At 41.6% G+C, this 72,089-nt stretch overlaps 1 protein-coding gene and 1 long non-coding RNA gene across 3 annotated transcripts; one reads left to right on the top strand and one right to left on the bottom strand.

The window, feature by feature from the left end:
* Window positions 1-13,817: 13,817 nt before the first annotated feature.
* On the bottom strand, window positions 13,818-15,084 carry LOC136828391 (uncharacterized). The gene is made up of 3 exons (XR_010850028.1): window positions 14,961-15,084; window positions 14,230-14,387; window positions 13,818-14,081 (listed from the first exon to the last, which is right to left on the bottom strand). It is a non-coding gene; the product is annotated as an uncharacterized lncRNA (long non-coding RNA).
* Window positions 15,085-26,181: 11,097 nt separating this feature from the next.
* Window positions 26,182-70,616, top strand: LOC136854809 (UDP-glycosyltransferase UGT5-like). 2 transcript variants are annotated; one of them, XM_067131362.1, is made up of 8 exons: window positions 26,182-26,343; window positions 41,722-41,889; window positions 42,323-42,577; window positions 55,001-55,231; window positions 56,078-56,242; window positions 58,177-58,399; window positions 59,154-59,373; window positions 69,872-70,616. In XM_067131362.1, the coding sequence occupies exons 2-8, from the start codon at window positions 41,725-41,727 to the stop codon at window positions 70,161-70,163; spliced, it is 1,551 nt and encodes a 516-aa protein (XP_066987463.1). In that variant the 5' UTR covers window positions 26,182-26,343; window positions 41,722-41,724; the 3' UTR covers window positions 70,164-70,616. The 2 variants fall into 2 exon arrangements, with proteins under 2 accessions (XP_066987463.1, XP_066987462.1); XM_067131361.1 differs by having other exon boundaries at window positions 26,310-26,392.
* The last annotated feature ends 1,473 nt before the right edge of the window (window positions 70,617-72,089 follow it).

The following is a 72,089-nucleotide window of genomic DNA, read 5'->3' as shown; positions in this document are numbered from 1 at the left end:
CTCCTGGGGGCAGACTTTCTCGCCCACTTCAGACTGGCAGTCAACGTCGACCGCAAACGCCTGCTGGACACCGAGTCCTGCCAGTCCCTGCCCTTTTCACCGGGCCCCAGGAAGCCTGCAGACTGTTCTGTCGCGCCCCACCAGTATGGTTCCCTACTGAAGGAATTCCCAGAAGTCTTCAAACCCGAGCTTCGCCAGGTGCCCGGGGCCCCTGCCAAACACGGGATATACCATCACATCAAAACAAAGGGGCCCCCAACGCACATGAAGTTCTGACGGCTTCCCCCACAGCGCCTTCAGGAGGCCAAGAAGGCCTTCGCTGAGATGGAAAGGATGGGCATATGCAGAAAGGCTCCCAGCCTGTGGGCCTCCCCCTTCACATGGTGCAGAAAGCAGACGGCACCTGGAGGCCCTGCGGTAACTACAGGCAGCTCAACCTCGCTACAGAACCCGACCACTACCCCCTGCCAAATATGCAGGACCTAATGGCCTCCTTCCACGGGGCCAAAATATTCTCAAAGTTGGATCTTTTAAAATCATATTTTCAGGTACCAGTAGCGCCAGAAGACATCCCCAAAACAGCCATTGTCACGCCTTTCAGGTCCTACGTCTTCGCCTTCTCCACCTTCGGCCTAAGGAACGCAGGCGTGACCTTCCAGAGGTTGATGGACAGCATCCTAGGGGACCTGGACTTCTGCGTCTGCTATATCAATGATATCCTAATTTTTTCCAGATCCCAGAAGGAACACCTGCGGCACATCCAGAAGGTCCTGGAGCACCTGCAGGAGAGTGGCCTCGTCATCAGGTTTCACAAGCGCACCTTTGGCGTTGAGAAGGTGGAATTCCTGGGCCACAAGATATCCTCAGGGGGCATCCGCCCAATGTCGTCGAAGGTCGAGGCTGTCGAGAAGTTCCCCACCCCTACCTCCATCAGGGCTGTACAAGAATTCCTTGGAATGGTCAATTACTGCAGGAGATTCATCCCAGGGATCGCGCATGCCATGGCCCCCCTGACAAGAGGTCCTCAAGGGTTGTCCAAAGACCTTAGTGTGGGGCCCCGACCAGCAGAAAGCCTTCCTCCTGACTAAGGCCGCCCTTGCCAAGGCAACATCTTTGGCCCACCAGGACCCCAGTGCTCCCCTCCAGCTGATGACAGATGCCAGCAACGTCGCCTGTGGAGCCATCCTGAAACAAGTCATCAGCAGGACCCCTCAGCCCATCACCTTCTTCAGCAGGAGGCTCAGCCCCACCGAGTCCCTCTACAGCACCTTCAACCAGGAACGCTTTGCAGTATACCAGGCAGTATGTCACTTCAAGTTCCTCCTGGAGGGGATGCCCTTCACGATTTGGACTGACCACCAGCCGCTGGTCCACGCCTTCACGAAGCTAGGGGACGCATGGTCCTCTAGGCACCTCGCAGCCATTGCAGAGTTCACCTGCACCATCAAATACCTCCCCGGCAGGAAGAACCCAGTAGCCGACGCCCTCTCAAGGATCGAGATCGATGCAGTGCAGCTCGGGATCAACTACGAGGACCTCGCCCACGAACAGGCTGCCAACCCAGAGACCCCAGCCTACCGCACAGCCGTCACGTCACTGAAGTGGGAGGACATGCCCTCGGCTCAGGAGGGTCAACACTGCTGAGCGACGTGAGCACTGGCCGCCCTCGCCCACTGGTGCCCACCTCCAGATGTCGGCTGGTCTTCGACATCATCCACGGCCCACCCCACCCCTCCAGAAGGATGACAGCCAGGCTACTGACAGATAAGTTCGTCTGACATGGCATGTGGAAGGACGCAACGGCCTGGGCCAAGGAAATGCATGCAGTATCAGGCCAGCAAAGTAGGACGGCACACCGAATCTGGGGTGGGCGAGTTTCCCCAGCCAAAGAGATGCTTCGGGCACATCCACGTCGACGTGGTGGGTCCTCTTCCCCCATCAGGAGGAGCAAGATACCTTCTAACAGTCGTCGACTACTCCACCAGGTGGCCCGAAGCTACACCCATGGAAGAAGCCACCTCCCGTGCGTGCGCAGAAGCCCTCCTCTCCAGCTGGATCAGCTGGTTCGGTGTCCCGGACCACATAACTACAGACAGAGGTCCTGCTTTCCTGTCCGAGCTGTGGACTGCCCTGGCACGCCTAATGGGGACCACTCATCACACCACCACCGCCTACAACCCCGCAGCTAACGGAATGGTGGAAAGGTTCCACAGGTTCCTGAAGGCATCCCTCATGGCTTGTTGCACCTCCGAGAATTGGAAGTACCAGCAGCCCTGGGTCCTCCTCGGATTGAGAACCGCCCCCAGAGCCAACAGCGACCCCTCCTCAGCAGAAAAAGTCTACGTGGAGACCCTGGTAGCCCCGGGGGAACTCATCACAGATGGCAGGGACGACATAGCAACGCAGAGGCTCCTTGACAGGGTTGGGAAGTTTGCCCCCTGCCAGAGGACATACACCGACAGGACGTCCAGCTTCATGCCTCCCGGTCTGTCCTCCGCCACCTACATCTTCATCAGGGACGACGCCACGCGGCCACCTTAACCAGGCCCTACAGAGGACCTTTCCTCGTACTCGAAAGGAACAAAAAGGGATTCTGGGTAGCCGTCCACAGAAGGGAAGACTGGATATCTGTAGACCGCCTCAAGCCCACGTTCCTGGAGGAGGACATCGGAGGCAGTTCCCAAAACTCCCCGCAGGGTATACCAACCCCCCGACCAGCCCCATGCGCAGGAAAACGTCGTGGGCGTCCCTGGAAAACCCAGAAAACAGGCAGGGAGGCACCCCAGCACACCACTCCAGAGGGCGCCAGGGAAGGCGACCACCCCCTCCGGTTGGCATCAAGAAAGCAGGGCCCCCTCCATTGCCCCAGCAGGTACCTGCTTTTATCAGACGTTACCTATGTCTCGGTGGGGGGGGGGGAGTATTGTAAAGTCCCCGCTTCACGCGTTCTCTGTAATGAACATCCCGTTTTCTGTGGTGCCTTCATATTCGACCTGGGGTCGACCGAACACATATTATTAACATTATTGTGAATTGTATATTTTATTGTCTGTTCAAGTGACCATGTACATGTAATGGAGTATTTTTGTAACACATCAGACATTATTAATCATTATGTTTTCTGTATGTACCTGTCCTGTTTTTGTAGAGAAATAGTTTGACCCGAGGTCACCTGTAAATCTTTGTACCCACGGTCTCTGCGAAGTACGCAGATGTCCGCACGCCACTTTATAAGCGGATCGCTTCATCAATAAACTAGCGGTACTTGTCTTCTTGCTCATTATTTCGGACCTCTCTCACGAACACAGTAATTTTTGGGTAACAACTTCTTTAACTACAAACCTTCTCCAATATCTACAAGGTTATTATACTTGAGATGAATGAAGGTTGACATTTTCATAAGTTCAGATAAAGAAAAAACGTGACTTAAAACTTGTAAAACAATGTGCAAATGAATAATATTAAACTGGATATGAATGAGGGTATGACATATTTTCATAAGTTCAGATAAAGAAAAAATAAAACTTAAAATGTAAAACGTAATGTGCACATCAAAATTAAAAGTATTTTAGAAATATTTCCAGAATTTCAGCAGGCAAGATTGCCACTCAGTCAAAAGATTTTAGGTGCAAGGCTTACTGCCATATTTTGGTAATCCTAAACAATTTTATATAAGGTTCAGATTTTTGAAATTTTAAGGTTACTAGGATAAGTTATGCCTGGCCTGGCCAATGTTGACTAGGTTTTCAACTTAGGCTAACCTATCTCAACAGTGATTTGACAGTTCTCATTCGTGTGTGTGCCTAATCTAAAGTAGAATATAACTGTAAGGACGGGATTGAGTGACATACTGGCTGGGTGTTGACTGGTTTATTGGTAGTTCCTTACTGAATGAATGTACAGAATCTTCGAAGATGTTACTGGCGTGTGCGAGTGGTAAAGTAGCATCTACACACAGACGGGAAAACAGAGGTAATGATTCGGGCATCTGTGTTTGTAGGCAGAAAAACAGATGGCGATATTGAGAGACATAATAAACGTACAGTGATGAAACATACATCAATGAAAAGGCCAGGAAATTCTAGATATGGCCAATTGCATGAGATTCGAGACAGATTAATGAATACAATGCAGTAGCATAATATATGTGAAATGGCGAAACGTTTGGCGTCTTCACAAACAGAAACATACATACAGTTTGATACAGAAGATTCAGTGGAACATTATGAGTACATGATTAGAAAGAATGCTTGCATGGCAGTGCAAGTAGTGGTGATTGTGCTTATATCAAGACAACAATGGTTAGGGAGAAACAGGCGGAAATATTGTATGGTAGAAGTTTCATTCCTTCAGAGAAAGGAAACGAGATGCTCTTGTTTTGTCTTGTCCCCTCCGATGGATGAAGAACACACGAACACACACGTGTTTGGAAGAGACGGCATCGGGGCGACGGTCTCTTACATAACTAAAGTAGAATATAACCATGTCTAGTGAAGGTATTGCAACTTCCCCAACTACTATTGTGTATGCCAGTGACTTATGTCTCTCCATAGAGTTAAAATAAGACAGCGAATACAACATAAAGTAAAATACATTTTGTAGTAATAAATATTTCTGAATTTTAACTACTGCATTACATAGTCTTTAAACATGATTTTCTATACAAATAAGTCAGTGCGTGGATTGCATTCAAATACAATTTATTAGAAGTTTCTGAAGTATACTGTATAAGAAGTGAAAAGACATTTTCTATTTTGAGTGAAATACATATTTCACTGAAGATTTTCAGTATTATTGATATACTTTGAGAATTTCACATATAGATAAATATGACACAGAATACAAATTAAAAAATATATATATTTGGTAATGTAAATACTTTTGAATTTTAACTTTTATTTAGGAAAGTTACAAAATTTGTCAACATGCTTTTCTGAAGGAGCCTTCTGGGGAGTTTACATAATCACGAAGGTGCTCACGTTGAGCCTTGCCAGTCGTGGTTGCTGTCTGCTGGTTTGGGAAAGTCAGGCTTGGTAAACCTTGTTCAGACCTCCAATCACCAAGTCCTCTTGATCTCCCTCACTCCTGGTATGAGGATTTCTTATCAAAATTAAGTTGTGTAACACACAAACAGCCAGTACCACAGACTCAGTACAATCATAACAAAGTTGTATGGGGGTGTGAAACTCTGAATCTGTGGGAGACAAATGGAAAACATTAGTTATTAGAAGTAGATGTTATACAAAAGGTATTTCATACTAAGTAGGTATTTCTTAATGAAAGAAAAAAAGGATGGTATACAAAAGGAGTTTCATATTAAATACTTATTTAAACAAGCAGACCAGAGAAAGATAATAATATTTGTGAACAATATCTACCTGCTTGCTAGGATCCCAAAGGCACTTGTAAAGTCCCCAGCTCAACGGGTTCTCTATGGTGAAACTCCCATTTTCTACGGTGCCTTCACAGCTGACCCGAGGTCGCACTTACACAACCTTATTATCATTATTGTATTTATTACCTGTTCATTTGCCCTTATACATAGTATATGTGTCAGAGTATTTTTTGTGTCTAATCAGCTGTTGTTAATCATCATGATTATATGTACCTGTCCTGTTTTGTGTAGAGAAATAGTTTGACCCCGGGTCACTTGTAAATTTTGTACTACCGTCTGCGTATACGCCGACGTCTGCACGCCACTTTATAAGCGGGTCACTTCATCAATAAACTAGCAGTACTTGTCTTCCTGCTCTTTCTTTAGCACCTCTCACAGTGTTGACCTCCGGAGTAGTTCCCGGAGCCATTAATGGACCTAAACGGCGACTTAGTCTTGGCCCGATGAACCAACCCACGCCCCTAACAGACTAACGATGGCACTCTAACAAAGCGTTCGGGAGTTACCGACCCTCGTCGGCAAATCACCGGCATCATTAGCGGACCCACATGGCACACTCTCTAGCGTGTATTGACGCAAGTGTTCCCTCACACTCCAAGTGAGAGTGCGGAATGAGCATGGATGCAGACATTCCCTCCCACATACAAATAACTGCGAGCTTCTCGGAGGCAGATGTCTCCCTTGTGCAACCCCCTCTCACTTGCTCCTCCACGCCGGTACCCGCTCCCTGCGCGATGCCCCTCCTGATGGACCAACCAAGGGCGGCCCTCAGCATAAAGCTGCCGCCGTTCACCCATCAGAACCCGGCGTCTTGGCTCTACAGGGTCGAGGGGCAATTCAGGGTGGCAGGCCTGACCGATGAGGTGTTGAAGGCAGACATCGGTATCAACGCCCTACCAGAGGAGATATACAGGAAGGTCGCCCCGTGGGTGACGTCAACCACGAGCCCTGCCACCTTCCAGAAATTAAAGGCCACTCTCGTTGAGACCTGCTCCCTGCCTGTCTCCAAGAGGGCTGCCCGCACCCTCGACCTCGTTATCAACCCCCTGCAGGACACGAACTTCTTGGAGACGTGGCATGCCCTCCAGGACCTCCTCCTCCTCCCTGAGATGGACAGAAACGGCAGGCACAAAGAGATTAGCCTGTCGAGGGAGATCCTCCTGCGGCAGCTACTCCCAGAGGTCTGTGGTCAGATTACGGAGCCCTACACCCTGCTGGTCGAGGACCTAATAAGGAGCGCAGCAGCTGACTGACTCCACGAGGGCGGTGAAATGGGCATCCACGCCCACACACCCCATCAACTGCCTCCTGCTGGAGGACCCCGCCACAGAGTGCATCAGTGTCGTCGCCAGGAGGCGGCCAACCCACCACCAGAAGAAGGAAAGGCCGGGGTTTTGCTACTACCACCAGAGGTTTGTAAAGATGCCCAGAATTGCGAAGCCCCCTGCCTTTTCACCCATCCAAAAAACGAGGGAAGCGGCAGCCACCCTCACAGGCTGCCATGGCAGCAGCATCCAAAACACCCAGGAGCCCTGCACCAGTAGGCTTTTACGTTCGTGACACTATCTCCAGCAGGATGATGCTGATCGACACGGGGGCAATGAGGTCAGTGTTCCTGCCTTCCTGAGAGGACCGCAAGCGCCTGCCGGACCTGGCTGCCTCCCTGACGGCCGCCAACGGGTCCCACATCCTCTCCTACGGTGCCAGGCTCCTGTTGGTCTCCATCCTGGGCCGGAGATACATGTGGAACTTCATCGTCGCAGACGTTAGGACCCGCTCCTGGGTGCGGACTTCCTCGCCCACTTCAGACTGGCAGTCACTGCCCCTGTCGCCGGGCCCCAGGGTGCCCACTGTCTGTTCTGTCGCTCCCCACCAGTACGCCTCCCTCCTGAAGGAATTCCCGGAGGTATTCAAACCCGAGCTCCGTGCCCGGGCCCCCCGCCAAACACGGGATATATCATCACATCAAGACAAGGAGCCCCCCGACGCACGCAAAGTTCCGGAGGCTTCCCCCACAACGCCTTCAGAAGGCCAAGAGGGCCTTTGCCAAGATGGAGCATATGGGCATATGCAGGAAGGACCCCAGCCCATGGGTCTCCCCCCTTCACATGGTGCAGAAAACGGACGGCTCCTGGAGACCCTGCGGAGACTACAGACGGCTCAACCTCGCTACAGAGCCCAACCATTACCCTTTACCAAACATGCAAGACCTGACGGCCTCCTTATACGGGGCCAAAATATTTTCAAAACTAGATCTTTTAATTAAAACCATATTTCCAGGTACCAGTAGCTCCAGAAGACATCCCCAAAACCGCCATCATTACGCCCTTCGGGTCCTATGTCTTCGCCTTCTCCACCTTTGGCCTGAGGAACGCAGGGGCGAACTTTCAGAGACTGATGGACAGCATCCTTGGGGACCTGAACTTCTGCATCTGCTACGTCGATGTTATCCTAATTTTTTCCAGGTCCCACAAGGAACACCTTCGGCACATCCGGAAGGTCCTGCAGTGCCTGCAGGAGAATGGCCTCTTCGTCAGGCTCGATAAGTGCACCTTCGGCGTCGATAGGGTTGAATTCCTGGGCCACGAGATATCCCCGGGAGGCGTCCGCCCAGTTGCATCGAAGGTCGAGGCCATCATCAGGTTCCCCACCCCTACCTCCAACAAAGCCGTACAAGAATTCCTCAGGATAGTCAACTACTACAGGAGGTTCATCCCCAGGGTTGCGCACACCATGGCTCCCCTGACGGAGATCCTCAAAGGCCGTCTGAAGACCTTAGTGTGGGGCCCAGACCAGCAGCAGGCCTTTCCCTGACGAAGGCCGCCCTCGCCAAGGCAAAAACAGCGTTGGCCCACCAGGACCCCAGTGGCCCCCTCCAGCTAACTACAGACGCCAGCAACGTCGCCTGTGGGGCCGTCCTGGAGCAGGTCGCCAACGGAGCCCCTCAGCCCATCGCCTTCTTCAGCAGGAAGCTCAGCCCCACTGAGTCCCACTACAGCACCTTCGACAGGGAACTCTTCGCCGTGTACCAGGTAGTACGCCACTTCAAGTTCCTCCTGGAGGGTAGGCCGCTCACAGTTTGGACGGACCACCAGCTGCTAGTCCACACCTTCACAAAGCTGGGGGATGCATGGTCCTCCAGGCAGCAGCGGCACCTCGTGGCCATTGCGGAGTTCACCTGCACCATCAAGTACCTCCCCGGCAGGAAGAACCCAGTAGCCAACGCCCTCTCGAGGATCGAAATCACGGTACAGCTCGGGATCAACTACAAGGATCTCGCCCAGGAACAAGTCGCCGACCCAGAGATTCCAGCTTACCACACCATCATCACGTCGCTGAAGTGGAAGGACCTGCCCCTCGCCCCTGGGGGGCCAACACTGCTGAGCAATGTAAGCACTGGCCACCCCCACCCACTGGTGCCCGCCTCCCGTCATCGGCTGGTCTTCGACGTCATCCACGGACTGTCCCACCCCTCTGGCAGGATGATGGCCAGGCTACTGGTGGAGAAGTTCGTCTGGCACGGCATATGGAAGGACGCAACGACCTGGGCAAGGCAGTGCATACAGTGCCAGGCCAGCAAAGTAGGGCGGCACACTGAATCGGGGCTGGGCGACTTTCCCCAGCCGGGGAGACGTTTCGGGCACATCCACGTCGACATAGTGGGTCCTCTTCCCCCATCAGCAGCCAGATACCTTCTGACAGTCATCGACCACTCCACCAGGTGGCCCTAAGCAACGCCCATGGAAGAAGCCACCTCCAGTGCATGTGCTGAGGCCCTCCTCTCCAGCTGGATCAGCCGGTTCGGTGTCCCGGACCATATAACTACAGACAGGGGCCCAGCCTTCCTGTCCGAGCTGTGGGCCGCCCTGGCACACCTGCTGGGGACCACTCACCACATCATCACCACCTACAACCCCGCAGCCAATGGAATGGTGGAGAGGTTCCACAGGTCCCTGAAGGCGTGCCTCATGGCTTGTTGCACCGCCAACAACTTGAAGTACCAGCTGCCCCCATAGCCAACGGCGACCCGTCCGCAGCAGAAAAGGTTTACGGGGATTCCCTCATAGTCCCGGGCGAACTAATCACGGAGGACCGAGACGACCTAACAACGCAGGGGCTCCGCAACACGGTTGGGAAGTTTGGCCCCTGCCAGCGGACATATACCGACAGGATGTCCAACGTCCCCCTTCATGCCTCCCGCTCTGTCCTCCACCACCCACGTCTTCGTCAGGAACGATGTGGTACACCCACCCTTAACCAGGCCCTACAGGGGGCCTTTCCTCGTACTGGAGAGAAACAAGAAGGCATTCCAGGTGGCCGTCCACGGGAAGGACGACTGGGTGTCAGTAGACCGCCTCAAGCCCGCATTCCTGGAGGAAGATGTCAGGGGGCACTTCCCAAAGTGCCCACGCAGGAGGTGGTGCCCCCTCAGCCCGCCCCTGCCCACAAGAAAACCTCGTGGGCACCCCCGGAAGGCCCTGGGTCTGGGCAGGAGAGCAACCCAACACTCCCATCTGCAGGATGCCAGAGAAGTCGAACACACCCCCCAGCTGGCATCAAGAAGGCATGGCCCTCTCCACCCCCCAGCAGATACCTGCTTTGACCAGACGTTACCAATGTCTTGTAGAGGGGGTGGGGGGAGTATTGTAAAGTCCCCGCTCAACAGGTTCTCTATGGTGAACCTCCCATTTTCTACGGTGCCTTCACAGCTGACCCGAGGTCGCACTTACTCAACCTTATTATCATTATTGTGACCTGTATATTTATTACCTGTTCATCTGCCCTTATACATAGTATATGTTTCAGAGTATTTTTTGTGTTCAATCAGCTGTTGTTAATCATCACGTTGTCTATATGTACCTGTCCTGTTTTGTGTAGAGAAATAGTTTGATCTCGGGTCACTTGTAAATTTTGTACTGATGTCTGTGTATACGCCAACGTCCGCACGCCGCTTTATAAGCGGGTCGCTTCATCAATAAACTAGCAGTACTTGTCTTCCTGATCTTTCTTTAGCACCTCTCACACACTCACCAGTGTACGTCTTGCCCTGCTTAATCGATAATTATTGTAGGTGCGTTCAGGCATTCTCAGACTTCGTGCAGGGTATGGTTTCATCAGATACTTCTTAAGAGCGAAGGCGTCATCTCCAGTGAAGAAATAGTTGACTGGGGGTTTATCTTCAGTTTCATTTGCCAATCTTTCAGGGGCAGGCAGGTTGGCTTCATGTCGATCAAGCATTTTGCAGAGCTGTGTCTTGGCAAAGACATCACCATCAGACTCGGAACCTATGGCACCTACATCCACATACAGGAACTTGTACTCAGTGTCAACAACTGCTAGTCGAATGACAGGGTAGAACTTCTTATACTTAAAATAATGAGTTCCTGCATGCGCTGGGTTCTGGATGCAGATGTGTTTCCAGTCTATTGCTCCAAGGGTGTGTGGGAAATTCCATTGTTGCCCAGACCCACAGGATACCTCCTTCCATTGCTCTGGGGTGATGGGTACCAGCATGACCTCATTTCCATAGGCAGCCACAATGGCCCTACAAGTCTCAGGCACAATACCGCTGATCGTGTTGGGAGCTACTCGGAATTGGTAGGACAGGCACTTGTAGGATTCTCCAGTTGCAAGGAAACGAAGGGTAACTGCAACATGCAGGCCTGGCTCAATGGGTCTTCTCCAGAGTGAGGGTCTTCTTTATGTAGGGTGTGACCCGTTCCACAATTTCATTGAAAAGCTCCTCCATATTCCTGGTAAAATTCCTGTACAGTCCTGGGGTTCAGTTGCTAATTCTTTCATCAAGTTGTCATAGTAACCTTTCTCCTGTCATCTTTGTAAGTAGGGCCAGACCCAGCATCTTCTAGGTTTTCTTTGCTTCTTGCGTTTTCGTTCCTGCAAGCACTTAACATTAATTCTTAACTGCAACATGGCATCGCAAAAACCCAAAATACATTCTACTAATTCCGGATTACCTAGGTTCTCAGATATGAGGTTCAGCAAATCCATGTCCTCCATCTTCTTGCTCTGTCTGCGGCTGCAATAGGAATGGCAGGTGCCGAGTTCACCTGGCATTATATATATGGTGGCATCCATGTTCACGACACATAACGGTGCCGTTGCGTCTGTCAACATGTGACATGAGTCTGTCGCAATTAAATCGTCATGAATCGTGATGCCTTCACGGAAGTCGCTGTCCTGTAAAAACCGTTAAATGTGGGCGTGGCCTAAGTCATTGGCAACTTGGGTGTATGACTACATATACTATAATCTCATCTCAACGTGCACAATGCTGTCGTAAACGGTTCATCACGCAGCACATATGACGTCATGGTGTAGTAATCAGCTGATTTTTTTTTTTTGAGGCCCAAGGCCTGCGATGAACCGAGACTGGTCGCCAAACCCAGCCATTACAACGGTCACAGTCTTGAATCGCTAATGTGTGACTCAAGCATTAGTTTTAGATTAAGCAACCCTTGTGATGGCACAGGCTCTTACTTAGAAGACTGATGTAGAAGTATGACCTCTATTACAGGGTGAAATTTCACGCAGCAAGCGGCATTTCCGTGAGCACATTTCTATGAGATGGTCACGAAATCTATTACACAATCGGCTGTTTCATCGAGAGAGAATTGTGGAGAAACCATCAACCAGTTCACATGGCCAAACTTAATATGGACAAAACTAGGCCCCAAAATATCGTAATTCACTTCAGACTACATACAGTATAAATATTGTATTCATAAACATACCTACACACATTCCAGCTGTCTCTAGAAATGCTGCTGTTGGCTCCTGTGCTACATCAGTATAGGCCTAGATGTTTCTTTAGCATTATTTTTTATACCATGGATATTTAGGGTTTCACAAGACTGTATTTTTCCCTATTAATGATGCTTCAAGCTTAATTTTTCCACTGCACTTATTTTTTCCTTAAGTAAACACAAGCACGAGCAGGAGTTCCAGAGTCCAGGCCTTCACTGAATGTAAACAAATGCAGACAGGACTAGCAGTAATTTCTTTATTAAATTTCATCCAGCAAAGTTCATTTCGTCAAGCAGTGATTAATAAAATAATTTCGTTCCTCGTTGGGTGAGAGGGTTCCGTTCTCAGCTACCACTCTGTTGGCCGCGAGTTCGAATCTCTGACCGGCCAATGAAGAATAAGAGGAATTCATTTCTGGTGATAGAAATTCATTTCTCGCTATAATGTGGTTCGGATTCCACAATAAGCTGTAGGTCCCGTTGCTAGGTAACCAATTGGTTCTTAGCCACGTAAAATAAATCTAATCCTTCGGGCCAGCCCTAGGAGAGCTGTTAATCAGCTCAGTGGTCTGGTTAAACTAAGATATATTTAACTTAATAAAACAATTGAATTGGCATTTGCTTGGAGAAACTGCGTGTTCCCTGGGCAAGTGGAGCAAGTGCTGAGGGAAAGAAATCTCGGCCTTTCACTAGCCGCTTAAGGCTGGGCCACGGTTGGGCTCACTGAACAGAATCAATCAATTTGAATATGAAAATTGACAAAGTACTGACGTTTCATGTAATTCCTATATGTAGAAATACATTATTTAAACCTATGTCAGTACTGAAGAAATGGAGGTTCAATTAAATAATAATGACGATATGGAAGACGTCCCTCTTTTAGGCCAGTGTTATGGAAAACAACTGCAGTTTCAACTGCATTCCGCGTATACAGAATTTTCTCAATTGTTATTATATTCTTCTCGTCAGCAAGTAGATGACATAATAAACTACCAAAGGACATGGAAGGACGTATTGCTTTCGTTGTTTATTTATTAGCTTTCGCGCTCCGAAGCACACAAAGGCGGTAATTTGCAACGAGAGGAAGACAGTGGGTAGAATTGCCAATGACAGTTCGACTCGCCACGACTTCCGCTAACCCTAAACCCTCTAAATATAGCAGGGGAGCGGGTTTACGATTTAATAAATACACAATGTAAAATTTAATAAAAGAAAACAATACTGATCTTTCCATGTTCTTTGGGAAGTAATTGTGTCATCCACCTGCTGATGAGAATTGGCCCATGTTAAGAAAAGTTGAGACAGCTGTATAAGCTGAATACTTTTTTGTTTCAACAATATAGTAATAATAATATGTCAAAAGGTTTTAGTAAATGCAGAATAAATTTATATGCTTATTCGCTCGGTTTAAAAAAAGGTAACACAGTACATACTTTTAGTTCAATACTCTTTAAAACAAGATTAGAACACCCCGCCGGCCAACCCCACACCTCTCTCTCTCTCTCTCTCTAACAACAGTCAACTATACATATTTCGACAATTCGTAAATGATGATTACTACAATAAAAAATAACATGACTGATAGGAAAATAACCACATGAATTTTGTCTCCAACACAATATTATAATGAAGGACAGAACCACAATAAAAAAAAACTGTGGATTTAAAAATCAATGTTTATTAAATATCTTCAATACAAAAACAGACATATTCTGCCACTTTTCATTTACTAATTTTGCCAACTAAGTTTCTTCATTCTATTAATTTCATTTCCTCATTGTCTACATTTCTCAAATAAGAAAATGAAACGGAGAACGGGTGGCAGTGTATGTAGTTCAGAAAGGGGAACTATCCTAGACCTATACGGTGCCACTCCTCAATGGTGTCCATGGTTGTAGAATGAGTATTGGTTGTAGAATGGGCTGAAAATAAACGTTAAAAAAGGATTAAAATCATTCAAAATTATTTAATATTAAATAAAGATACGACTTTCCATTCATGTAGAATTTGATATAACATTTGTAGAAGAAATGAACTAATAAGACTTAGAAAGGAATTCTTTCCATATACCTGTATCCAAAATCTCCATATCCGTATGACCCGTGCCCGTGTCCGTGTCCGTAAGGCGCAAAGTGGCCATGTCCGTAGCCATGACCATATGACCCGTAACCGAAACCGGGATGAGCGGCAGCCACGTACACCAAGGCCAACATAGCAAGAACGAGGACCTTTGCGAGATAGGTACATATTGTATTAGAAAATTGCAAATCGTTATATTTTAATGTGTACATATATATATATATATATATATATATATATATATATATATATATATATATATATATATATATATATATATATATATATAATAAAATATATATTATTGAAACAGTTATCGAATGAAGCCTAAACCGAGTTTAGAATGATGCATTGGAACATTTTCTCAGTTTCATATCTAACAGTGACTTTAAGACCAATAATAAACAGAGTTCCATATATGATTATTAAAATGATGAAGAGCCAATTGATTCTACTTTCTAGTACAAAAATACCAAAAAATTAGCTTAAGGATTCTGTGGTTAATACAACAAAACGCAAATGCAGATAAAATAAAGAATGGTTAAGCAAATGCTTAAATATTTTCAGCAAAGTATGAGGTACTAGTATTTATCTTTTTTATATATATATATATATATATATATATATATATATATATATATATATATATATATATATATATATATATATATATATAAAATTCTAACAACCATGTTAAATGAATGATAGATGCAAATACTTACAACAGCCTTGACAATAAACATGATGGCTGAGACTGTGGTCTGTGTGCACCTGCCTGAGTCGCTTCTGTCAGACTGTCACGCTGTGTCCGTTGTTGTTGTGTCCCATCATGGCCAGTATATATTCAGCAGACGGTTGCTCCCAGTTACCAATTACGTTTTTTTTAAACCAGGAAGTATTTGAGAAAACATGCTTTGTAATCTAAGTAATGTAAAACGCCATTATAAGAGTTATGCGTCATTTGTAATGAACAAAGCAATTACTTCCGAATTTTTTTTTAGAATTACCTAAAATGTATTCAAATATTGGCACCTGTTAGGGGGATTCACCGCTTGCCAGGACCGAAAGCATTATGGGACACTTACTGTATGGTTTTAGGCCCAAGGTTTAGGCCTATCCTATGGGAAATTACCCAGATTTCCCCGAGTGCTTTCCTACTCTCTAGGCCTATAGCAATCGTATTTGAACTATTTCTCAGCTCACGTACACTCAAGAGTAAGATGTGCCTAGGCAGAAGACCTAACTGATTATTTATTGTACTTATTTTCCTTTATTCATCGACTCTTTTATTCTTTGTTGTTTATGATAACTTGACGTAATTGGCAAAAACAAGCAGAAGCAATAATTAACAAGCAAACCAACAAACGAGGTCATTTCCAGCATAGGCCTATAAGAGAAGGCAAGATTAATAATTAAAACCATTTATACTCTGTCTGCAGCTTTGTAACCAGATAGATCTATAATGTAAAAACAAAGCCCAAAGAGAGAGAGAGAGAGAGAGAGAGAAAAAGTTAATGAACAAAACTAAAATCTTGATCACCCCTGAACAAGGTATACGATAACACGTTATTGTCATTTCTCCAGATATGATCAATCCTTTCCTGACTGTGGTTGTAGTCCGGCATTTGACTCTCAGATCAAGAAATGGTATTTTTATTAATCAAAACGATTTACAAAATGTTGACGTGGGTTTCTTTACTATTGTTAATATATTATATTTTAGTGTTGTGATTTGCAGTCAAACCTCTAATAACTTGAATTAAAATTTAGCTAAAATTGGCATAAAAACTGAAGATTTAATTAAGTTTCCATGGCTCTGTTTCGACAATCGCCTGATAATCTATTACACAGATGGAAGGGAGAGGCTTTTCAGGTGTTCCACTAGAGCTCAATACTCAAGGTTCTTTGCAGCGTCCCTTCAGTCCCTAGCTGCAACCTCTATATCATTCCTATTGCACCTCCGTTCATTTTTTCCTTCTTCCATCTGACTTTCCACCCTCTCCTAACAGTTGTTTGCGCTGAATGACCTCTTAGGTCCCAGTGCTTAGCCTTAGGCTAAATTCTATATTCTACCAGAGCTCAAAATATCAAACAAAGAGATCCCTGTGGGTGATGCAGCTCTGGCACTTCTAGTTTGTTTGGATCTCAAGTCTAAGGAATAGGTCAGGTTGCAAAACAAAACAGTTAATATTCCGTACCTTGACTTGTTATTCCGAGGACTTTATTCGCCCTATATATGAAATAGATTATCAGGTTATGGTCGAAATAGAGCCATTATAACTTAATTAAATCTTGGATTTTTTATGCCAATTTTAGCTTCGTTTCAATTCAAGATATTAGAGGTTCCACTACAAATCACAACACTAAAGTAAAAAAAAAAACATTATTGATCATAAAGAAATCCAGGTCAACACTTTGACGTGAATCTACCTATTTATCTTTATGTATGTGTGTATGTGTGTGTGTATATATATATATATATATATATATATATATATATATATAAATATAATATATATGTAAAGATAAAATCCAATGAAGGAAACGGAAACACTGAGTGCTATGAGGCCTTTCGACACTAGTCCTTTACTTAGCAGACTGAAGAAATAAAAAAGTATATTTACAAAGAAAGCTCATATAAATGACAGATAGTGATTATAAAGGAAACATATTTACCTGGAATCCAACACAATTGAAGAATTAGTAGAACTGCCAAAACAGGATTAAACATTTAAGAGGTTTTTACAAAGGATTAGGATCAACCGTTCAAGAGCAGGGACAGGACAATTAAAAGAATATACAGGTTCGTGACTGACCACCTAAAAATTTTTAGTACAACACAATAATTCTCTTTTTTTTTGTAAACAATAATAACTTTTTACAAGATGAAAATTTTTTACAAAAAAAAATTATATTAAACATACAGATATATAGAAAATATATATCAAGTAGCTACCTTGTAATTAAGTCAGTGATTTTATCTTTTAGGTCATTCTTGAACATTTTTCTAATACAGGGGTCCAAATAATACATGCCAGGGCTAAGATTAAAATTACAACTGGAAGTAAGCTGGATAATAGCGGACTCCAATAGATTTCTTGAAGAGAAGTCTTTCGATCTGGCAATCACTGAACTTTCAGTCCAATTTATCTTGTGAGAGTTTTCACTTAAATGAATGAATATAGCATTGGATGCTTGTCCAGTTTTGACTGAATACTTATGTTGCTTAATACGTACATCTAAATCTTTGCTAGATTGGCCAATATAAAAAGAGGGACAATCCAAACACGGAATTTTATATATTATGTTGTTTTCTTTAGGGCTATTTTTTATTAACATTCTTTTGAGTGTGTTATTATAAGAAAAAACAAGGTTTACATTAAAAGGTTTTAACAATGATTTTATGTTTTCAAAACCACTAAAATAAGGCAAGCTAAGAATGTTCTTAGGGGTTTCTTTCTTCATGTTACTTTCACTATAAAACTTTTTGTGGGCCCATATGTTTCCTTTATAATCCCTATCTGTCATTTATACGAGCTTTCTTTGTAAACATACTTTTATATTTCTTCAGTCTGCTAAGTAAAGGACTAGTGTCGAAAGGCCTCGCAGCACTCCAGTGTTTCCGTTTCCTTCGTGGATTTTATCTTTATTTATATATTCATCACGTTCCATATTTTCGTGATTCAGTTATACATACATACACACACACACACACACATATATATATATATATATATATATATATATATATATATATATATATATATATATATATATATATATATATATATATATATATATATATATATATATATATATATATATTCACTAGGTTTATTTATTCATTTATTCAGCATCGACAATTTGTACATATATTTCTTACATATTCGCACCTATTGGAACTGTATGTATCTATTTGTATGAATGTAAAAATATTATTTTTAAATTTAAATAAATTTAAAGGGAATTCCGACACAAAAGTAAAGTAAATAATACCTGAAAAGAAAAATAAGATTTAATGAGATGGATGTTCTTGTTTGTTCATAAGCACTTGATTCCAGTTGGAATAGAATATAGGAGTGGAATGGAATGGAATAGAATACAGAGTTTAGGCCAAGGGCCAAGCACTGGGACCTGTGAGGTCATTCAGGTCTGGAAAGAAAATTGACAGTAAGTAGGTCTGAAATGTGTAACTGAAGGAAAACCTCAAAACAGTTGCACTATGAAATAATTGTTAGGAGAGGGTGGAGAGCTAGATGAAAGAAAGATAATATGAATGGAGGTACAGTAAAAGGAATGAAAGGGGTTGCAGCTAGGGGCCGAAGCGACGGTGCAAAGAACCTTTAGTAATGCATACAGTGCACCTCATGAGGTGCACTGATGGCACTACCCCAGTGCTACACGCATATCAGGTACAGTGTTGAGCCTGTTTCTGTCCTTCGTCTTCATTCGAGTTAATGTCGAAAAATGCTAGGTCACACGAGTAAGTAGCTGTGAAAAGCAAAAAGTAAAAAATGCGCCGAAGTTTCTTCAGCGCAACCGACTTTCCTGTGCAGCGTATAATGCTGTATGAAACTCAGCCACGGGCCGGTGGTGGCCTGTGTTGTTGGTACTTATAGCTGTGCTAGACGTACGATTATGGCTAACTTTAACCTTAATAAATAAGATAAAAACTACTGAGGCTAGAGGGCTGCAATTTCGTATGTTTGATGATTGCGGGGTGGACGATCAATATATCAATTTGCAGCCCTCTAGCCTCAGTAGTTTTTAAGATCTGAGGGCGGACAGAAAGACAAAGCCAGCACAATAGTTTTCTTTTACAGAAAACCTATAATAATAGAGTATTACTCAGTAGTGGATATTTCCCTTCGTTCTTAATCCAAAACGAGCACAAATTTAATTTCTCAAAATCATTCTCAAGTGGGAAGGAACAACTAAGATGCAGCAGCAACTCAGCTTCCTCTTCAGGCAACAAGTTGAACTCAATTATTGATTCAGGACTTTGGAAAGCAAATGGATTTTTTATCCAAAGGCTTTTCTTCACTGGTTCAAATTTCTCTTCAAGGAAATTATACTTATTAAAGCTTTGAGATAGGAAAGTGAGATGTGACAAAACCTCTAGTTTTAATCCTCGTAATCTGTCATCATTGACAATGTTCTCGGCAGTGTGTTGTGGCAATGTTCGGAACACATATAATTGGTGGGATGATGACCACTTTTAAGTCTTCCTTGCCATAACCTCAACGTTCTCTGAAACCCTTCAATATATTCAATATGTTGAAATATATTGCCGCTTCTTCCGTGAAGCTTCATGCTTAAATCATGAGAACTGCCAGAAATAGACAGATACAACATTCAAAAGTATATCAAGCAGAAGCACTCGAGAGAACGTATCTCCGTCTACCTGGAACGGAACGTGATCAGTTGACGAACAAGACTGATAAACTCAGTGAAAAAAAAAAAAAAAAAAAAAAAAATATATATATATATATATATATATATATATATATATATATATATATATAAATATATATAAATTTCTGACTCACATCAGGATCGAACCCAGGTCTTTCAATTGAAAGGCAAGGGCGCTGCCCACTGGGCCATACAAGTCTAAAAGAAGTTGGAACCTGAGAGCAACTGCACCCAAAGAATTACCTGGGCAAGCTAACTGCTTGCATACCAGCGAGTTTTCCCCAACTTCCCAACTCAGCAATGACCCAGTTGACAGTATTTCATTCGAATTATCCCTTCTGAGTGAATAAGATAGAAATAATCAACCACAATCACATGTAGAACAGAAATAAGTTTCTGACTCATATCAGGATCGAACCCAGGTCTTTCAATTGAAAGGCAAGGGCGCTGCCCACTAGGCCTTCCAAGTCTAAAAGAAGTTGGAACCTGAGAGCAACTGCACCCAAGGAATTACCTGGGCAAGCTATCTGCTTGCATACCAGCGAGTCGGGAAGTTGGGGAAAACTCGCTGGTATGCAAGCAGTTAGCTTGCCTAGGTAATTCCTTGGGTGCAGTTGCTCTCAGGTTCAACTTCTTTTAGACTTGTATGGCCTAGTGGCCAGTGCCCTTGGGGGCAGTTGCTCTCAGGTTCAACCTCTTTTAGACTTGTATGGCCTCTTGGGCAGTGCCCTTGGGGAAAACTCGCTGGTATGCAAGCAGTTAGCTTGCCTCGGTAACTCCTTGGGTGCAGTTGCTCTCAGGTTCAACTTCTTTTAGACTTGTATGGCCTAGTGGGCAGTGCCCTTGCCTTTCAATTGAAAGACCTGGGTTCGATCCTGATGTGAGTCAGAAATTTATTTCTGTTCCACACGTGATTGTGTGTGATTATATATATATATATATATATATATATATATATATATATATATATATAGATATAGATATAATATATATATATATATATATATATATATATATATATATATATATATATATATATATATATATATATATATATATATATATATATATATATATATATATATATATATATATATATAATATATAATATTATATAATAATGAGCTTTAATGTCTAAAAGTGCGGAGACTAAGTCTGAGTGAAGTAAAAAAATGTAAAGACTGGGGAGAAATAAGAAAGTTATGCTATGTAAAATTAGTAAAGACAGAAAAAAATATAAAAATTTTTTCATGTAAAAAAACTGTTGACAACTAGCAATTAAATTTTGGGACAACCTTGTTTAATGATTAACGATTCAAGACGAGAGAGAGAGAGAGAGAGAGAGAGAGAGAGAGAGAGAGAGAGAGAGAGAGAGAGAGAGAGAGAGAGTGTGTGTTTGTCGATTGCCAGAGTTGTTGATGACAACTAGTCATTAAAATTTAACCAGATTTGTTTGATAGTTAAGGATTCAAGGCAAAAAGAGGAGAGGAAGAGTGAAAGGCTGTCGATGCCTTGGACAAAACCTTTAAGTTATTTCGATTGCGATGACATCCTCTTTGTATATGTAAAATGAATTCATAATAATATGTACTATTATTTTTTGATTAGTAAAGCCTGCCTTGTCATGTGAGAAATCGATAAAACTAGTGATGATTTATGGGAACTGTGCAACAGTTAAAGTTGTTTATATTCTGCACTTTGCACCCAATTATGTTTTTTTTTTTCTTTTTTTTGTTGCAACCCATTTTATTTACCGCGCGACCCACTGAAGGGTTGGGAGTCGGGACCCACAGTTTGAAAAACGCTGCGGTACATCATCTGGTCTTATGCCACACTGGTCCTTTCGCGTAACTGTGGCTTGGGTGTGAGAGGGAGCAGAAGGCTGGTGTGAACCTCAGCACTCTGCCCATAAAAACACAGACAACATGAGAGTAACTATTTGCAGCACCTTCCAAAACACTACGCACAAGAGGCCAATACATGGGGAAGATGCCAAAGATCAGAGTCTTTGGCTTCATATAATGAATACTTCCCGGAGAAGCGAAGAAGTCGCGTCCTGAATTTCATTTGGACAATTTTTCCCACAATCCTTCCTCATCGAAATTAAAGACAATTCTATTAGCACTAGACAATCATGTGCACGTTATCTTTTGTTTTGTTTGAAGACTTGCCGGAGAATGGATAAGATGGCTCTCAAAATACTGTAAATAATGACTTAATAAATGTTTTATGATAACGAGATGAGTTTGGCATGACTTTTAGAGTAAGCTACTGACGACGGAACACCTGTCTGACTATGTGTGTTCACTTTGACGCTTTGACATATAGCCGTTTTTCATAAGATGTGTTTAAACAGACTTGTGCTATCACAACTGATAACTGACCTTACCGTGCAGAGAGCGACCAGATTTGCTGAACAGCACCACCAGTGTGCAGTAAATGCGTCTCGCTGTCAGACTTCTCTGTTTCATATAGGTCTTTAATTCCTCCCAGAGGATGTTCTACATTTAGAACCTCAAAAGTTCAAGGGAAGATGAAGTGCATTACTACCCATAAACATCTTCCTTGTAATTTTAATAATTTATCAACATCTTTATCCATTTATCTATTAATGTTTTTTTTTTATTTTCTAATAACTTATCTCTTATTTACGTATTTCCTGTTGCCTTGTGTTCTTTCAAATGAACACCATATTCTTTAGAAGCTTGAATTTCTAGTCAATGGCCCCTGTAGCCTGTTCCACAGGCACAGGGTTCATCTGCTGAATAATAATAATCGAATCATTAACATAAACAGGAATGCTAAGGCTAGTCCCATTGCTTTCATAGACCTATATCTTACAAACTGACTAATATAAAAAAATATCATTCCTCACTTTTTAGTATACTCGATCTTTCTGGTCGAAATGTGTACGCGAGGTGCTGCTTGTTACTCATCCAGTGAAGATTGCCCAGAAACCTTCTGACCTTTTTCAGTGTTAAGTGCATTGGATTTTAGATAAGGTGTGCAGTTTGTGTGCACTACCCGGCTGTAATCTAGAGGAAAATAACAGATAGAACACTATCATTAGTGTTTGAGTGTGCATTTGTAATCAGCAGTTTTGCAACAGGCTAAGAGTCTCTGAAGTGACCAGTAATTCTAATCTCTCTCTCATGAAAACCATGTTCAAAAACAGATTGTGACCAGAGATATTTAATAATAAATAATCTTCAGTCATCTTAATTGTCTTTGGCTTTTAATAGTCTCAGACTTAACTGTTCATCCTTTCCTTCTTGAAGCCTTTATTTTGATACATCCATTTCTTGGATGCAATTTCTACACTTAGAGGATAAAGAAAGTATAACGTCTAACGAATTGTAAGATTACAACCCATAACACAACCTCCTTTTTTTTGTTCCCGTTGCGTGCTTTTGCTGTTAGCGTTTGGTTATTGTAAAAAAAGATAAATAAATAAATATGGGATGGGAAAGCTTTAGAATGCTGGTTGTTATAGTAGGCAGCAAATCCCCTCCAAAAGGTGCCAATTCTTCTTGTTTTATTTTCAAGCATGGAAAAATTATTTTGAAAAGTATTTCCATTTAGTCTTCTCTACAGCTTACAACACTCAGAAAGATTCTTAATGTTTTAGTTTTTCTTTCATGGTTTTCGAAGTATTTCGAGGAGGGATAAAAAAAAAGAGTAATTAGTAACTGGAATGACCTGCTATCCAGAATATATATTAGGCCTACACCTTGTTCCTCGGGTTTACGGGCTGCTCTGGCAGCAAGAGCCCGTGCCAGCACAAGGCTGGTTGAATCTAGATAGATAGTTCCTCCACACAACAAGACAGAAAGACGAGGTTCATGCACTTTGAAGAAAGAATGTATACCGGAAAAATGTTCGTTGTCAAAATTTTTGTATCTATCGTAGTCTTTCATTGTACACTATTGTAAGTTTGAATGTAGTAAGCTGTCTGTCCGGAAATATGGTTTTTATAAAAGAAAAATTATTATTACGCATTAAATTTTTGTGGAAATAATCTCATTAGCGGTTTGAGCATCTCTCTTTAAACTTACTATTTTTTCATGTAACCTTACTAACCGTATACCTATAACACTGACTTGTTGGTTTTGTGATACTGTGATGGAGTGATCTCATGAATGAAATATCATTTATAGTGGTACTATACTTAACAAATATTCATCCAAATGCTTTCCTTCAATGTATGATTCATTTTTAGACCGTCATGACACGGAGTGTCATTTGTTTAAGTTCAGATTGTGGTACACTCTGACTCGTTCAATTCAAAATTATCTGTTGCAACACTTTTAAACCTAAAAAAATATAACTGAAAATGTATTATATATATATATATATATATATATATATATATTATATATATATATATATATATATATATATATATATACATACTTGAATGATATGAAAACTGGATGTTGATGTTCAGCGTTATCACCTCTCGAGGGTCCTCGTAGTCTACGCAGCTGCGTCTTATCCCAGTTTTGCATACGGGATATACGGCCATGGATACGGACCAGGTCTGAGGCTACGGGCGTCCCCGGGAGCAAGACTCCTTGCTGGCATAAGGCCATTTCAACCAATAACAACAACAACTGAACTTCAACCTCCTTCCTATAGTAAAAGCCACGGGAGCTAAGCCCAGCCCATTGCTAAATTAATACTTTCCGAAACCATTGCCAACCTATTAGCTTCAAGGAATGGTCATGATGCGCCTTGGATTTTTGCTTTAGACTTCGTCAGTCTCACGATCACCTATCAACTTTTCAAATCTTTTTCTCCCTCTTCTTCGTCTTCTTATCTCGGGCTTGTAATCATAGAGCGTCATTAACATGGAGTGGCGATCTACTTGACTCAATTTCACAGAGAAAAATTATCTTGCAAAAAAAGGCTGGCCTGAGCAGTAGAGCACTCCAATCATTATGGTCAAGGCCTAAGCATCTGCTCTTGGGTCTAAGCAATGTCTAGGATAAACGGTACCTGTGAATGATATGACTTTTTTTGCATACATTCACTAAACACTGTCTAAACAGCAGTGCATAATCACTAAAAACTAACACTCACCATACAATTACACTCACTAAACACTCACACTTACTATACATTCACACTCACTAAATGCGCACACTTACAATACACTCACACTCACTAAACACTCGCACTTACTAAGCACTCACACTTAATAACACTAAACACTCACTGAATACTCAACACTCACCAGGCACCCATACATTAAACACTGATTAAACTCACTTAATATTCACTTTACCCTGTACCCTAAACACTCAGTAAACATTCACTAAACACTCACTTAATCCTAAACATTCATTAAACACTAAACATTCACTAAGCACTCACTATACACTAAACATTCACTAAACCCTCAACACTCATTAAACACCAAATACTCACTAAGCCCTAATTGCTCATTAAACCCCTAAATGCTCATTAAACCCCCACTCATTAAACACTAAACAATCACTGAACATTCACTAATCACTCATTAAAAACTCACTAAACACTTACACACTAAACATTCACTAAACACTAACATTCACTAAACCCTAAACACTCACTAAACATTTCCTGAATACTTACTGTACACACTAAAAATTCACTAAGCACCACCATTCAGTAACCCTAAACACTCATTAAATACTTACACACTAAACATTCACTAAACTCCAAACACTCACTAAACATTCACTGAATGCTTACACACTAAACATTCAATAACATTCACAACATATTCACTAAACCCTAAACACTAAACATTCACTAAACACTTTCTCATAAACATTCACTAAACACTTTCTCATAAACATTCACTAAACACTAAACATTCACTGAATACTTACACACTAAACATTCACTAAATACTTACAACTAAACATTCACTAGACACTAACTTTCACTAAGCCATAAATATTCACTAAGCACTTACACACTAAACATTCACTAAACCCTAAACATTCACTGAATGCTTACACAATGACATTCACTAAATACTAACATTCACTAAAACCTAAACATTCACTAAACACTTACACACTAAACATTCACTAAACCGGAAGCACTCTAGACTAAACATTTACTGAATACTTACACAATAAACATTCTCTGAACATTTACACACTAGACATTTGCTAAACACTAACATTCACAAAACCCTAAACACTCACTAAACATTCACTGAATACTTACACACTAAACATTCACTAAACACTAACATTCACAAAACATTCACTAAACCCTAAACACTCACTAAACATTCACTGAATACTTACTTACACACTAAACATTCACAAAACCCTAAATGCTCACTAAACACTTACTCATAAACATTCACTAAACACTTACTAAACATTCACTAAACCCTAAACACTCATTAAACATTCACTAAACACTTACTCATTAAACATTCAGGATAAACAAAAATTCACAATCGCACTAAGCCCGTTTAATTTGCGCAGTTACAAGATTTTTAAAGATGGCCCCAAGGCTCTGGTATGTAGAGGGCATCTCCAGATATATGCCCTTTATGTTTATGATACTTCTTTTCAGGTTGCTTGGCAACTCATACCCAAAGCCGACAGTAGCAGAGTTAGTGCTGAGATAACAAGCAAACTCCGGCGGCAGCTTTATACAGCGTGTCCGTCACATGTATGCTTAGTAAGTAGGTGGGCTTCGTACAGTTCAAGCAAAGCTTTGTTAATAGAAGGTACATTATATTCTGTATTCGTTTTCTTTTTCTTAGGTGTCTCTTCATTTTCTTAGTGGATCAACATTCTTGTTGTGTTCGTAAATCGTGATTATTACATTCAGTCCTCATTGTGTGGGAGTGTGGGAGATATTATCTTTTTTTTTGTGTTTATCACAGTCATCCTATTTGACTGGGTGGTTTTTATAGTGTGGGATTCTGGGTTGCATCCTGCCTCCTCAGGAGTCCATCACTTTTCTCACTATGTGCCCTGTTTCTAATAGCACGCTCTTCTGCATGTCCTGGAGCTACTTCAACTTCTAGTTTTTCCAGGTTCCTTTTCTGGGATCTTGGGATCGTGCCTAGTGTTCCTCTGATTATGAGTACAATTTCCACTGGGATATCCCATATCCTTCTTATTTCTATTTTCAGGTCTTGATACCTATCAATTTTTTCTGTTTCTTTCTCATCTACTCTGGTGTCCCATGGTATTGCAACACCAGTGAGTGATACTTTCTTCTTGATTTTGTCAATCAGCGTCAAGTCTGGTCTATTGGCACGTATCACCCTATCTGTTCTGATACCATAGTCCCAGAGGATCTTTGCCTGAACGTTTTCTATCACTCCCTCAGGTTGATGTCCGTACCATTTATTACTGCAAGTTAGCTGGTGTTTCTTGCACAGGCTCCAGTGAGGGCTTTTGCTACTGAATCACGCCTCTTTTTGTACTGGTTTGGTGCATGCACCTGACATTTGCTTGCTACGTGGTTTAAGGTCTCGTCTTCCATATTGCACTTCCTGCATATGAGTGAGATTTTATTTCCATCTATTGTTCTTTGGACCTGACCTTGTGCCACTCTTAGCATTCCTTCAGTTTCCTTCTTGAGTTCTTCCCTCTGTAGCCATTGACATGTTTCATCGCTAGCCAGTTCTTTAGTCTGTCTCATGTACTGTCCTGCATTGGTTTGTTGTGCCATTCCTCTGTTCTGTTTTTCATTCTCCTGTCTGTATATTTCTGGGTCTTTGTCTACTTTTATCAGTCCTTCTTCCCATGCACTCCATAGCCACTCGTCTTCACTGGTTTTCAGATATTGCCCCAGTGCTCTGCTCTCGATGTTGACGCAGTCTTCCATGCTTAGTAGAACTCACCCTCCTTCCTTTCATGTTATGTATAGTCTGTCTGTATTTGCTCTGGGGTGTAGTGCTTTGTGTATTGTCATGTGTTTCCTAGTTTTCTGGTCTATGCTGCGCTGTATCTGATTACTGGTACTGCCCATGTGTTTATGGCTTTCGTCATGTTTCCAACATTGAGTTTCGACTTGAATATCCCCTTAAGTCTCTGCATAGATTCTTTCCTGATCATGTCCTTCATCTCTTGGTGTTTTATATCCTCTCTTTCTATTATTCCCAGGTATTGGTATCCTGTCTCATCTATGTGTTTGATGCTATTCCCGTCTGGTAGCTTAACCCTTCAGTCCTTGTCACTTTGCCTTTTTGTACTTTGACCAAGACGCATTTTTCTATTCCAAACTCCATCCTGATGTCCCCAGATACAATCCTTACAGTCTGGATTATGGTATCTGTTTCCTTGATGCTCTTACCATACAGCTTGATGTCGTCCATGAACATCAGACGGTTAATTCTTTTGCCTCCTTTCTTGAGCTGGTACCCAGCATCCATCTTCTGCAGTGTTTTTGTCATGGGAATCATGACTACTATGAAGAGTAGTGGAGCCCGTGAGTTGCCTTGAAAGCTCCCTCTCCTAATGCTAACCTCTGCTAGTCGTATCCCAGAGCTTGTAAGTACTGTATTCCAGTTGCGCAGTGTAGTTTTTAGGAAGCTGATGGTGTTTTCCTCTGCCCCATATATTTTCAGGCATCTCTTAGCCACATGTGCAGTATCATATCGAAGGCTTTCTTGTAGTCAATCCATGCCCATGCTTAGGTTGGTTCTCCTTCTCTTACTATTCTTCATTACCATTTTGTCTATCAGGAGCTGGTCTTTTGTGCCCCTACACTTCCTTCTACAGCCTTTCTGTTGGTGGAGGATGTTGTTTTTATTCTCTAGGCAGCTGTATAGCCTTTTCCTGATGATACCTGTTAGTAGCTTCCACATTATTGGAAGGCAGGTGATAGGCCTATAGTTACTTGCTATATTTCCTTTGTTCTTGTCTTTCTGTACTAAGGATGTCCTCCCTGTGGTCATCCATTTGGGTGCATGGTGGTTTGTGATACAATGCTGGAGCTGTTGTGCTATTCGTGGGTGTGGGGCTTTGAAGTTTTTGAGCAGTACCCATAGGTTTTCTAGCTGGGCATTTTCTTTAGTTGGTGTCTGACTGTGTCTGTAGTGATTTCGGCGAATCTTTGTTTTATTCTCCCCATTTCTTCTGCCTTAATTTTCTGGAGCCATGTTGCATGTTTGTTGTGTGATACCAGATTGCTCGATATGTTTCCCCACAGTCTCTTACTTGGCTTGGCTTCAGGAATTTCCTGGTGGTTGTCTTCCCCTCTTAGTTGGCTGTATAGTCTTTTCTGGTTGGTACCGAAGAGTTTGTTCTGTTGGTATCCTTTAGTCCTGTTCGTGTACCGTTGAATCATATGTGCTTTGACTTGGATCCTATGTTTTATATCTTCTATTGTGTTGTTTAGTCCCTTCTCTTGTACTTTGTATTTCTCGTTCCGTTCCTCCCTTGTTTTCTTGCTTCTTAGCCTCTTTTCTGCCATCTCTTTCAGTTTACTCAAGTCAGATCTCATCGCCATGATTTGTTTTTCCAGGCGCCTTTTTCAAGACAGTTGCTGATTTGGTTTCTGTTGGGTTGGTTGTGATGGAGGTGCTGGTGTTTGTTTATTATTATTATTATTATTATTATTATTATTATTATTATTATTATTCCTAAGCCCGGATATGGAAGTTTGGAGTCATGAAGGGCACCTGTCAGTAAAATATCTGCTAAAACATTTTATAAGAAGAGCAGTTCGATGATTGTTACAAGCACCTGGAAAAGGCTCACTTTAAAATGACTATTATTGTATTTTTGTTATGCAGAATTTCATTCCAAGATGTTCATCAGAATGAACATCATGTTTGACTGTTAACCCTAGATAGGTAATCTTCAAATGCAATCATTAAGGTAACCTGGTGCGGAACCAACCCCGTGAAGGAAAAAATTAAGGAAAAAATAATAACTGTACATTTATTACTGAAGAAAAATGCAAGAGTAAACCTTGAATTTAGTACTTTATTTTGATGCAAGAACCATTATGAAATCTATAATTGAAGTATTTTTTTGAAAATTAATAAAATAAAAATTTAATCAATTTTTTAACAATACTTTTATTGCTATGAAGGAGCTGAAATACACTCCATCTCTGTAGTGGCACAGATAGGGGAAGGTAGGAACCAACAATACTTTTATTGCTATGAAGGAGCTGAAATACACTCCATCTCTGTAGTGGCACAGATAGGGGAAGGTAGGAACCTCTAGCCCAAACCACAATTCTTCAGGGATGCAAAGTAAGTTCTGGAGAGGAAGCCAAAAACAGACCTAAAATTAGGAATGTGAGTGTGGAGTGGTTAATGCACACAAGGCGGTTGCAGTCTGAGAACCTCTTCTTGGTTTTCTAGTTTTTCTTCCTGGTTTACTGTACTGGGACCCCAACATCAGTAATCAGTTGTCACTTTCTGTCTTTGTATCACCAAAATAATATATATATATATATATATATATATATATATATATATATATATATATATATATATATATATATATATATATATGTATATGTATATGTGTATATGTATATGTATATATATATATATATATATATATATATATATATATATATATATATATATATATATATATATATATATATATATATACATACATATATATATATATATATATATATATATATATATATATATATATATATATATATATATATATATATATATATATATATAAAGTAAGTATAGCTTAGTTTTACCAGACCACTGAGCTGATTAACAGCTCTCCTAGGGCTGGCCCGAAGGATTAGACTTATTTTTACGTGGCTAAGAACCAATTGGTTACTTAGCAACGGGACCTACAACTTATTGTGGAATCCGAACCACATTATCAATAATCTGCTTGAGATATTCTTTATATTATCCATACTGCTAAATTTGATCCAAACGGAATTAGTAAATAATCTCTCAAACTTATTTTTAATGTTGCCTATAGCTAGGCATTGTTGGGAAAAGGGCCATAGGATGGATTTTAAAAACAGTAGGCTTATATACAAAAGCAATAACATCAGTCATATGAGGGTAGTGGAAGGGGCACTCATCAGACAGATTAAAGTGATAGAAGGAAACAAAGGATTTACCTCAGAAGATCCCATAAGCCGATCTTTAATATTAAAAGAAGCTAAGATCGACCCTTATGACCTGGAGGTTAGGTCTCCTGCCCAACAGACCGATGGTGACTACTCACATACCACAAGGATTAATACCACTGACCATCAGATCAGGATATCAAACCGACAGGAGGAGATAAACAACTCTCAAGAGAATGGAAACCAGGACAGCCATCATATAAATGACAGTACGGGGAGAAGAAGTTCCAGAAGATTGCTGGGCCTTGAACCAGCCTGACTACCTCATCTCTTGAAAAAGGGTCACAGTTAGGACCTGAAAGTGCTCGAGATCAAAGTAATATGTAAATATTTATCAGTAAACAAGTTATACACAAGAATCTTGTGGGTTTCTCTATAAATAATAATAATAATAATAATAATAATAATAATAATAATAATAATAATAGTAATAATAATAATAGTAATAATAATGATAATAATAATAACAGAAATAACAATAATAATAATAACAACAACAGTAAAAACAATAATATTAATAAGATAATAATAATAGTAAAAATAATAATAATAATGAAGTACAGTACTATGAGCTCAACCGAAACCTTTCAATATGGCTACCCAAGGTCACAAGCTCGGCAGGGAGATCGTCGCTCCATATTATTGACACTATGGTTCTAAAGAAACAAATTGACCAAGCATTTTGCCATGCCACATGTAGCAAGTGTTTTTCGCCCTCACAAGTTGATTCCCTCTTAACTGGACTCCCTATTACTCACTGGTGTGAAGATGGCATCAGCCGAGCACTGACCCTGCGATATTAAGTCCAAAAGCTTATCACTGTTGACATAATACAGTGAAATGTTCTTATCCTTCTGTTTCAACATTGCAACTGTGTTGGTAAGATCAGTGTTGAGCCACGAATATTAACATCAGTATTAACAATTTTATATCATAAAGCTGGGACAATGGCAGGATGGGATTGCTTGTGTGTTATGTCATTTGATGAAATGAACGTAGCTATGAGTGGACTTGTGAGAGAGGTGCGAAATAATGAGCAGGAAGACAAGTACTGCTGGTTTATTGATGATGCGGTCTGCTTATAAAGCAGCATGCGGACGTCAAGTGTATATCGCAGAGACTGCGGGTACAAAGATTTACAGGTGACCTGAGGTCAAACTATTTCTCTACAAAAAACAGGACAGGTACAAACAGAAAACATAATGATTAACAATGTCTGGTTTGACATAAAAATACTCTGTTACATGTACATAATGCATGGTCAATTGAACAGATAATAAAATATACAATTCATAATAATGACCATAATATTGTGTTCGTCCGACCCTAGGTCGAATGTGAAGGCAGCGCAGAAAACGGGATGTTCATTACACAGAACGCGTTGAGTGGGGACTTTACAATACTCCCCCCAAGACGTAGGTAACGTCTGATCAAAGCGGCTATCTGCTGGGGCGGCGGAGGGGGCCCTGCTTTCTCGATGTCAACTGGAGGGTGTGGCCGCCTTCTTCTGCACCCTCTGGAGTGGTGTGTTGGGGTGCCCTCCTGTCTGGTTTCGAGGTTTTCTGGGGATGCCCACGACATTTTCCTGTGCATGGGGCTGGCCGGGGGGTTGCTATCTCCTGTGGGGGGGGCTTTGGGAACCGCCCCTGACGTCCTACTCCAGGAATGCAGGCTTGAGGCGGTCTATCAATACCCAGTCTTCCCTTCCGTGGATGGCTACCCAGAATGCCTTTTTGTTCCTCTCGAGCACAAGGAAAGGTCCTCTGTAGGGCCTGGTTAAGGGTGGTCGCATGGCATCGTCCCTGTCGAAGACATGGGTGGCGGAGGATAAACCGGGAGACATGAAGGGGGACGTCCCGTCGGTGTATGTCCGCTGGCAGGGGTCGAACTTCCCAACCCTGTCGCAGAGACTCTGCGTTGCTATGTCATCCCTGTCCTCTGCGATGAGTTCCCCTGGGACTACCAGGGTCTCCCCGTAGACTTTTTCTGCTGAGGATGGGTTGCTGTTGGCTCTGGGGGCGGTTCTCAATCCGAGGAGGACCCAGGGCAGCTGGTACTTCTAACTCTCGGAGGTGCAACGACCATGAGGGACGCCTTCAGGGACCTGTGGAACCTCTCCACCATTCCGTTGGCTGCGGGGTTGTAAGTGGTGGTGCTGTGGTGAGTGGTCCCCAGCAGGCGTGCCAGGGCGGTTCACAGCTCGGACAGGAAAGCAGGACCCGTCTGTAGTTATATGGTCCGGGACACCGAACCGGCTGATCCAGCTGGAGAGGAGGGCTTCTGCACATGCACTGGAGGTGGCTTCTTCCATGGGCGTAGCTTCAGGCCACCTGGTGGAGTGGTTGACGACTGTTAGAAGGTATCTTGCTCCTCCTGATGGGGGAAGAGGACCCACCACGTCGACGTGGATGTGCCCGAAACGTCTCCTCGGCTGGGGAAATCGCCCACCCAGACTCAGTGTGCCGCCCTACTTTGTGGCCTGACACTGCATGCACTGCCTTGCCCAGGCCATCGCGTCCTTCCATATGCCATGCCAGACAAACTTCTCCATCAGTAGCCTGGCCGTTGTCGTTCTGGAGGGGTAGGACAGTCCGTGAATAATGTGGAAGACCAGCCGACGACGGGAGGTGGGCACCAGTGGGTGGGGGCGGCCAGTGCTCACGTCACTCAGCAGTGTTGACCCTCCAGGGCCGAGGGACACATCCTTCCTCTGCAGCGACTGTGCAGTAAGCTGGGGTCTCTGGGTCAGCGGCTTGTTTGCGGGCGAGGTCCTCGGAGTCGATCCCGAGCTGCACTGCGTCGATTTCGATCCTTGAGAGGGCATCGGCTACTGGGTTCTTCCTGCTGGGGAGGTACTTGATGGTGCAGGTGAACTCCGCGATGGCCGTGAGGTGCTGCTGCTGCCTGGATGACCATGTGTCCCCCAGTTTCGTGAGGGCGTGGACCAGCGGCTGGTGGTCAGTCCAAATCGTGAAGGGCATACCCTCCAGGAGGAACTTGAAGGTGGTGTACTGCCTGGTATACTACAAAGAGTTCCCTGTTGAAGGTGCTGTAGCGGGACTCGGTGGGGCTGAGTTTCCTGCTGAAGAAGGCGATGGGGTGAGGGGTCCTGTTGATGACTTGTTCCAGGACGGCTCCGCAGACGACGTTGCTGGCGTCCATTGTCAGCTGGAGGGGAGTGCTGGGGTCCTGGTGGGCCAAAGATGTTGCCTTGGCAAGGGCGGCCTTCATCAGGGAGAAGGCTTTCTGCTAGTTGGGGCCCCACACTAAGGTCTTAGGACGACCCTTGAGGACCTCCATCAGGGGACCATGGTGTGCGCGATCCCCAGGATGAATCTCCTGTAGTAGTTGAACATTCCGAGGAATTCTTGTACAGCCCTGATGGAGGCAAGGGTGGGGAACCTCACAACAAAATCGACCTTCGACGACATTGGGTGGATGCCCCCTGAGGACATCTCGTGGCCCAGGAATTCCACCTTCTCGATGCCGAAGGTGCACTTGTCGAATCTCACGACGAGGCCACTCTCCAGCAGGCGCTGCAGGACCTTCCAGATGTGCCGTAGATGTTCCTTCTGGGATCTGGAAAAAATTAGGATATCATCAACGTAGCAGACACAGAAGTCCAGGTCCCCCAGGATGCTGTCCATCAGCCTCTGGAAGGTCGCGCCCGCATTCCTCAGGACGAAGGCGGAGAAGGTGAAGACGTAGGACCCGAAAGGCATGACGATGGCTGTTTTGGGGATGTCTTCTGGTGCTAATGGTACCTGAAAATATGACTTTAAGAGATCTAATTTTGAGAATATTTTGACCTCGTGGAAGGAGGCCATTAGGTCCTGCATGTTTGGTAGAGGGTAATGGTCGGGTTCTATAGCAAGGTTGAGCCGCCTGTAGTTGCTGCAGGGCCTCCAGGTGCCGTCCGCTTCTTGCACCATGTGAAGGGGGGAGGCCCAGGGGCTGGGAGCCTTCTTGCATATGTCTATCCATTCCATCTCGGCAAAGGCCTTCTTGGCCTCCTGAAGGTGCTGTGGGGGAAGCCTCCGGAACTTCACGTGCGTTGGGGGGCCCTTTGTTTTGATGTGATGATATATCCCGTGTTTGGCGGGGCCCTGGGCACCTGATGAAGCTCGAGTTTGAAGACTTCCGGGAATTCCTTCAGGAGGGAACCATACTGGTGGGGCGCGACAGAACAGATTGCAGGCTCCCTGGAGCCCGGCAACAAGGGCAGGGACTGGCAGGACTAGGTGTCCATCAGGCGCTTGTGGCCAACACCAACTGCCAGTCTGAAGTGGGCAAGGAAGTCTGCACCCAGGAGCGGGGTCCTAATGTCTGCGATGATGAACTTCCACCTGTACCTCTGTCCAAGGATGGAGATCGACAGGAGCTTGCTGCCATAGGAGAGGATGGGAGACCTGTTGGCAGCCGTCAGGGAGGCAGCCTGGTCTGGCGGATATCTGCGGTCCTCTCTGGAAGGCAGGAACACTGACCGCATGGCTCCAGTGTCAATCAACATCATCCTGCCAGAGATGGTGTCGCGGATGTAGAAGTCTACTGGTGCGGGCCCCCTGGGTGTTTCAGTTGCTGCTGCCATGGCGGCCTGTGAGGATGGCTGCCGCCTCCCCTGTTTTTTGAAGAGAAGAAAAGGCAGGGGGCTTCGCAATTCCGGGCAGCTTTCCCAAACCTCTGGTGGTAATAGCAAAGCCCCGGCCTCTCCCTCTTCTGCTGGTGGGGTGGCTTCCTCTGGGCGACGATGTTGATGCCCTCCATGGTGGGGTCCTCTGGCTGGAGGCAGTTGATGGGGTGTGCGGGCGTGGACGCTCACTTTGCCACCTTTGTGAAGTCTGTCAGCTGCTGCGCCACCCTGATCAGGTCCTCGACTGGCAGGGTGTATGCCTCTGTGATCTGCCCATGGACCTCTGGTAGTAGCTGCCGCAGGAAGATCTCCCTCGACAGGCTGATCTCTTTGCGCCTGCCCCTGCTGTCAGTCTCGGGGAGGAGGAGGAGGTCCTGGAGGGCATGCCACGTTTCCAAGAGGTTTTCGTCCTGCTGGGGGTTGAAGGCGAGGTCGAGGGCGCAGGCGGCTCTCTTGGAGACCGGCAGGGGGCAGGTCTTGACGAGAGTGGCTTTTAACTCCTGGAAGGTGGCGGGGCTTGATGTCGTCATTAACCATGGGGCGATCTTCTTGTATATCTCCTCCAGGAGAGCATTGATGGCGATGTACGCCTTCAACGCCTCGTTGGTTAGGCCTGCTACCCTGAATTGCCCCTCGACCCTGTAGAGCCAGGACGCTGCGTTCTGATAGGTGAATGGCAGCAGCCTTATGCTGAGGGCAGCCCTTGGTTGGTCCATCAGGGGGGTCATCGCGCAGGGTGCAGGCACCGGCGTGGAGGAGCGAGCGGGAGGGGGTTGCATGAGGGAGACGTCTGCCTCCGAGAAGTTCGCGTTAATTTGTATGTGGTTGGGAATGTCTGTGTCCATGCTCATTCCGCGCTCTCATTTGGAGTGTGAGGGAACACTCGCGTCAATACATGCTTGGGAACCTGCCGTGTGGGTTCGTTAGTGACGCCGGTGACTTGCTGACGAGGGTCGGTAACTCTTGAACGCTTTGTTAGAGCGCTGTAGTTAGTCCGATTGGGGCATGGGTTGGTTCAACGGGCCAAGACTAAGTTGCCGTTTGGGTCTGTATGGCTTCCAGGAACCACTCCAGGGGTCATCACTATGAGAGAGGTGTGAAATAATGAGCAGGAAGACAAGTACTGCTGGTTTATTGATGATGCAATCCGCTTATAAAGCAGCATGCGGACGTCTGCGTATATCGCAGAGACTGCAGGTACAAAGATTTACAGGTGACCTGAGGTCAAGCTATTTCCCTACAGGACAGGTACATACAGAAAACATAATGATTAACAATGTCTGGTTTGACATAAAAATACTCTGTTACATATACATAATGCATGGTCAACTGAACAGATAATAAAATATACAATTCATAATAATGATAATAATATTGTGTTCGTCCGACCCTAGGTCGAATGTGAAGGCACTGCAGAAAATGGGATGTTCATTACAGAGAACACGTTGAGCGGGGACTTTACAGACTTACGACAAGGGGAGTGATAGGTTACTCTTTATTCGCCAAAAAATAAAGTCCAGTGTATAATGATAAAGGGAATTGATAGCTTCTTGGAAACGAGTCATATATTATAACTTTGTTAATAAAATGACTAAAGATATTTTGTTTAGTTTGATAACGAAAATAGAATCCATGAGATTTCATGTTGTTGCCAGGTTAGTGATCTTAATGCAAGTAATGTTAAGTTGCATAAAGCTCTAAGTGCAGACACAAATTAATCCATATTTCACAAATCCAGCTGATAATGATAGGAACATTCATGTTATCTGCAGATGCGTCACATCTGATCAAGCCTGAAAGGAATAATTTTCCTGATAAAGGATTTAAGATAAATAGAGTGAATGTTGACAGTGAGCGTGTCCTTGAAATTATCTGTAGAAGTGTTCGAGATTAAAAGATTACAGCAAAGACTGGGCTATCACAAGCAAAGTCACTGCACTGTTTGAGTCTTGGTTTGATCTGTTTAATTGATTCTAGAGCAGCTCACAATAAAAAGCAGTCACGAATGGACTGCTTACGGTTTGCAGTTGCTAGAACAAAATAATGTTTTGAGGCAAATGATTAATACTGCCGAATCAATGAAAGTTTGTGGATAGGATCAGTTGCTGCCATTTCAGAAAGGATTGATCATATCTTCAAGATCTCTACGAAATTTACATACAATATTAAAAGAAAAATATGGCACATCACACATCATTACTTTCATGACTCACAGGCTGAACAAGGATGTGTTAGAACATTTCTTTGCTCATTTAAGACAAATGGGGCATGTAATGATTATCCTTCCCCAATTCCAGTAAAAAAAAGTATATAGAATAAGGACTTATATTTTAAGAAAAGACGTTGCTTTAGTGGGCAAAAAATATAATACCCAAAAAAGAAAATTGTGATGCGAGTCTATCGGAAGGTTCATTTATCAAATGCTCTGAAATCTGTAGCGTAGAGGAAGCACTTGATCAAGAACTATGCTTGTCTGCAATGCTTTTTTTTTCTATATCAGATGATAAGGATTGGATAAATGAAGAAGATGAATCAAGTATTATTGTTGATATAGAAATCTTTGATGAAAACAACATTAACTTTGAAGGAATGATAGACACTGAGGGATTACGTTATGATGGGGGATATATATCGCATAACTTTCCTCAATGCTAATTTCTAAGTACCACTGAAGAGGCTGGAGACAGTACCTGGATTAAAAGTATACCCAGGGAAACACGAAAGTTGATGCAGCCAACTTGTGATTTTTATGAGAAACTGAAAATCATGGAGAAGCTTTTCCAAACTTATCAGTGTTCCCATTTTCATTTCCTTTTTAAGCGCTGTCATATCTTTCATAAAAAAAATAAAAAACATTCAATATCAATATTGCTGAATTATTGATTTTTAAATGAAAGTCTTTCACTTCTAAAGATACTGTGCTGATATAAAAAGAAAATAAATCTAGAGGTAATTCCAATATTAAAATGAAAATATCCAGGTATATACCATACCCTTTACTAGCACCGCCCACATGCGCATGGACAGACCTTCTCCTTAGGCCTTGGTTGCACTACTGTTAAGGATCATCATCGGATGATCATTGAAGGAACTCCGCCTAACTCCCCTGACAACCAGTGTTGCTATAAAGGGAGAACCTTATGCTCACCCTCCAAGTTGATGCCCACACCATCCGTAACAGGCTACATGAGACCAAGATATTATTTCATCATATTCCTGCCAAGAAAATAACAGAGAAACAGAAAGAATAGAGGCTATGGTTTGCGTTACAATATAATCCAGTGGCCGATGATTTCTGGAAGAAAGTCATCATTGCGATGACGAGGAGACATTTTCCACTGATGAACATATAGTCATCTTCCTGCTAGCATTTAACATTAAAATTAAGCTAATATTGAACTTCTTGCTAATATTAATTCTTTAGAAACGTAGATGATAAATACAAAAATAGGCGATATATATTCAGTTAACTTCATAAGAGGTATGACAGTGATAGGCATAAATAGCAATTAAAAAAATCAGAAATAACACATAATAACGGCAATATATATATATATATATATATATATATATATATATATATATATATATATATATATATATATATATATATATATATATATATATATATATATATATATATATATATATATATATATATATATATATATATATATATATATATTGCTATGAACAAAAACTCGGTTCATCAGGTTCCATCATCAATTACAGAGAAATGGACTAGAAAGACTGGCAGAAGCCGAGACAACAACGGGGAAAGGGGAACAACAAAACCAGCAAAATAACCTTAATAATAGTTTATTAACATTAAGAAATGTACATATTTACAAGTGAGTCAAGTTTGCTGAAAACTAATTAAACCACATCAAACATCATACATAATCCATGAGCCGGTCAAAAAATACCAAAGATGTAGCAAAATTAAAGTTACTTTAAATAAACATTACCATCACACCAAAAGTAACAAAATATCATATAATAGTGAACAACATTTAAGCTACATCAAACAATAATAAAAAATACAGACAGCATAAATAATATCAGACAATCCACGGTATAACCAATTAACCATAGTAATATACAGATATCTGAAAATTCAATAAAGCAGCAAATATAAAGTTAATAATCATAATCTAAAGTATCATAAATAAAACCAACATAATAATAATCACAATCTTCGTACAGTACAAAAACAGAACATCCACCTAGGGATGTCATGACAAGCATCAAAAGTCACCAAGGACGACCACCAAACTACAGCCGTGAAACCATCGAAACCACCGTGTGGCGGCAAACAGGGATATCTTCACAAAACACAGATGATCACGATGGAGTTGATGCAACAGCCACCTCTGTCTCAGAGGAATGTCCCTTCTCCACTGGCGACTAAGGTTGAGCCACCAACTCATCCTCAGTAACTTGGCTGAAGTTATCATCAAAAACTGTCAAAGACAACAGGTAACAACTACCTGCTATCAAACAAGTCCATATTGCTATGCTGTCCAGACCCTGACTTGATGGCTACCCAAACTTTAACGTTCTGCCGATGAAAGCAACAGACGTAAACTATAAACACTTTTTGTGTTTATAGTTTGTGTTTATAAGCACCACCAGGAGAGAAGTACACCCACAACAAGGAAACAGTCGTTCCATACACAAAACAAGCACTAAGCCTTACAATATATATATATATATATATATATATATATATATATATATATATATATATATATATATATATATATATATTATATATATAATATATATATATATATATATATATATATATATATATATATATATATATATATATATATATATATATATATATATATATATATATATATATATATATATATATATATATATATATATGCAATTATATTCTATGAATTACAAAAATAGATATGAAGTTTGTCAGTCTAGTTCAGTATGATGTATTTTGTATTAAGTTTCTCTAGTTTACAATATACAAAGGATTAGTCATTCAATTACCATTCTTGAAAAATTTGATTCATAATGATTTGCCAGCAAATCTTTACAAAATTCGAAATTGTTGATGTTACTAAGGCTAATAGTTCAACTTACAATAGCGTAGGCCTATGTCTACAAAGTTCACACATATGAAGGAGATAAAACATCAAGATAGTGTTGGCCTTTGGAGAGAAAAATATTAAAACATAAGAACAGTATTGTAGTAACATCCTTTAATCAAGTACAGCATGACAACAATACCAGGTAATTTCTCGGACGCACCAGTAGTAAGTGTTTGAGTTTTCTCATGAGCTTACAACGGAGTTGCCAAATAGCACCAGATGTCACTATTATAAGCTGTTGTCCGAAAAGTTTTGAAGTATATTGCAAACCATTTTTGAGTGACTGTGTGAGAGAGGTGTGAAATAATGTGCAGGGAGACAAGTACTGCTGATTTACTGATGAAAGTTAGCTGCTTATAAAGCGGGATGTGGACGTCTGCGTAGTTTGCAGAGACTGCTGGTACAAAGATTACAGGTGACCTGAGGTCAAGCTAGTTCCTTAAAAATAGGACAGGTTCAAACAGAGAACGCAGTGATAAACAATGTCTGACATCTAAAATAAATAACTTGTTACTTGCACATAATACATAATTGCTTGGAAAGACAACATATACAGTTTACAATTGTGATGATAAATATATATTCCATTCGACCTTAGGTCGGGAAAGGCACCACAGAAAACGGGATGTTCTCCACAGAGAACACATTGAGCGGGGACTTTACAACTGTACATAAAAGAAATGATCTGTATTTATACTGTTCTGTTTGTCATAAAATAAGAATCAAAATATGCCAAATAAAGAAAAAATACCTATGTTTACTGGTTGCCTCAAAGAAGACTGATGCTGAACCCCTGCTGATCGCTGCTTTCACTCTTCGATTTATAAGCTAGACTGAGGTGAATATTGTGATGAATATCATAATTTGAGTATAACTGAAAGAACTTAAAGTGATGTATGGATATAAACTAGCGCTATAACTATGGTTCTCGATTTCTGAATTCAGAAGAAAACAATTGGAAAAGACTGTACAGAAAAATAGATGATAAGTTTCTATCACAAATGTATGATTTACAAGATCGTTTTTCGTACATAATTGTGTTAACGGTGAGGCTAGTGCCATGAGCATAAATGGGTGTGGGTGTATGTGTGTGTTTGTCTTCCCGTTTGCCTGCGTTTTCCTGCGAGCCTGTATATAAGTTTGTATTATATTCACTCCCAGATACGGTGACTAAACTGCATATCTTGGAAAGCCTCTAACTGACATCTTACTCTCTCTTTTCAGAAGATGAGATCCTTGTGTCTTTTGCTGCTGGCGTTGGGTTGGACCGCGGGAGAACTTCCGCCTCCGGAGAGGTCCTACAAAATCCTCATGGTCCTCCCAGTTTCAAGCATCAGCCACCGGAATGTTTTTTTACCTTTAGCTAAGGCTTTAGCAGAGCGAGGCCACAAGGTAGGCCTAAAGAAGCTTTACCACTTATGGTGAATTTCGGCTCATGAATGAAAAAGTGATTCCACTGAACATTACTATTCATTGTGATCACTCAGGATTGAATGGGTTTCATTGTCACACTTCCATAGATACTCCGTTGGTGGTTGGCTTAGATTAAGCTAGGTTTATGTCAGCACTGGCCCCTACCTAATGGTGACCTATAAGTGTTATGCTGTTGAATGGACTAAAAGCCCTGATGTGGACCTCTAGACAGTAACAGTAATATCTGCAAAACCATACTTCATCCAAATTGTTGTTCTGGAAGAAAGACAATAACAATCAGTCAATCCCCTTGGGGCATCTCAGTCGTATGTACACCTCATGACCAGTTGGCCTAACGTTCAGTGGAATCACTCACCCTCTCCCTCATCCAGTCACTCCCTCTCTCTCACAGATCGAGATGCTGAGCAACACGGACAAACCCGTGAACCAAACGGGCATCCGTGAAATCTCCCACAACCTGCCCGAAATGCGTATTTCGGGTATGAACTTGTTCGATACACGAAAGATCCGCGATGGAGGAATGTCCTTCTTTGTAGAGTTGCTTCCCAAAATCGCCCAGAATCTCTACCACTTGCCTCAAGTGAAGGAACTCTACTCCAGGAGAAAGGAGTTCGACCTCGTCATATTGGATCACATGTACAACGAGGTTAGTGCTGATGTCATACTCTCCAAGTGTTCTCTTTGGCCTAACTGTTTAATGATGGAGTGAGGTAGGAATGTTGTGAATGCTGTTGCTGTAGATTTAGTTGGCCTTATGCCAGCCAGTGACACGAGGGAGGGAAAATTGTACTATAGCAGAGACCATCTAGCTTTGCAGCTAAGCCCCGCCCATTGCACGCCAGTGATTGGCTAGCTCTAAAAGGGGGAATGACATCACATTAGTTAACAGTCTAAATGATTACCACTCTTACCAGTATGGATTTGACTCGTTTCGGTCATGTTGAGTTTTGTGCTTGAGTCATGACACCACAGGTTTGAGTTCCCGGAGTTGTGAAGTATGCAATTGATATCTCCAATAAAAGATAATGACAGGGCACGGGCCTACAAGTGAATTTCTTATATTCTAAGACAATGACAGGGCATGGGCCTAAATGTCAATTTCTTATATTCTAAGGCAATGACAAGGCATAGGCCTACATGCCAATTTCTTATATTCTGAGACAATGACAGGGCATGGGCCTACACGTCAATTTCTTATATTCTGAGACAATGAAAGGGCATGGGAATACACGTCAATTTCTTATGTTCGGAGACAATGACAGGGCATGGGCCTCACGTCAATTTGTTATATTCTGAGACAATGACAGGGAATGGACCTCATGCCAATTTCTTATATTCTGAGATAATGACAGGGCATGGGCCTCACATCAATTTCTTATATTCTGAGACAACGACAGGGCATACCCTACACATCAATTTCTTATATTCTGAGATAATGACAGGGCATGGGCCTCACATCAATTTCTTATATTCTGAGACAACGACAGGGCATACCCTACACATCAATTTCTTATATTCTGAGATAATGACAGGGCATGAGCCTCACGTCAATTTCTTATATTCTAAGACAATGACAGGACATGGGTCTACACGTCAATTACTTATATTCTGAAACAATGACAGGGGAGGCCATGGGCTTGTCAATTTCTTATATTCTAAGACAATGACAGGGCATGGGCCTACACGTCAATTACTTATATTCTAAGGCAATGACAGGGCATACACTTCAATTTCTTATATTCTGAGATAATGACAGGGCATGGGCCTCACGTCAATTTCTTATATTCTGAGACAATGACAGGGCAGGGGCCTACACGTCAATTTCTTATATTCTAAGGCAATGATAGGGCATGGGCCTCACCTCAATTTCTTATCTTCTGAGGGAATGACAAGGTATGAGCCTACATGTCAATTTCTTATATTCTAAGGCAATGACTGGGCATGGGCCTCACGTCAATTTCTTATATTTTGAGGCAATGACAGGGCATGGGTTCACGTCAATTTCTTATATTCTGAGGCAATGACAGGGCATGGGCCTCACATCAGTTTCTTATATTCTGAGACAATGACAGGGCATAGGCCTCACGTCAATTTCTTATATTCTAAGACATTTGTCAATGTCTTATATTCTGATACAATGACAGGGCATGGGCTTAAACGTCTATTTCTTATATTCTAAGACAATGACAGGGCATGCGCCTACACGTCAATTTCTTATATTCTGAGACAGTGACAGGCCATGGGACTACACGTCAATTTCTTATATTCTGAGACAATGACAGGACATGGGACTACACGTCAATTTCTTATATTCTGAGACAGTGACAGGCCATGGGCCTACACGACAATTTCTTATATTCTCAGACAATGACAGGGCATGGGCCTACACTTCAATTTTGTATACTTTAAGACAATGACAGGGCATGGGACTGCACGTCAATTTCTTATATTCTGAGACAATGACAGGTCATGGGCCTATATGTCAGTTTCTTATATTCTGAGACAGTGACAGGGCATGGACCTACACTTCAATTTCTTATATTCTGAGACAATGACAGGGCATGGGCTACACTTCAATTTCTTACATTCTGAGACAATGACTGGGCATGGGCCTATACGTCAGTTTCTTATATTCTGAGACAATGACAGGTCATGGGCCTAAACGTCAATTTCTTATTTTCTGAGACAATGACAGGGCATGGGCCTATACGTCAGTTTCTTATATTCTGAGACAGTGACAGGCCATGGGCCTACACTTCAATTTCTTACATTCTGAGACAATGACTGGGCATGGGCCTATACGTCAGTTACTTATATTCTGAGACAATGACAGGGCATGGGCCTACATGTCAATTTCTTGTATTCTGAGACAGTGACAGGGCATGGGCCTACACTTCAATTTCTTATATTCTGAGACAATGACAAGGCATGGGCCTACACTTCAATTTCTTACATTCTGAGACAATGACTGGGCATGGGCCTATACATCAGTTACTTATATTCTGAGACAGTGACAGGGCATGGTCCTACATGTCAATTTCTTGTATTCTGAGACAATGACAGGGCATGGGCCTACACTTTAATTTCTTATATTCTGAGACAATGACAGGGCATGGGCCTTCACTTTAATTTCTTATATTCTGAGACAATGACAGGGCATGGGCCTACACTTTAATTTCTTATATTCTGAGACAATGACAGGGCATGGGCCTACACTTTAATTTCTTATATTCTGAGACAATGACTGGGCATGGGCCTACACTTTAATTTCTTATATTCTGAGACAATGACAGGGCATGGGCCTACACTTTAATTTCTTATATTCTGAGACAATGACAGGGCATGGGCCTACACTTCAATTTCTTATATTCTGAGACAATGACAGGGCATGGGCCTACACTTTAATTTCTTATATTCTGAGACAATGACAGGGCATGGGCCTACACTTTAATTTCTTATATTCTGAGACAATGACGGGGCATGGGCCTACACTTCAATTTCTTATATTTTGAGACAATGACAGGGCATGGGCCTACACGTCAATTTCTTATAATCTGAGACAATAACAGGGCATGGGCCTACACTTTAATTTCTTATATTCTGAGACAATGACAGGGCATGGGCCTCACGTCAATTTCTTACATTCTGAGGCAATGACTGGGCATGGGCCTACACTTCAATTTCTTATATTCTGATACAATGACAGGGCATGGGCCTCACGTCAATTTCTTATATTCTAGACAATGACATGGCATGGGCCTAACATTAATTACTTATATTCTAAGACAATGACAGGGTATGGGCCTTAGGTCAATTTCTTATATTCTGAGACAATGACTGGGCATGGGCCTCACGTCAATTTCTTATATTCTGAGACAATGACAGGGCACAGGCCTCACGTCAATTTCCTATATTCTGAGACAATTACTGGGCGTGGGCCTCACGTCAATTTCTTATATTCTGAGACAATGACTGGGCAAGGGCCTACACGTTAATTTCTTATATTCTAAGACAATGACAGGGCATGGGCCTACACGTTAATTTCTTATATTCTGAGACAATGACTGGGCATGGCCCTACACATCAATTTCTTATATTCTGAGACAATGACAGGGTATGGGCCTCTCATCAATTTCTTATATTCTGAGACAATGACTGGGCGTGGGCCTCATGTCAATTTCTTATATTCTGAGACAATGACAGGGCATGGGCCTCATGTCAATTTCTTATATTCTGAGACAATGACAGGGCATGGGCCTCACGTCAATTTCTTATATTCTGAGACAATGACAAGGCATGGGCCTCACGTCAATTTCTTATATTCTGAGACAATGACAGGACATGGGTCTACACGTCAATTACTTATATTCTGAAACAATGACAGGGAGGCCATGGGCTTCACGTCAATTTCTTATATTATAAGACAATGACAGGGCATGACGTCAATTACTTATATTCTAAGGCAATGACAGGGCATGGGCCTACACATCAATTTCTTATATTCTGAGATAATGACAGGGCATGAGCCTCACGTCAATTTCTTATATTCTAAGACAATGACAGGACATGGGTCTACACGTCAATTACTTATATTCTGAAACAATGACAGGAGAGGCCATGGGCTTCACGTCAATTTCTTATATTCTAAGACAATGACAGGGCATGGGCCTACACGTCAATTACTTATATTCTAAGGCAATGACAGGGCATGGGCCTACACTTCAATTTCTTATATTCTGAGATAATGACAGGGCATGGGCCTCACGTCAATTTCTTATATTCTGAGACAATGACAGGGCAGGGGCCTACACGTCAATTTCTTATATTCTAAGGCAATGATAGGGCATGGGCCTCACCTCAATTTCTTATCTTCTGAGGGAATGACAAGGTATGAGCCTACATGTCAATTTCTTATATTCTAAGGCAATGACTGGGCATGGGCCTCACGTCAATTTCTTATATTTTGAGGCAATGACAGGGCATGGGTTCACGTCAATTTCTTATATTCTGAGGCAATGACAGGGCATGGGCCTCACATCAGTTTCTTATATTCTGAGACAATGACAGGGCATAGGCCTACACGTCAATTTCTTATATTCTAAGACATTGACAGTGCATGGGACTACACGTCAATGTCTTATATTCTGATACAATGACAGGGCATGGGCTTAAACGTCTATTTCTTATATTCTAAGACAATGACAGGGCATGCGCCTACACGTCAATTTCTTATATTCTGAGACAGTGACAGGCCATGGGACTACACGTCAATTTCTTATATTCTGAGACAATGACAGGACATGGACTACACGTCAATTTCTTATATTCTGAGACAGTGACAGGCCATAACGACAATTTCTTATATTCTCAGACAATGACAGGGCATGGGCCTACACTTCAATTTTGTATACTTTAAGACAATGACAGGGCATGGGACTGCACGTCAATTTCTTATATTCTGAGACAATGACAGGTCATGGGCCATGTCAGTTTCTTATATTCTGAGACAGTGACAGGGCATGGACCTACACTTCAATTTCTTATATTCTGAGACAATGACAGGGCATGGACTACACTTCAATTTCTTACATTCTGAGACAATGACTGGGCATGGGCCTGTACGTCAGTTTCTTATATTCTGAGACAATGACAGGTCATGGGCCTAAACGTCAATTTCTTATTTTCTGAGACAATGACAGGGCATGGGCCTATACGTCAGTTTCTTATATTCTGAGACAGTGACAGGCCATGGGCCTACATCAATTTCTTACATTCTGAGACAATGACTGGGTTCTGTCAGTTACTTATATTCTGACAATGACAGGGCATGGGCCTACATGTCAATTTCTTGTATTCTGAGACAGTGACAGGGCATGGGCCTACACTTCAATTTCTTATATTCTGAGACAATGACAAGGCATGGGCCTACACTTCAATTTCTTACATTCTGAGACAATGACTGGGCATGGGCCTATACATCAGTTACTTATATTCTGAGACAGTGACAGGGCATGGTCCTACATGTCAATTTCTTGTATTCTGAGACAATGACAGGGCATGGGCCTACACTTTAATTTCTTATATTCTGAGACAATGACAGGGCATGGGCCTTCACTTTAATTTCTTATATTCTGAGACAATGACAGGGCATGGGCCTACACTTTAATTTCTTATATTCTGAGACAATGACGGCATGGGCCTACACTTTAATTTCTTATATTCTGAGACAATGACTGGGCATGGGCCTACACTTTAATTTCTTATATTCTGAGACAATGACAGGGCATGGGCCTACACTTTAATTTCTTATATTCTGAGACAATGACAGGGCATGGGCCTACACTTCAATTTCTTATATTCTGAGACAATGACAGGGCATGGGCCTACACTTTAATTTCTTATATTCTGAGACAATGACAGGGCATGGGCCTACACTTTAATTTCTTATATTCTGAGACAATGACAGGGCATGGGCCTACACTTCAATTTCTTATATTTTGAGACAATGACAGGGCATGGGCCTACACGTCAATTTCTTATAATCTGAGACAATAACAGGGCATAGGCCTACACTTTAATTTCTTATATTCTGAGACAATGACAGGGCATGGGCCTCACGTCAATTTCTTACATTCTGAGGCAATGACTGGGCATGGGACTACACTTCAATTTCTTATATTCTGATACAATGACAGGGCATGGGCCTCACGTCAATTTCTTATATTCTAGGACAATGACATGGCATGGGCCTACACATTAATTACTTATATTCTAAGACAATGACAGGGTATGGGCCTCAGGTCAATTTCTTATATTCTGAGACAATGACTGGGCATGGGCCTCACGTCAATTTCTTATATTCTGAGACAATGACAGGGCACAGGCCTCACGTCAATTTCCTATATTCTGAGACAATTACTGGGCGTGGGCCTCACGTCAATTTCTTATATTCTGAGACAATGAAAGGGCAAGGGCCTACACGTTAATTTCTTATATTCTAAGACAATGACAGGGCATGGGCCTACACGTTAATTTCTTATATTCTGAGACAATGACTGGGCATGGCCCTAAACATCAATTTCTTATATTCTGAGACAATGACAGGGTATGGGCCTCTCATCAATTTCTTATATTCTGAGACAATGACTGGGCATGGGCCTCATGTCAATTTCTTATATTCTGAGACAATGACAGGGCATGGGCCTCATGTCAATTTCTTATATTCTGAGACAATGACAGGGCATGGGCCTCACGTCAATTTCTTATATTCTGAGACAATGACAAGGCATGGGCCTCACGTCAATTTCTTATATTCTGAGACAATGACAGGACATGGGTCTACACGTCAATTACTTATATTCTGAAACAATGACAGGAGAGGCCATGGGCTTCACGTCAATTTCTTATATTATAAGACTGACAGGGCATGGGCCAATTACTTATATTCTAAGGCAATGACAGGGCATGGGCCTACACTTCAATTTCTTATATTCTGAGATAATGACAGGGCATGGGCCTCACGTCAATTTCTTATATTCTGAGACAATGACAGGGCAGGGCCTACACGTCAATTTCTTATATTCTAAGGCAATGATAGGGCATGGGCCTCACCTCAATTTCTTATCTTCTGAGGGAATGACAAGGTATGAGCCTACATGTCAATTTCTTATATTCTAAGGCAATGACTGGGCATGGGCCTCACGTCAATTTCTTATATTTTGAGGCAATGACAGGGCAGGTTCACGTCAATTTCTTATATTCTGAGGCAATGACAGGGCATGGGCCTCACATCAGTTTCTTATATTCTGAGACAATGACAGGGCATAGGCCTACACGTCAATTTCTTATATTCTCATTGACAGTGCATGGGACTACAATGTCTTATATTCTGATACAATGACAGGGCATGGGCTTAAACGTCTATTTCTTATATTCTAAGACAATGACAGGGCATGCGCCTACACGTCAATTTCTTATATTCTGAGACAGTGACAGGCCATGGACTACACGTCAATTTCTTATATTCTGAGACAATGACAGGACATGGGGTCAATTTCTTATATTCTGAGACAGTGACAGGCCATGGGCCTACATACGACAATTTCTTATATTTCTCAGACAATGACAGGGCATGGGCCTACACTTCAATTTGTATACTTTAAGACAATGACAGGGCATGGGACTGCACGTCAATTTCTTATATTCTGAGACAATGACAGGTCATGGGCCTATATGTCAGTTTCTTATATTCTGAGACAGTGACAGGGCATGGACCTACACTTCAATTTCTTATATTCTGAGACAATGACAGGGCATGGGCTACACTTCAATTTCTTACATTCTGAGACAATGACTGGGCATGGGCCTATACGTCAGTTTCTTATATTCTGAGACAGTGACAGGTCATGGGCCTAAACGTCAATTTCTTATTTTCTGAGACAATGACAGGGCATGGGACAGTTTCTTATATTCTGAGACAGTGACAGGCCATGGGCCTACACTTCAATTTCTTATTCATTCTGAGACAATGACTGGGCATGGGCCTATACGTCAGTTTCTTATATTCTGAGACAATGACAGGGCATGGGCCTACATGCCAATTTCTTGTATTCTGAGACAGTGACAGGGCATGTGCCTACACTTCAATTTCTTATATTCTGAGACAATGACAAGGCATGGGCCTACACTTCAATTTCTTACATTCTGAGACAATGACTGGGCATGGGCCTATAATCAGTTACTTATATTCTGAGACAGTGACAGGGCACGGTCCTACATGTCAATTTCTTGTATTCTGAGACAATCACACTTTAATTTCTTATATTCTGAGACAATGACAGGGCATGGCCTACACTTTAATTTCTTATATTCTGAGACAATGACAGGGCATGGGCCTACACTTTAATTTCTTATATTCTGAGACAATGACTTGGCATGGGCCTACACTTTAATTTCTTATATTCTGAGACAATGACTGGGCATGGGACACTTTAATTTCTTATATTCTGAGACAATGACAGGGCATGGGCCTACACTTTAATTTCTTATATTCTGAGACAATGACAGGGCATGGGCCTACACTTCAATTTCTTATATTCTGAGACAATGACAGGGCATGGGCCTACACTTTAATTTCTTATATTCTGAGACAATGACAGGGCATGGGCCTACACTTTAATTTCTTATATTCTGAGACAATGACGGGGCATGGGCCTACACTTCAATTTCTTATATTCTGAGACAATGACAGGGCATGGGCCTACACGTCAATTTCTTATAATCTGAGACAATAACAGGGCATGGGCCTACACTTTAATTTCTTATATTCTGAGACAATGACAGGGCATGGGCCTCACGTCAATTTCTTACATTCTGAGGCAATGACTGGGCATGGGCCTACACTTCAATTTCTTATATTCTGATACAATGACAGGGCATGGGCCTCACGTCAATTTCTTATATTCTAGGACAATGACATGGCATGGGCCTACACATTAATTACTTATATTCTAAGACAATGACAGGGTATGGGCCTCAGGTCAATTTCTTATATTCTGAGACAATGACTGGGCATGGGCCTCACGTCAATTTCTTATATTCTGAGACAATGACAGGGCACAGGCCTCACGCCAATTTCCTATATTCTGAGACAATTGTGGGCGTGGGCCTCGTCAATTTTCTTATATTCTGAGACAATGACTGGGCAAGGGCCTACACGTTAATTTCTTATATTCTAAGACAATGACAGGGCATCGGCCTACACGTTAATTTCTTATATTCTGAGACAATGACTGGGCATGGCCCTAAACATCAATTTCTTATATTCTGAGACAATGACAGGGTATGGGCCTGTCATCAATTTCTTATATTCTGAGACAATGACTGGGCATGGGCCTCATGTCAATTTCTTATATTCTGAGACAATGACAGGGTATGGGCCTCTCATCAATTTCTTATATTCTGAGACAATGACAGGGCATGGGCCTCATGTCAATTTCTTATATTCTGAGACAATGACAGGGCATGGGCCTCACGTCAATTTCTTATATTCTGAGACAATGACAGGGCATGGGCCTCACGTCAATTTCTTATATTCTAAGACAATGACAGGGAATGGGCCTCACGTCAATTTCTTATATTCTGAGACAATGACAGGGCATGGGCCTTACGTCAATTTCTTATATTCTGAGACAATGACAGGGCATGGGCCTCACATCAATTTCTTATATTCTAAGACAATGACAGGGAATGGGCCTCACGTCAATTTCTTATATTCTGAGACAATGACAGGGCATGGGCCTCACGTCAATTTCTTATATTCTGAGACAATGACAGGGCATGGGCCTCACGTCAATTTCTTATATTCTGAGACAATGACAGGCCATGGGCCTCACGTCAATTTCTTATATTCTAAGACAATGACAGGGAATGGGCCTCACGTCAATTTCTTATATTCTGAAACAGTGACAGGACATGGGGCTATGCTTCCATTTCTTATATTCTGAGACAATGACAGGACATGGGCCTACACGTCAATTTCTTATATTCTGAGACAGAGGCAGGGCATGTGCCTTCATGTCAATTTCTTATATTCTGAGCCAATGACAGGACAATGCCTACACTTAAGTTTCTTATATTCTGAGACCATGACAGGACATGGTCCTGCACGTCAATTTCTTATATTCGGAGACAGTAACAGGGCATGAGGCTATATGTCAATTTCTTATATTCTGAGACAGTGACAGGCCATGAGACTACATGTCAATTTCTTATATTCTGAGACAGTGACAGGGAATGGCCTTACACTTCAGTTTCTTATATTCTGAGACAATGGCAGGGCATGGGCCTACACGTCAACTTCTTATATTCTGAGACAATGACAGGACATGGGCCTACATGTCAATTTCTTATATTCTGAGACAATAACAGGGCATGGGCCTACACGTCAACTTCTTATATTCTGAGACAATGACAGGACATGGGCCTATACGTCAATTTCTTATATTCTGAGACAATGACAGGGCATGGGCCCACACATCAATTTCTTATATTGTGAGACAATGACAGGGCATGGGCCTTTACGTCAATTTCTTATATTCTGAGACAATGACAGGACATGGGCCTACACGTCAATTTCTTATATTCTGAGACAATGACAGGGCAAGGGCCTATATGTCAATTTCTTATGGCAAATAGTTTTCTACCCGTATCTGTTGGAAATAGAGTAGCTTTTAATTAATACAGCAGTCTCAACTCTACGATGTATAATGTATATGCATAAAGTGGAATGTACACGTATAAGCAAGTGCACATACACATACATGCTTCGATGCTCATAGGCAATTGTAGCGCCACTTAGACCACAAATAGTGGGCACGTAGCTGATGGCACACAGATCAATCATAGGACTGTCTCAGCCTTACACACAATTATCAGACTGCTCTCATTGAACTATATTGAAAATATATTTACAAAAGGGATAACAAATTATATTACTGTGATGAGTAAATATAAGGCTGCTGTAGCATTTCGATGAAAATGAAGGCTATGGTAGGAAGGCATCATAAGATACTTAACGAAATAACAAAAAAAAATAAATGGTGGCTGAAAAAGTTATGTATGAGATGATCCAAATCAGCCTCCGAGTAGCCCATGATTCATTTGCTTTTATGGGCATTCTTACAGAGTACCCTGTTGGACAAAATGAGACATAAGAGTCAGTAATTTTCTTTCTCTCTCTCTCTGTTGTTAGGAGAATATTCTAATATAGATTATATTCATAAAGATCTCGATTACTTTTAATTAAAACAAATGACTAAATTTCAATTAACAATAGCAGGCAGATAATTCTTTACACTAGTATTTTATGAATAAGTCTAAGTTTATTCTGCAATGTTGGGTTACCATATGAAAATTTTTCGAAGACACTACAAGCACCGTAACAGCAGCAACAACAACAACAAGAATAACCACAACATGGACCACAATAAAACGGCTGAATATAAGATAGGCCTATAATCCAAACGTCATAAAGACATAGGACATTATAGGTCTATTCATTTTTTATGGTCCTGTTATTTCGAAAGGAGATATCGTCCTTCAGAAAATTCTCAGCAAATTATATCCAATAAGACTCGTATAGCCTATCATACTGTAACTTTAAATTAAACATAAGCATATTCTGGTTTTGTTGAGTAGTCACTGCTTGTCATCCCTCCAAATCCTTGGTGTAAATGTTTGCAATGAAATCGATATTATGACTATTAAAATGTAGTAAAATTTCCTGAAATCAATATGAAATACCAGTCTGCATAGCTCTGAGAAAATCTTTGAGTTAAATTTAGAATGTTGAACACGATAGACAATATCAGACGGTAAATGTTATTGTCCAGAATTCAAGTGCACCGATTCGAACACAGACATTCCCTGTGTCACCTTTGTATTCAGTTGAACCTCATTTACGAAACACAACATTGCTTCATCGCGGAACACTCCTGACTTCATTCATATTTTCCTGCTTTTTACCATTATGGAGATGTGTATTAAGATTTTATTTCAGGGGATAATGTAACGTTTCCTTTTGATAATCAGAAGAACGTATTTTAGTCCGGTAAAACAACCATTGCAAAATAAATGAATATGAAAAGAATCACAGATTAACCAACTTCTCGAAACCATTGCCAACTAATCAGCTTCAGGGAATGGTCATGACGTAATCAGTGGGTGGGGCTTAGCTGCAAAGCACAGTGGACTTTGCTATACCTGTAGTCCTAAAAATAATTGTTACTCATTTTCCATAGGATGAACATTTCTGGCTGTGAGAGTAATATGAAGACCTATTTTTGCCATTATTTTGTCTTTTATCTGTGAACCTAACAAGTATACCTTAGTTTAACCAGACCTCTGAGCTGATTAACAGCTCTCCTAGGGCTAGCCTAATAAGCCTTGGTAAGAATGTTTTACCATTATTAAATCAGTGTTCAATAAAGGCTCTCACAGAGATATAACCCCCCCCCCCGGTTCCTGAATCTTGGTTTGATGGAATGTCCTCTTGTTAACTGAATTCCAGGTAGCGTATCCCTTCGCCCACGAGCTGCCCTTCATGACCATTGCCATGCCAGGCATGGACTACAGGCAAAGTGCCGTCCTGGGCAACGTCCTCAACCCAGCTTATGTGCCCAATTTCTTCCAGCCAATGAGCTTGGACACTGTCTTCAAGCGCCTTCAAAACATTTTCTTGCACATCTTTCCAGCCATCTATTGGCGACTATGGCAGATTGTACCTTCCGTACAAAAAGAGGTATGTAAACTAGTGTGGCGGGGCAAACTGCCTTGTAAGCAGGCATACAAACGTACATATACGCATGCATACATGCAAGTATGTGTATGCATTTCCGTCTTGGAAAGGTTGACTTCAAATATTGGTAGTCGTTCGTTTTTCAGCATGATTTTAAGACTGGGTTTCTAGGCCTATCCCATATGTATACATACATATGTATATGTATGTATGTGTGTATGCTTTCTAGATGGTCTTTTGTCGCCATGACAAAATTTGCAAGATATATTTCTTTAATTAATATCTCTCTTTATCCCACTGTATCTAAAGTACTATTAACTACTATTTGTATGCTTAATTTATTTCCTCAAAACAGTAATTTACATTAACATTTACATTCTGTGAGCATACAATTCTTCATATATTTTTTACAGTGTTTTACACATCAGTCGCCATATTTCATGAAGACTAACACCAACTTGACATATTCTGAGACTTGGCTGATTAGAAGCATTTCGTAGGGAGCGAAACCCTTGTTTTTCTCTGCTTAATTCATTTATAACAGTGTACGTCCTAATTATGTTGATTAAAAATGTAAATTCTTTCGAATGTTTAGAAGTCAGTCGACTGAACCTCATTTGTTTCTTTTCCGTATTCTCTTGTCCCCAAAAAGACTAACATCAGCCTAACACCCTCTGAGAGAGGTTGACAAAAACAATTCGTTGGAACTGAAACTTCGTAATTTTCCGTTTCATTTATTTATAACTGGTTACGTCTTAATTTTGTCGACCAACCTGATATGGAAACAGTCGCATACCTTCAGAAGTCCGTCAATTAAAACTCATATTCCTATCTTTATTCCCTCAAAAGCTCTCAGCCCAGCTCCCTGATCTTCCTCCGCTTCTGGACATCGAAAGGAACCAGAGTCTCACGCTTCTGAATTCTCACTTCTCGATGGACATGCCTGTTCCCCTCCTGCCGTCACAGATTGAGGTTGGGGGCTTGCACTGCCGACCGGCTAAGCCCTTGCCAGAGGTGAAGATAATATTCAGAGTTACAAGTCTTAAAATGATAGGATCCTAAAGTTTTGAGTTCTGTACGTCAAGGGTTTTGTACTGCAGAACTATGGAATACTAGAGTTTTAGTTTTTAAATTCAATAGCTTATAAAGTTTTTGAATCATGGAATTCTGGAACTGTGAATTTGAGAACCACAGAATTCTAAAATTGTAAGTTTTAGAATTTTTGAATTATTGAATACTATATGTATAAATCTCATAATTTTAGATTGCTGGGATTTGAGAATTTTGGAATCTTCAAAATCTTAAAGGCCCAATAGACGTTACGATCGCCGGATCCAGTCGTCTGAACCATAATTAAACCTCACTGTCTATGGTGTTCTCCTCCGACTAAAAGTGGGCGGAGTTCATCGGCCTCTCCAACCTGCTCGCAACCTGCCGTTGCCAGGTTCGTGGCTTCCGTTTTAGTTCAGGTGGCCGGAAGCCTCCACGTCTATGGCGTGATCTCAAGATTTGCTTCAGTTTCAACTAGACGCTGAAAGGGTAACATGGCAGCTACATTGGCAGATGTGTTCTTGGAGGAGTTTATTGAACGTCGCAGGAAAGTGAAATGAGGCTTATGATAAATTAGTTTGAAAATTACAGGAGAAGGATGCAATATATATAACTGTTTTACATGTCTCTGGGATTATATGCCCCAAAGAACGACTAGTGGCGCGGAAGCTAAGTGTGGCCAGCAACCTCTTGTACAGTGATATTGGTTGTCGCGTACAAGTGTGTTTTTTATTTCTATATGAGAGGAGACCATACATAATAATTCCATGTCGGTCTGCTCGTCCATTCTCGGATAATTACACCAGTCACCAGGGTAGTTTCAATTCACTAAATGAACAATCATGAGATAATTAATTTGTCTTCTTCAACCATAGTTTAATCCAGGTTCTTTTTTGCTGGGGTTTTCCAATTTCAGCTGCAAGAGCGCAGTCTATAGGGTCATCACTGAGCAGAGCTGACACTCTTCACTCTACCAGGTTTTCGCAAACTGAAGTGGATCCGAACGTTTATGGGCACCACGGATACTGGGGGTAGAAAGGAACCTGATCCGCCGGTCGTATCGTCTATGGGGCCCTTTAGAATCCTGGAGTTTTTAAATCTTAATATCCTTTGCTTTTAAATCTTAAGAGTTACATCATTTATTACTTATTCTTGGGGTTTTTCTCTAATGGAACTAGTATGAAAAGGTACTTTTTTTTTACCAAAATAAGTAAACTGCATGCACATACACGTTTCAGCTATTTTTTTCTAATTTTTAATTGAAAACCTCTCCTCTGTGAATGAAAAAAAAAAAATTAGCAATAATTCATAAAAGTATCTCCATGAATTACCTTATCTGAGCTAAATATAAAAAAAAAACTAGTTTTAGTTTAGCCTACAAAGACATGCGATACTTTTTCATCTGACACAGTAAACTTATCCCGTTTTTTATGTTTTGACACCATCAACTCTTCAGTAAGAACTTTGTCATTTCTTCTTCTTTTATGCCGTAAACGAGCCTCGCTGTTGAAGTTCTCAATTCCAGGGATCCTTTTATGCATCACACTATTGGGTTGTGGCAGCCTCCCTGAGGATGTTGTGCATTTGGAACTTCAACAGTTCAAGTGAAGATGCAACGCATTACTGCCGTAAAACAATATTATTCTCCTTGTACTTTAATAATTTACTTATGCTTTTATCTTTTTATTTATCAGTTCGTAAACGTATTTTTCCTTTTCTAATAACCGATCCTTTCTTTCTGTATTTTCCAGGACCTTCTGTTACTTCTTTCAAATGAACAGCTTATTCTTTGGAAGCCTGAATTTCTAGTCAGTGGCCCCTGTGGACTTGTTTCATGTGAAGAGGGTTCATCTTCTGAATAATGATAATTTTTTACTTATTGGTCTATTCATCCACAGGACATCAAATCCTGGCTCGATGGGGCAGGACCGGAAGGAGCCATCTACTTCAGCCTAGGCTCCATTGCCCGGGGAGACACAATGCCCTCGAAGTACAGGGACATGCTTGTCGAAGCCTTTAAGAGATTAAACCACAGGATTCTGTGGAAGTTTGAGAGGGACCTCAAGGGCGTTTCCGACAACGTCATGATCAAGGAGTGGCTCCCCCAGCAGGATATCCTAGGTACTAGGAAGGTGTTAGTCTGTCTTTCACCATTACTTGGGTCCCCTGTAGGCGGGTAGTGATGTCAGTGCACCTAAAATGGCATACGTTCTAACCTTTTTACTTTACCTCCATTCTGGCTTCCTTTCTTTTTCTTGGTGTCCAACCACTCTAACTATTACTCCTTATTGCAACCGGCACGTTTTCTCCCAGTTCTACCTTTAAATTCTTTTACTTCATCTTTATTTTCTAGAGGCCTATATCTTGCTCTTTAACTAGTCCAACTCCCACATTTGACTGGCTTAAGCGCTGAACAGCCAGAAATGCCACATTGCTTGGCTTGACGGCAAAAATTTCATAAATCGATCAGTCAGTCATCACTATGGTTTGATAATGTGAAGAGCTTACAGTGTCGTGAGACTGTTTCACAATTGTAAATTAAGTGATATAATAAATATGAATATTTATTTCTTACAGTTTCATCACGAACTAGTGACCTCTGCAGGGAAGAGGTCATTTGTTATTTGACCATCTCCCTTAAGAAGTCACTACTTGTCGCAAAAATGATGAAAAGATAGACTTAGCTCTGTGATGTGATTTAGCTTTGCTTTGGCGATTCCGGTAGCAATCTCAACATGGAGCTCTAAAATTTTTGCTTGCTATACGTATACTCAGCTTAGTTAAAACACCCAAAACAAACTCATTTCTGTAGGACACTGCACCTAAGAAAAACCAAGACCACTGATCTTGTACTCTTTCCTCTTTTTCAAAACAGCTCACCCAAACGTGAAGTTGTTCATCACCCACGGAGGTCTATTGAGTCTCCAGGAATCCTGCTACCACGGCAAACCCCTCCTGGCCCTCCCAATTTTTGGGGACCAAGAAAAGAATGCCATCAGGGCCAAGTCAGCTGGGTTAGGCCTATGGCTCGTCTGGGAAGAGCTGACGGTCGACAAGATTGTGGAGTTGGTCAGGGAAATCATTGATAACCCGAGGTAACCTCTCTATCTCTCTCTCAATACTCATGCGATTCAGAACCAGTTTTCTATCACTCTGTAAATGATACTCTGATAATGAACTGAAGGAAGCAAACTCAGAAAGGGTTAGTGCATTTTTCATGGGCAACCTACCCACACACACACATATACATATACATACATACATACATACATATATATATATATATATATATATATATATATATATATGTGTGTATATATACATATATATATATATATATATACATATATATATATATATATACATATATATATATATACATAAATATATATATATATATATATATATATATATATATATATATATATATATATATATATATATATATATATATATATATATATAAAATATTATATATATATATATATATATAAATATATATATATATATATATATATATATATATATGTATATGTATGTATATATATATGTATGTATATGTATATATACATATACATATATATACATATACATACATATATATATATATATATATACATATACATAATATATATATATATATATATATATATATATATATATATATATATATATATATATATATATATATATATATATATATATATATATATATATTATATATACAGTGTAGAATCCGGTGGATGCAGCTGATGCAGACAACAGCAGCTGTACCGAACTGTCAAATCTCTTGCTCTCTGGGGAACCAGTATTTAACCTATTAGGATCCCACAGATCAACAAGCACAGTCGTCAGCAGGAGGGAGCCTATGTCTTGACTAGTGGGTAGCTAAATTAAACTCTTCAAGCCTCAGTTTCTTTATTCTTAACTTCTTATAAAGCTTCAGTGACTTTCAGAGCCATTTGCTGCAAACAAACAGCTTACATCAGTTTATTAAATACTTAGCTCTACAAACAATAAATCCACATTAAACAAATTGTTTCATTTACACACAAATCACTTATACTCACATACGGCATCCCACATAGGCTATCAGCAATCACAACAGGCCCAAACACCTAGAACAAAATAATATCAATAAGAAATAAGCCTACAATAAGAAATAATGACTAACATTTCTGACAAAATAAAATTGCTACGATCACGGCAAATATTACATGAATTACATTGCATGTAAACAAACACCACGTACCCAGCTCACTTCCGTAGCCTCACAAAGGGCAGAAACATTCATCCAAGCGTTAGTCTTAACAGTGCCGCCCGCTAGCCTCATAAGTTCAGAATGTTGCTAATTAACTAAGACCCAAGGCACACACTGTAGATTCACTTCACTGCGTTGGTTGATAGTTCCAAATTCTCAGGACACACTATCAAAGTCTTTCCCAAGCACAGGTCTGTTTACAATCAGCAACACAAAACAATCCTTCTTGCAGGCGGGCTGATAGCGACAGACATGGAACTGTTCTCAACACCCGTGACGGGGTCCAGTTCACGGCTTCCTAGCGTCTTTCACTCAACAATCATGCAACCAACAACAATGCAGATTTCACATACACACCCACAACAAATTCTACAAATCACACACAAGCGATCAAACTCATTTGTACAACAATACAATAAAATGACAAAAAAAAAAAAAAAAAAAAAAAAAAAGTTTCAAGTCTGCTATGCATGGAAATTCTTTGTACATCAGACCACAAGCCAAACACAAATACTTGATAATTTATGATACAAATTCATTGTGATAAAGTTTATATTAAATAATATTTGAATAAGGCACTTTTCCAACAGCTAATTCATTACATTTAATATCTTTGATTCATATGTTTCTCTTCATCCGAATATATCTTAGTAATGGCAAACTTACCAATTTTTCTATCATTACTAAATTTTACTAGTGATCTACTTCCAAATTACTTGAGTAAGTGGGAGGGGCCTGCGCAGGATCTTACACCGCCCCTATTAAGTGAGGCACTTAATCACTTAGAAGGTCCTGCAGCACAATTATGGGCAGCACATGGCATTCACTCTTCACTACATTTCACTTGCACTGAGTTCACCCTTGAGAAGAATGCACATCTTTGAGATGAGTCTAAGATAATCCCTGGTCTCTGTCTTCAGGTAGGCGCTGCGCACACTTCCATCAGCACTGCGGATGACCTCAATGACTCTTTCCTCTATATCAGCCATGACAGTGTGTTGGCCGTTCTTGAATCAGAGGAGAGTTCTGGCTAATGTGTTGGTCATTTCAGGGCCCTGAAGAAGACTATTGTTCAGGGATGTGCCTTTGTATCTTGCCTTCAGGTTGAAGACCACTCGAATCTTCAGCTTTGTTGGGTGGAGCATGGAAAGATGCAGCCTATACCATACACACCCGTCGTCACGCTTCAACTTGCTGCTTGGTACAGACTGCGCATACCCCTTCTTGATATACTTCTCCATGGCGGCTACATAAGACTGTCTTTACTTGCTGTCTTTCTTGAACTTCCTCCTGTGACTCGCACCATGCTGTACGGCCATTTCACGGTTGTTTGAAAGCTTCAATCTGTCTTGTAGAGGTAGCTCTGTCACGTATTTTTCGGATTTCTGGTGGATCGACTGCAAGACCTTGTTGATGAAGATTTTGCCTTCTACAGAATTTTCCATGCGGGAGTGAATCTCACTCTCCCAGTAGTCCTGGTTAAAGTGATCTTGAAGGAGCTGGCTCACCTCGTCATTGGTGTTAACAAGTGTCATGTGGTGCATGGGAAAGGCTGGTGTCTGACTCATGGACGTCCCAGTACGCCCGAAGTCCATCCAACCAAGCTTGGTTAGGTGTGCTATAGGCTTGTGCTCTTCATCACCGCGCTGATCCAAGAAGAAGCCAGACAAGGTGCTGTTCAATCCGATTATAAGCTCCACATCCCTGTAGCTAGGCAGATGTCTTGGAAGGTAGACATCTTGAAGGTGTGGTTATTGCCTGGCCCAATTCACGGGCATCATGTGCTCAGTGGTCACACTTAGCTTTCATGTGATGTAGACTTCTTCAATTAACAGGTGCGTGTGTCTTCCAGGTCCCCAAGGCGAAGACTGATGAGCTCGCCACACCTGAAGTTTCCGCACTATGAAGACGCAGCACCAGCATCGAGGAAGGCAGAGGTCTTGACAAAGTTACTGACAGCGACAGGAAGGATTTTCATCATTACGCGACCGTCAGGAGTGTGACTTGTGATCATGGAGAAGGGCAAGGACGGTGGTGGCTACTGTAGCTCCTGCTCTGCTCCCAGCTGCTGGTGCCATGCCTCCTGTAGCCGCTGCTCTGCCCCTGGTAACTGCAACCCCCCCGCCCCCATAGCTGGCACATTAGACATGGGCGCAGATGCTCTGCCAGCTGCCACTCTTGTAGTCCGTGCAGGCATGTTAGATCCTACTTCTCAGTGCAGCAAGGAATGATGATACTTTGCTCCGCAAGGCGAGCATTTACTGTCGTTCTTGCAGCGCCGATGCGAGTGTCTCTGCTGGAAACTAAAGAAGCAGAGCTTGTTTCTGGTGACTGTAGTCCACCTGTCGCTCACATTCTTCCTTTGAAACTGGTAACAGGCATCCTGCTTATGTCCTGTCTTGCCACAACAGCAGCACTTGACGCTCAGCTGTGCCTCTGAGTGGAGTGCACCGGGATCATCTTCGGCTTGCCATGAGTGTTGTTATAAGGTTTGACCTTGATGTCGTTGTATGATCTGATGGTACTGAGGGTCTTGGCGACCTTGGCCGCGTGCATGATGAACTCGACGAGCATGCTGAATGATGGTTGGGCGTATACTATATTGGATGCCCACTTCGTAATCAGGTAACCGGGAAGTTTGTTAACACGGTTTAGGTTCATTTCATTCTGCATTCTCACCTAGAGTACACAGCACGTTGTGGAGGCAGAACCCGAAGTTGCGTAAATCGTCAACCTTGCCCGCATTAATTTTCTTTCATTCAAACAGCTTCTTCAGATGGGCTTCTTCTTGTGAGCGTAGATATGTCGCAACAGCTACCATGCCTTGTGATAACCAACTTCAGGCTGTAGAGTCATGCATCCTTCTATCAGTCTTTGTGGCTCTCCCTTTAAATGGTTGTATAAGTGGGTGAGTCTTCTCTGTGGATCATCTGTGTTGGCTTCCACAGCCCAAGCGAAGGAGTTGCTGAATCGCACAAACTTAGTGAGTCACCCTCGAATTTTTCTATTTCCATTGTTGGAAGATGCTGGTTTCTGTTGTACTGTTGTTGTGCAGCTAGTATCTGACTAAGAACTTGAGTAAGTCCTGTTATAGTTTGAATATCGTTAAGTTGAGAGTTCGAGCCTCCTGTAGGCTTTGCAGGTGGTGGTGGTGAAGCATGCACCCTGTGGAAGGGTGCTGCAGACGGTTTCAGGGAATTGGCGCTGCACATGCCTTCCCCCACTTCAGGTACAGCCAAAAGTCTGGTTGTAAACAACCCCATACCACGCACAGGGCCTCCAACAAACAGAGTCAACGCTCAGGCAACTATAGGATGTGTCGTGGCAGTTGTAAACACCATTTGCATCCTATTGACGAACATAATGGCATTGGTAACTTTTGCAGTCTTTGATGAACCCTTGGCGTCCTTTGTTATGTCTGGTGGTTCATGTGCGGTGTTCCATTTCTCAACCTTCTCATGGGAAGAGATGTGAGGGAGGCTAAGCTCCAATCGTCTTGAGCTGCTTGAAGAGCTAGCCCCTGAATGTGCAGAACCATTTTCCCTTAGACATTTGACCTTCAATTTTGCTTCAAATATCTTTCTTTCCTCTTCCTGTCTCTCACGCCTGTCCTTTTCTTCCCTCTCTTCTCTTTCTTTTCTGGCCCTTTCTTCCTGTGCATTTATAAACATCTGTCGTTTGAGTTCTTATTCGGCAAGTGACTGAGATCTGCAGCTGCACAATGAAACTGTACTGCTTCTTGATTTTCTACTCTTAATGTCCTCTGACCCTTTATTTAAGGCCATAGCAACAGACTTCTAACTGCTGTTTTAGACATGTTGTACGTTGTACCGTCTCAAATATTCAAACTGTATGCCGAGATATGTTTTGATTTGTTCAATTACTGCACACAGTGACAGAGCATCTTTAAATCACCCACTCAACAGGGTATGTATCAAATTGTAGAATCCGGTGAATGCAGCTGCTGCAGACCACAGCAGCTGCACCGAATTGTCAAATCTCCTGCTCTCTGGAGGACCAGCATTTAACCTATTAGGACCCCGCAGATCAACAAGCGCAATCGTCAGCAAGGAGGAGCCTATGTCTTGACTAGTGGGTAGCTAAAATATTCTCTTCAAGCCTCAGTTTGGTAATTCTAAGCCGGCTGTCCGTAGTGAGCTAGCCTATGGCAATTGACGTTTTCCTATGTTATTTTACCTGCTGAACAAGAATTTAAAATAATATTTTGGCAGTTGGCTGTAACTAAAATGTAACTGACCCTTGAAAACTGCACGTCTACCAGTGGGTCGCATACAGCTCAAGGGTAAATTACAGTTTAGCAGCAGCCAACCGGCAAAATGTTACCCTAAGCTCATGTAAAGCAAGCAAAACAACACAGAAAAATGTGAATTGCCACAGTCTAGCTCAACTGGACACTATTCGTTGCTTGTGACCGGGGTGAAGAAACTTAACAGGTAAACAAAGCTGCCATCTTGGGTTACTTAACCATTAGGGAGCCATATGTTCAGCAGGGAGAAGATGGGGTTACGGTACTGCACAGAAGGTACGAGTTGGTAAAGTGACGTGGGACTTATGTAGAGACATGGCGGTAATAACAGTTACCCAAAAAATAATAACACTTCTACATGAAAAGCACTATAACTCAGTAACACTAAAACACAGTTGACCTAACTAACTAATAATAAAGAAGGATAGTTTAGGAACCTCACCTTAAAGGGGCGCATGTAGCCTACGTCCTTCAGGCAATCATAAGCTCTCCAGCAATCAGATACAATAGTGGTCCCTGGTACAATGTACTCCTTAATAACGGCAAGCAAAGTCGCACTACTCCTGTCGTCAACTGGCACCACGAAAAACTCTCTGCTCTGCCTGCAGACACCGCCAAAAATCCACTGGCCTCCAACAACCCTGCCTACATTAGCTGGTGGACTGTGTGGGACAGGGTAGGAAAGATGGAGTTGTGGGGGGGGGGTAAGAGTGTATTTCTGCTTCCAGTGTTGGGAGTGGCGGAACGGCGCTACACGCTTTATCCGCTTTTTAAAATAATCTTGCAATTTCGTGTGTTCTGGCAAGAGGTAATGTTTCACTGCACACGCCAGCCACAGGGCTTACAAAACATGTAAAAAGAAAGGTTTCTGTTAACGTCACTGAGAGAAAGTGGTAGCGAAATGTCCTGTAAGACCCTTCTCCTCCTACCCCATATACATGCTTCAGTTGTCTGCCAACAAATGTAAAGTAATTTTGTATGTTATTGAAGGTAAAATCATGTTGCGGGGAGACGTCAATATATTTGTGAACGGAAAAGTATTAGAAGAAGGTTACAGGCACAAGCTACAGCAAATAGGAAATGGTCATAAAACAGTTGAGAAAAAGGAATAAATGTAACTGACTGCATGTATCCCCCAAATTCTACTCTCTCAGTTGGAGGCATTGCGTGAACTGAAAGCTCCCCTGTAAGTCCGTGCATGCAGTACTAGTAATGCATGAAAGTGCCCTTGGAACAGCTCCTGCTGTCCATGTACTTGCCCTTTTGGTAATTCTAAGCCGGCTGTCTGCGGTGAGCTAGCCTATGGCAATTGACGTTTTCCTATGTTAATTGATGTGCTGAACAAGAATTTAAAATAACATTTTGGTGGTCGGCTGTAACTAAAATGTAATTGACCCTTGAAAACTGCACATCTATAGTGTGGGTTGCATACAGCTCAAGGGTAAATTACAGCTTAGCAGCAGCCTGCCGGCAAAATGTTACCCTAAATTCATGTAAAGCAAGCAAAACAACGCAGAAAACGTCAATTGCCATAGTCTAGCTCAACTGGACACTATTCGTTGCTTGCAACCGGGGTGAAGAAACTTAACAGGTAAACAAAGCCGCCATCTTGGGTTACATAACCACTAGGGAGCCATATGTTCAGCAGGGGAAAGATGGGGTTACGGCACTGCACAGAAAGTATGAGTTGGTAAAGTGACGTAGGCCTTACATAGAGACGTGGTGGTAAATGACAGTTACCCAAAAAACTAACGCTTCCATATAAAAAACACTATGTAAATCTATATATTAGCTCCGCGCCTGTTTTTACCTTTTCAGCTAGTTTTTTCTACACTTTTAGGGGTTCTGATACTGGCGGTGCATCTGTTTGTTGTCGGTCAAATGGAATGTCCCTTCGCCGTGTTTAGTACTGGCCCAGGGGAGGGGTACCCATACGTTAACAAGTTATTGCACTTGCTGGACGGGATATGAACCATTCAAAACAGACGTACCCATGCTCTGTCTTGTGAAGATCGCGTATGGAAACCCCTTGTTGGATGGACTTCACAGGTTAATTACACTCGAGCGCCAAAAATTAAAGGTAAATTCATAATTAGCAACCAAACAACTATAGAAAAAGTTAATATTACAACGTGATTGGTTTAGTACGCCCAACCCCCAAAACACCCGCTAACTACTCACTCAGTTAGGGGCATTGGGTGAACCGAAAGCTCCCCTGTAAATCGACGCATACATGAAAAGTGCCTTTGGAACGGCTCCCGCTGTCCATTTGTTCGGCCTTTTTTTTACGCTTGTTTTTTGTGTTCCACATGGCATATGTAACAGGAAAAACAACAGTAAGGTGTCCAAACCTTTTCCCAAGTTATTTACCCCACCTAGAACCCCGGATTCCCAATGGGTTCCCCTTACAGTTAGCTATTCTCGAAAGTGTTTTCACCCACCCAAAACCCAGATTCCCAACAGGTCCCTCTTACCGTCGGCTACATTTCTAGGGTAAATTACAGCTCAATTACTTTTGGCTGCCAAAATATTACCTTGAATTCTTGTTCAGCAGGTAAAGTTCTATAGTAAAACGTCTACTGCCATAGGCTAGCTCACCGCAGACAGCCGGCTTAGATCTACCGCCCTTTTTTTTTACACTCGTTTTTCGTGTTCCAAATGGCATTTTTAACAGGAAATACAACAATAAGGTGCCCAAACCTTTTCCCACCCAAAACCCTGAATTCCCTACAGGTCCCCCTTACCGTTAGCTATTCTTGAAAGTGTTTTACCCCACCCAAAACCCAGATTCCCAACAGGTCCCTTTTACCGTCGGCTACAGTTCTAAGGTAAATTACAGCTTAATTACACTTGGTCACCAAAATATTACTTTAAATTCTTGTTCAGCAGGGAAAGTTCTATAGAAAAACGTTAACTGCCATAGTCTAGCTCACCGCAGACAGCCGGCTTAGATCTACCTCAGTTTCTTTATTCTCAACTTATAAAGCTTCAGTGACTTTCAGAGACATTTGCTGCAAACAAACAGCTTACATCAGTTTACTGCATACTTAGCGCTAAAAACAATAAATCCACATAAAACAAATTGTTTCATTTACACACAAATCACTTATACTCACATACGGCATCCCCACATAGGCTATCGGCAATCACAACAGGCGCTAGGCCAGCACTCTGCCCAAACACGTAGAACGAAATAATTCCAATAAGAAATAAGCCTACAGTAAGAAATAATGACCAACATTTCTGACAAAATAAAATTGCTACGATCACGGCAAATATTACATGAATTACATTGCATGTAAACAAACACCACGTACCCAGCTCACTTCTGTAGCCTCACAAAGGGCAGAAACATTCATCCAAGCGTTAGCCTTAACAGTGCCGCCCGCTAGCCTCATAAGTTCAGAATGTTGCTAATTAACTAAGACCCAAGGCACACACAGTAGATTCGGTGAATGTCCAGAAGAACTCCGCATGCATAAAGTACCAAAATTAAAAGTAAAATGTAATATTTTTCATATTTAAAGCGTTTTAGGCCACTTCTTATGATGAGGAAACACCCACAATTTTGCCATATTAGCTATGGAGGGGGTTGGGGGACAGGTTTTGTCTAACCTTATAAGTCAAAAATCGAAAGTCATTCGATGGGGAACTAGTTTTTCTGAGAAACATTACACTCTTTCTGAGAAACATTACAGTAAAAAACCTCATTTTCGAACTAACTCCAGTAACATTTCGAGGATGCCGATTAGATAATCATTAATATCTCGGATATGGTGAATCTCCTCAAAAAGTGTTCAGTGACAAAGTTTTATTATTTTATATTGTGAAAATTATAGTGTGACCTATTTTCTTATATCTCACCGCGGAGTTGTTCTGGACATTGACCGTAGATTCACTTCACTGCGTTGGTTGATAGTTCCAAATTCTCAGGACACACTATCAAAGTCTTTCCCAAACAGTCTGTTTACAATCAGCGACACAAAACAATTCCTCTTGCAGGCGGGCTGGTAGCGACAGACATGGAACTGTTCTCAATCTCAACGCCTGTGACGGGATCCAGTTCATGGCTTCCTAGCATCTTTCACTCAACAATCATGCAACCAACAACAGCGCAAATTCCACACACACACGACAAATTCCACAAACACACACAAGCGATCAAACTCATTTGTACAACAATACAATAAAACAACGAAGACAAAAAATAATTAAACAAACGTTTCAAGTCTGCTATGCATGGAAATTCTTTGTACATCAGACCACAAACCAAACACAAATACTAGATAATTTACGATACAAATTCATTGTGATAAAGTTTATATTAAATAATATTTGAATAAGGCACTTTTCCAACAGCTATTTCATAGCATTCAATATCTTTGATTCATATGTTTCTCTTTATCCGAATATATCTTAGTTATGGCTTCAAAGTAATATTCTTAAAATTCTTGTCAAATTAGAAAGTTAGAAACCTATTGTTAAATGGCAAGCTTACCAATTTTTCTGTCATTACTAAAATTTGCTAGTAATTTACTTCCAAATGATAACAAGTTACTTAAGTAAGTGGGAGGGGCCTGCGCAGGATCTTACACATTATGTCTAGGTGTAAGGTATTGATATACGTACTGTATAGAAGGCTGATCCAGATGTAATCTCAGATAATATATAGAATCCGCTATATTTCTCAAATAAATGATAGATAACTTTAAATTATATTCACAAGCACTGGCGTTGTTAGTATGCGAATTAAATCTATATGTTTTATGTTAAAAAAGGCGCATGTCTAAATAGAAGTTGCCTGAAACTAGTATTTTCTTTCTCACCAAAAGCTATCTAGAATCTGTAAGTGTTGAAGTAATAGCAAGTTCAGTAAAACCTTCCTAACTTTGAAAACGGAAAGACTTTGTCAAAGTTTTTTGTCATTCAGTCTTTTACCTGTGCTACATTAATTTGTATTTTAAATCTGTTATTTGCATTCCACTGGTCTATTGTTTTGAGTAGACCCATGCTTCAGTCTCCCGTACAGTATACGCGGTGTTCATTTTCAGTTCATTTCCTTCAGGTATTCGGAAACCGTAGCTTCAGTGTCCCGTTGCCTGAAAGACCAGCTGAATCACCCCCTGGAGAGGGCCGTCTTTTGGACGGAGTACGTCGTCAGGCACAAGGGAGCTCCTAGGCTGAGGTCGCCCGGAGCCAGTCTCTCTTGGGTGGAATATCTCCTGCTGGATGTTTTGGCGCTCCTCTTCTTGATAGTGGTCACGGTACTCCTGGTCATCCGCTGGACGGTCAAGAAGATCCTACGGGTGGTATTTACTAAAAGCAAAACGAAGAACGTTAAAGAGAAGAATCAGTAGTATAGGGACGAAGGTTTGTGTTAAGTACGGATGTAAAAGACATGGTTATGCATACGATGAAAACACTGCTCAGTCGAACGTGTGTTCGTTAGCCGCATGGAATTCACAATTGCACTATATCTACTGTAGTATATAGGATATAGTACTATAATATCTACAGATATATAAATCTTAAAGTTTCATGTCTTTGTATCATTTCATTTCATTCTCTTTTACATCTGCTCAACTACAAACCGATGTCATCAACATTATCGGTGGCAGCTAAAGAATTAAGTTCATTTAATTAAGTGACCCTTGTGGCTGGCTCAAGATTATGCCGTACATAGTCCAGCTTCTTCGATACTGTTCTCCTCAAGGATGGTAGATATGTAAAATAATAACCTTTGTTATGAACACATCAGGAAGATTTACAATATACTAGAAGTTTTTAAAATAAAAGCAGAAAAATCTCAACCTCTAACGATAAGTGACTTCTCATAACCTAAGTTTTATATAGGGGAAACCTTAATCGGATGAGGAATTGTAGAGTCAAAACAAACTTCATCATTCTATTTACTCCTTTATTCACATCCTATGTTAAGGTTTCAGACAACTGTCCCTCTTCAGGTTCTGTGAAAATTAAAAAGCAACACATTTATACCCAATAAACACAAAATGAATATAGAATTAATATATTCAACACAAACAAATATATACATTATTATATAGACTATAACGGGTTGACGATACGTTGACGATACTGGGATCGTGTTTTGCAACAATATCGTCAGTCAGGTTTTCTTTCTTGAAGACTCTGATATGGCCCATGACTTTCATATTCGTTATATATAGATTAAAGTTTTGGCGAACAACTGGTTTTTTCCATGTCATAAGTATGTTCTAAGTAGATATAAGTTTTAACTAAATCATCTAGATCACAAAAACACGTTTTTACATACACGAAACTTGTGAAAAATAAAGGCTTTAGGCTTGTACTGTACATTAACATTTTTGTAGGGGTGTAGTGCCGTCAATGCACCTCACTCGGTGCACTGTAGGCATTACTTACGGTTCTTTAGCTGCAGCCGTTTTCATTCCTTTCACTGTACCTCCGTTCATATTCTCTTTCTTCCATCTTTCTTTCCACCTTCTCCTAATAATATTGTTTCGTATTGCAACTGCTAAGTTTTCCTCCTGTCAAATTTTTAAAACCTTTTTGCTCTCAGTTTCCCTTTCAGAGCTGAATGACCACATAGGTCCCAGTGATTGGACTTTGGCCTAAATTTTATATTGCATTTCCATTCCTATACATAAACATCACAATAGATAGTAAATTCAAGTACTGTTTTCATAGTGACATATCTGACTGATAAACTGGTGATAAAATAAAACACGTAAAAAACAAATCGAGTTTTCTGTAGAGCATATGATCAAGGCCACCGAAAATAGGCCTATCTTTCGGTGGTCTCGCTATAATGCTGTATGAACCGCGGCCCGTGAAACTTTATTCATGGCCCGGTGGTGGCCCATCCTATATCGTTACCAGAAGCACGATTATGGCTAACTTTAGCATTAAATAAACTAAAAACAACTGCGGCTACATGGCTGCAATTTGGTATGTTTGATGATTGGGGGGGTGGATGATCAACCTATCAATTTGCAGCCCTCTAGCCTGAGTAGTTTTTAAGATCTTGGGGCGGAAAGAAAAAATGCGGAAGGACAGACAGCACCGGCACAATAGTTTTCTCTTACAGAAAACTAAAAAACGGTGAAAAAACTGAGGAATTTGTTCCTAAAACATGCAGATTCTGAGAATTACACTGGAAATATAATTTAAAAAAAAAGCAAAAAGTTTACCGTACAAAATAAGTAACCCCTGAAAGAAACGTGGTCCTCTCTGGTGGAGTGACCCAAAATAATAAGAAAATGAACCCGGGTTTCTTCACT

Source organism: Macrobrachium rosenbergii, chromosome 3 (genome assembly GCF_040412425.1).
Source record: "Macrobrachium rosenbergii isolate ZJJX-2024 chromosome 3, ASM4041242v1, whole genome shotgun sequence".
In the NCBI taxonomy this organism is placed as follows: Eukaryota; Metazoa; Arthropoda; class Malacostraca; order Decapoda; family Palaemonidae; genus Macrobrachium; species Macrobrachium rosenbergii.
Note: the sequence above shows the minus strand (reverse complement) of the source record. Positions and strands in the feature narration are given on the sequence as shown.

Bases quoted from the DNA above. Each gene is read 5' to 3' on its own strand.
- LOC136854809 (XM_067131362.1), top strand. From the start codon at position 41,725: ATGAGATCCTTGTGTCTTTTGCTGCTGGCGTTGGGTTGGACCGCGGGA. The intron at 42,578-55,000 runs GTTAGTGCTGAT...ACTGAATTCCAG, and splicing joins TGGATCACATGTACAACGAG to GTAGCGTATCCCTTCGCCCA. The intron at 59,374-69,871 runs GTAACCTCTCTA...CATTTCCTTCAG, and splicing joins GAAATCATTGATAACCCGAG to GTATTCGGAAACCGTAGCTT.